Source organism: Vipera ursinii (genome assembly GCF_947247035.1).
Source record: "Vipera ursinii genome assembly, chromosome: 1".
Lineage (NCBI taxonomy): Eukaryota > Metazoa > Chordata > Lepidosauria > Squamata > Viperidae > Vipera > Vipera ursinii.
The window spans coordinates 342,946,304-343,018,392 of NC_139512.1; the positions used below are offsets into that span (position 1 = coordinate 342,946,304).

The 72,089-nt window shown below is 45.1% G+C and overlaps 1 protein-coding gene across 2 annotated transcripts; it reads left to right on the forward strand.

Moving 5' to 3' along the window:
- The first annotated feature begins 33,754 nt into the window (after positions 1 to 33,754).
- On the forward strand, positions 33,755 to 47,743 carry LOC310650781 (putative methyltransferase). 2 transcript variants are annotated; one of them, XR_014494432.1, is made up of 6 exons: positions 33,755 to 33,922; positions 40,296 to 40,453; positions 41,861 to 42,074; positions 42,906 to 43,006; positions 44,731 to 45,638; positions 47,538 to 47,689. XR_014494432.1 is itself a non-coding variant. In XM_083379512.1 (6 exons), exons 1-6 carry the CDS (start codon positions 33,812 to 33,814, stop codon positions 47,632 to 47,634), a joined length of 819 nt encoding a protein of 272 aa, XP_083235638.1. In that variant the 5' UTR covers positions 33,755 to 33,811; the 3' UTR covers positions 47,635 to 47,743. The 2 variants fall into 2 exon arrangements, 1 of the variants encoding a protein (XP_083235638.1); XM_083379512.1 differs by having other exon boundaries at positions 44,731 to 44,868; positions 47,538 to 47,743.
- Positions 47,744 to 72,089: the final 24,346 nt, after the last annotated feature.

Below are 72,089 nucleotides of genomic sequence, written 5' to 3' on the forward strand. Positions count from 1 at the left end.
CAAAATATAATTTTTTACTTAAAAAAACCTAGATGTTTTTCTTGAGAAAAAGTACTTCATAGGCAAGGAGTCCATCAGAGAAAAGATCATGTCTTGTAGATACTTTGTCTATGGATATTCTCAATCATTCAGGTCAGGGTTGTCCCAGAAGTGTTTTTCAAAAGGAAATTGGATTTTGTTTTCTTTTTTCCCCCTTGAAAATCCAAAAAGCTTCTTCAGTTTTGGCTGTATAGTGAGGAATAGGAAGAATTGAAATGGAAATGGGCTGGTCACATAGCAAGAAGAACTGATGGCAAGTGGATCAAGGCAGTCATAGAACGGATCACAATTGATAAAAAGCATCCAAAAAGAGACTTAAAACAAGATGGATTGATGACATCAGCAAGTATTGCAGGCCCAATTGGCAAAAGAAAGCTCAGGACTGTATAGGTTGGAAATATGCAAAGAGACCTTTGTCCTACAGTGGATAGACAATGGCTAGGATGATGATGATGATGATGATGATGATGATGATGATGATGATGATGATGATGTTAATGGCAACGGAAGGAGTAATATTCCTTAGCAGTCATCTGGTTGTTAGCTATCTGACTGTCTTTTACATCTATTTATCCATCCATCCATCCATCCATCCATCCATCCATCCATTTCCTTCCTTCCTTCCTTCCTTCCTTCCTTCCTTCCTTCCTTCCTTCCTTCCTTCCTTCCTTCCTTCCTTCCATCCATCCTTCCTTCCTTCCTTCCTTCCTTCCTTCCTTCCTTCCTTCCTTCTTTCCTTCTTTTCTCATCCTGGAGCACTGGGGAACTACCAGAGGACTGGAAGAGAGCTGATGTAGTTCCCATCTTCAAAAAAGGGAAAAAATAGATCCAGGAAACTACAGACTTATCAGCCTGAACTCAATACCTGGGAAGATTCTGGAAAAGATAATCAAACAACAAATCAGCGAACACCTTGATGCGAACAAAGTTATCACTAAAAGCCAACATGGGTTTGTCAAAAACAGATCATGCCAGACAAATCTTATTGCATTCTTTGACCAAGTGACAAAACTAGTGACCAGAGGAATGCTCTAGATATAATTTACTTAGACTTCAGTAAGGCATTTGATAACGTAGATCGCAACCTACTACTTGATAAGATAGAAAAATGTGGGTTAGATAGCATCACCACCAGATGGATTTGTAGCTGGCTGACAGGCCGTACTCAGCATGTGGTCCTCAATGGAACCGCATCTACATGGAAGGAAGTGTGTAGTGGGGTGCCCCAGGGCTCTGTTCTGGGCCCAGCTCTCTTCAACATCTTCATCAACGATTTGGATGAGGGGATAGATGGGGAACTCATCAAATTTGCAGACGACACCAAGCTGGCAGTAATAGCCAATACTCCAGAAGATAGGCTTAAGATACAGGAGGATCTGGACAGACTCGAACACTGGGCACCATCTAACAAAATGAAATTAAATTGTGAAAAAAGTAAGGTTCTATATTTAGGCAGGAAAAATCAAATGCACAGGTATAGTATAGGTGGTACCTTGCTCAATAGTAGCAACTGTGAGAGAGATCTCGGAGTCCTAGTGGACAATCACTTAAATATGAGCCAGCAGTGTGCTGCAGCTGCCAAAAAAAGCCAACACAGTGCTAGGCTGCATTAACAGAGGGATAGAATCAAGATCACGTGAAGTATTAATACCACTTTACAATGCTCTGGTAAGGCCACACTTGTAATACTGCATCCAGTTTGGTCACCATGATATAAAAAAGTTGTTGAGACTCTGGAAAGAGTACAGAGAAGAGCAACAAAGATGATTAGGGGACTGGAGGCTAAAACATATAGGGAACGGTTGCTGGAATTGGGTATGTGTAGTTTAATGAAGAGAAGGGTGAGGAGTGACATGATAGCAGTGTTCCAATATCTCAGGGGCCGCCACAAAGAAGAGGGAGCCAAGCTATTCTCCAAAGCACCTGAAAGCAGGACAAGAAGCAACGGATGGAAACTAGTCAAGGAGAGAAGCAACCTAGAACTAAGGAGAAACTTCCTGACAGTTAGAACAACTAACCAGTGGAACAACCTGCCTCCAGAAGTGGTGAATGCTCCAACACTGGAAGTTTTTAAGAAGAGACTGGCCAGCCATTTGTCTGAAATGGTATAGGGTTTCCTGCCTCAGCAGGGGGTTGGACTAGATGACCTCCAAGGTCCCTTCCAACTACTTCTTCTTCTTCTTCTTCTTCTTCTTCTTCTTCTTCTTCTTCTTATTATTATTATTATTATTATTATTATTATTATTATTATTATCATCATCATCATCATCATCATCATCATCATCATCATCATCATCTGCATTGTTGGTTCTTTGGTTGTATTCAAAGTTTGGGTTTGTGTATCTAAGCTGGCGTCTTGATCTCTTATGTTAGGTCTTATTTTATCACAAGCTGAAAGAATGGTTTCATGTATTGCTTTCAACATGGAAAGAATCTTTTCCTGGTCTTCATCCATCTCTTTCACGTGTTTATAAATAGTCTTTCTTTTGTCAAGCAAAATTTTATAGTCCAAGGTATTTCAACATTTCGTATAGTGACCAATATTCCTCAAGTAAAGAGATAGGAAAACAATTTCTCACATATAACTCTGAAAGTCAGTAAAGGTTTACATTCATAGTTCAAGTAGGCCAGTTATGCCACCCAGCTGTTCTCTTACAGCTAAGTCTCTCACAGGTGCCAAGGTCAGAAAAGTCTTATCTAGGGTCTGGGCTTCGAGTCAAGTCTCTTTTAGGAAATAACAAGTTGTAATACCAAACATTGCCACAAGATGTCACCGATGCCATTTAAGGTTTTTTAAGTCCACAATTTTTCTAATCCTTTTTCTAATTTTACTTCTTTTTAGTAGATAAAAACAAGTCTCCAGTAAAAATAGGAAACTTTTTGGTCCTCAAATTTCAGGAACATATAAATCCAATTAGATTAAAATTGTTCTTTTAATGCTTTCATTCCCCTGGGTAGTCAAACGCCGCTATTCTTAAAGGTGGGATAGAAATTCCCTTCCCTCTCTCCTCACACAGGGAAAGATATTTCAAGCAGCTTTTACAGGAAGAGAAGGTACTTAGGGTAAAGAGAAAATCAGATCTCACCCAGTTTCATCCGTGTTGCTTTCAAAGTGACCGGCTGTCTGCAGCCTAATGACGGCCATATTGCTATGGCCGGTCTTTCCTCCACCAGTTTGAAGGGTTGCCCCAGATTGAGCAGAAGGGCTGCCACCCTCCTGCAATCAAGTGGGGGTCCCTTCCTTGCTCATCGCCCCTACAGGGTGACTTTTGACCCTTTCCAGGGTCCCCCAGCGAAGGGAAATCAGATGTGGAAGAGCTCGCCTTCTAGCATCTGTGGTGGCTGCGGCAGCAAACCAGAAGTCTATGTAGATACTTTCTACAAATCAGGGGGACGCTTGTAGTAAGACTGTGCAATGGTTTGGAGTGGAAGGCTAAAATATTGGTTTAGCTATAAATGGGAAATATTGTGAAATCCTAGGGCTGTGGACCAGATTGGGAAATTAAAAGCACACACACACGCACACACACCTAAATTATCCAAGCTAAGAATTGAAGTGCCAGGTCTGTCACCAACCCATTAGACCAGGGGTCTTCAAACTTGGCCCTTTTATGACTTGTGGACTTCAATGGGGTGGGTGTAGTTTCGACATGACGCATCCAGCCCGCGGGCCAGCAGTTTGCTATGCCTGCTTTAAACAAATGTAATTAGTTTTACCCCCTTATCTTGAGTCTGTCTATGGCTTTTATAAAGTTTTCTTTGAAGGTAAACAGGTTTAATTTTAAAGCTAAAGCTTTTTGCAATTGCTGGAGCCTTTCAGTCTTGGCTTGCAACATTGTGACATGTGACATGTGACACGGCTGAGGCAGTTTGGGGAAAAAAAACCCAGAGTTTATGTGAGCATTTCTTGCTTTGCACTTGATTCCTGTGTCTTTAAGGGTACAGGGAAGGGATTGGGGGGGGGGTTGCATTCTTACTACACTGTGGAAGGAGAGCTAAGAAGGACCAACCAGCTAGCTCAGGGGTCTACAGACATAGCAACTTTAAGACCTGTGGACTTCAACTCTGAGAATTCCTCATCCAGCCATGATGGTTGAGGAATTCTGGGAGTTGAAGTCCACAAGTCATAAAAGGGCCACGTTTGAAGACCCCTGCATTAGGCCTCCTGGAGGAATAGAGCTTCCTGAACTGCATTGATGCCAAGCATATCCATGGAGGAGCCAGAAGAGACTGCTCAGTGATGGTGGGTAAGAGACCCATCTGTACCCAACCACAGCACAAACGTCCCGGCAACATGACTTTTCCACCTGTGATAGTGCTTCTTCTCATTAGTGAGCCTGGTTTGAGTTGTTCTTGGCTGTGCTGGTATTAAAACCAGATTGCTCTTTCCTTATTACACTACTGCCCAAGGGATGCCTCAAGGGGTGCAAAATCTTTCAAGCTTTGTCACCTTGGAAGGAAGTCAGATGATTTTCAGTGGCTGGTGTTAGAGGCAACAGAGCAGGGGTGTCCAAACATGGCAACTTTTAAGGTTTGTGGATTTCAGTTCCCAGAATTTCTCAACCAACCAAGCTGGCTGGGGAATTCTGGGTGTTGAAGTCCACAAGTCTTAAAGTTGCCAAGGTTGGACACCCCTGCAATAGAATAAGGATTGGAGGATAGCAGGCATCTAGCTGGTATAGTTTTTTTTTTTTACTGAATGAAGAATGGATGGAGCACATATTTACTTAGGGGTAGGGGAAATCCCTACGAAAGTGAAACAAAGTCTAAGCAAGTCTGCAGTCCTATAATTTCCTCAAGTCTAAAATTTGTAAGGCTTTATTATATGCTGCTACAAGCATCTGAAATTGGAGCTTGAAAACAACTGGCAACCAATGAAACTGACAGCTCTCCAGATGTTGCTGAATGAGAACTCCAGTATCACCTCCCATTGGCCATGCTGACTATATGTGCCAGGAGAGGCCTTCAGCAACATCTGGGGAGCCACTGGTTATCTACCTTTTCTTTAAAAAGGGCAATTATCTTTAGGTTCTAATCTCCAGAATAAAGCTACAGGTAACCCTTGTTTAGGGAGGCGGTGGCTCAGTGGGTTAGGATGCTGAGCTTATCGATCAGAAGATCGGCAGTTTGGCGGGTCGAATCCCGAGTGCCACGTAACAGAGTGAGCGCCTGTTACTCGTCCCAGCTTCTGCCAACCTAGCAGTTCGAAAGCACGTAAAAATGCTAGTAGAAAAATAGGGACCACTATGGTGGGAAGATAACAGCATTCCATGCGCCTTTGGCGTCTAGTCATGCCGGCCACATGACCACGGAGACGTCCTCGGACAAACGCTGGCTCTTCGGCTTTGAAACAGAGATGAGCACTGGCCCCTAGAGTCGGAAACAACTAGCACGCATGTGCAGGGGAACCTTTACCTTTACCTTTTAACCCTTGTTTAGCAACGCCTTTGTCTAGCAACCATTTGCAGTTCCAGTGGTGGTGAGAAAGTAACTTTACAAGCAGCCCTTGCATTTATAACCTTCGCAGGTCTGTAAAGCAAAGGAAAGTTGAAGCAAGATAGTAGTGCAGGCATGGTTTCACTGAGCAACCAGTCCCAATTGTGGTTGCTAAACAAGGGCTACCTGCCTGTATAACGATTGCATATGAGATCTAAACTAACAATAACATTCATCTTTGTACCTTTCAGGCAAAGATGGTTAATATTGTTCCATGATTAACCTGCCCACACAGGGTGAGATGTTTGTTGTTGTTTTTTGGCCTGCGATAAATATCAGGCTGTAGAAATTTGTCCGCAGCCAAGAAACAGGATTGAGCAAAGAGGGATCAGATGACCACACGATGTAGGTGAGTCAAGCTGCCAAGCTGGGCTATTTTAGCAAGAGTGTCTCACTCTTTCGTGATTAGGTTCCAGGGGTACAACATGACCTCTGGAGGTAAAAGTCTGATAAGAACGCAAAAAATGGAAAAGACTGATCAGGCTCAGTCTAGCCAGACAGGCTTAGGTATGTTTAGCAGTACCAGGATTAAATTGGCACCTTCCCTTATTCCATCACTACATCACAGCACCCTCCAGGTATGCAAAATCTGCTCAGCTTTGTCACTTATTGCCTTGATGAGGAGTCAGAGAGGCGCAGTAGGGCTTGGCAATGGAGGCTGCCAATTTCACGCTGCTAGAGTTTTCTGCCCACTCAAAGACAGGTGGAGAAACATAATAACTCTGCAGTGAGGAGAGATGCTTAGTTGCTTTTGGGAAAAAGGGAAAGGTCCGTTTGGGGAGCGGGGAGGATGGAAATGTGGGGGAGGGGCGAGAGAAGCTTAAGGCAAAAAGCACTTGTGAGGTAAGGCCAATTCACCCAAGGACATGCATGTTCTTCAATATATGAATTTTTATGCCAGCTTCCAGTCACCTGGACACTCCAGAGCATGCTGGTTAACAACGGTTAAGTGAATCTGGCTTCCCCATTGGCTTTGCTGGTCGGGAGGTCCCAAAAGGTGATCACATGACCTTGGGACACCACAATCGTCATAAATATGAGTCAGTTGCCAAGCATCCGAATTTCAATCACTTGACTATGGGGATGATTCAATGGGTATGAAGTGTGAAAAATGGTCACTTTTTTACTGCCATTGTAACTTTGAACAGTGGTTAAACTAACGGTTGTAAGTCAAGGACTTCATGTATTGGACTCGATTTGATCTTAATTTGAGCAACTACTCTTCATTAAGCATCAGCTTCATTCTGTTTTCATGCTGGTTACGTTCCACTAAAAGGGGAGGCAACCTTGGCTCTTTTATGACTCGTGGACTTCAACTCAGCTGGCACAGCTGGCTCAGGAATTCTGGGAGTTGAAGTCCACAAGTCATAAAAGATCCAAGGTTGCCTACCCCTGCACTAACATAAGCAAAATGGGAATTACAGACCATTACAGCACATGGTGGCTGGGGAATTCTGGGAGTTGAAGTTCACTCATCTGAAAGTTGCTAAAACTGAGAAATACTGCTCCACAGTATATTGGTCTGTAATTCCTATCTTGCTTATGTTGTTAGTTGCTCAAATGAAGACTCAAATCGAGTCCAATATAGCAAGTCTTGTGACTTACAACAGTTCCTTTAATGAGTGTTACAATGAGTTTTACAATGGCATGGAAAAAAGTGACTTATGACCATTTTTCACACTTACAGCCACTGAGCATCCCCACGATCACATGATTAAAATTTGGATACTTGGCAACTAGCCTGTATTTATGATGATTGCAGTATCCCAGTCATGTGATCATTCTGAAAAGCAAAGTCAATGAGGAAGCCAGATTCATTAACAACCAGGTTATTAACTTAACAATTACAGTGATTCACTTAACAACTGTGGCAAGAAAGGTCATAAAATGGGGCAAAAGTCAATAACTGTCTTGCTTAGCAATGAAAATTTTGGGCTCAACTGTGTTTCTAAATCAAGGACTAACTGTAATGGGAGGTTGGGCTATATTAGTGTTTTTCATGCTTGGCCATTTTAAGATGTGTGGACTTCAACTCCCAGAATTCCCGAGCTAGCACTCAATTCTGGGAGTTGAAGTCCACACATCTTAAAATGGCCAAGTCTGAAAAACACTAATGTAGACGGATGATTTCCAAGGTGCCTTCTGATTTTACATTCTATGTTTCTCTGCAATACCATTTACTTACTTTTTTTCCCTCTAGGCAGAAATCTAAAGAAAATGTTTATTTATCCCATATATCCAGAGACATTTTCAGAAAGTCAAAATGGCAGCTATGGCAGAGTGTTAAGCGCTGAATCTTTTTTATGTATACATAAAAACAGAATTTCAGCAACATTAGCACACCCACCATCTTGACTTTTTTGACCTGATATAGATACCCCTATAGATACAAAGATTAACAACATGGCAACTTCTCATTTATTCATCACTTTGGGGTGTGCTTTTTTTTTAATTAAAAGCTCACAGACAGAGGTTTTGCCTTGATTTTCTTTCTGAATATAAATTGTTCATTCAGCTCTCCAATTCTCTTTATCAGAGGCTTTGAAAAGGTGAAGTTTTTGACATTCCTAGACTGTTATTCTGTAGTGTGATCTAAAATCAGCTTGTGAAATGGTTTGAAAATTCCCTTAAATAAGCACAGGCTGATGCTAGGGTGGTGTCAGAAACATTAATTATGGCAGCTGCAGAACATGGGAGCTTCCCCCAATTATCTTTTACTATGTCAAGACGGCAGATATCTATTGTTGCATTAAAAAAATAGCAACAATTATAATAACACTCCACAGCTTTTATGGAAGCACATGGTGAAATAAGGCACTTTCCCTTTTCCATTATTTAGAGGGCTGTTTTCACTTTTAAGCGAGCTAAATCCATAACAGATCTTCTAAATAGACTATTCTATTTCTAAATCTAAATAGATGTTGCAGGTTTTGTATTCAGTATTTGACAGTTAACATATAGTAATCTTTAATATTTGAATATGAGTATCTGATAAATATTTGAATGCAGGTATCTAGTAAATGGTTGACAACTTAGAAACTAAGGAGAAATTTCCTGACAGTGAGAACAATTAATCAGTGGAACAACCTGCCTCCAGAAGTTATGGGTGCTCCAACACTGGAAGTTTTTAAGAAGAGAGTGGACAGCCATTTGTCTGAAATGGTATAGGGTTTCCTGCCTGAATAGGGGTTGGACTAAAAGATCTCTAAGGTCCCTTAAAATTCTGTTATTCTGTTATTCTGCCACCCCGCTTTTGGCATCAAAGCATGAACTGTATGGAAACCGTGTGGAACGTGCAGAAAATTCTGTACTGAGTAATGCTGAATGATACTTTTAGCATCTCTAGATTTTGCACTCAAAAGGCCTGAATGGAAAAATGGGTATTTTGGCACTCTCTTTTATATCCCTTCCCACGGGGAAGGTATCATGGAAATTCCATTACACAAGGTTATAACACGACACCATCTGTGCAGAATCCTTCTTTACACAAAGGGAGCCTTGAAACACAATCACACACACGCACCACTGCACAATTCTGAACGGGTCTGACTCACCACTTATGTGGCGGTGAGTCACCCGGCAGCATTACGTGGGCCCTGGTCGCCCGGCACTAAATTAAATCCCTGATGAACCCTTTTCATTTGGCGACCTCGGCTTCCCTGGGAAGCAGCCAGAAAAACCGGCTTTTAGGGCTGGGTGCAGAGGAAAGGGCATTGTGTTACGAGGGCCCCTGACAAAAGCAAAATGCTTTTGACAATTTTTAATTCCAGGCTGTGTTATGGGTAATTGTGCAGCTGCTGGGTTTCTGCTGCACAGGGTAAAACTGTAAATTTAATGGAAACTGAAGTGGGATCTCCCGCTGCCAGTGTGGTTTTGAAAAGCTGGCATGGGTACAGAAGTGAGATTATGGGTTGAATTGCTCTTTCTTGGGAGGGGGGGGCGTGTACTTCAGGGGCACTCCTAGCCTGGGAAAAGTAAGTCTCTGGTCCTTTTTTAGGAAGGTTTCCTGAATTTGAAGCCCTCTATCCCACCAAACCCCCTCGTGGATTACTGCCTTGACGTGGCGAAGGGGCTTGCGTAATTCAATGAAAGCTATGAGCTATGCCGTGCAGGGCCACCCAAGATGGGCAGCTCATAGCAGAGAATTTTGACAAAACGTGATCCACTGGAGAAGGAAATGGCAATCCACTCCAGTATCTTTGCCATGAAAATCCCATGGACAGTACAAAAAGGACATCCTGGAGGAACGTGTCGTGATGGGTCGGACATGACTTCGCAACTAACAACAACAACATCCCACCAAAAAGGACATAGAAATACAGGTAGTACTCATTTAGCGACCACAATTGGGACCAGCAACTCGGTTGTTAAGCAATGCAGTCACTCGGTGAAACTGCAACTGACTTAGGATCTTACTTCAGCTTCCATTTGCCACACAAACCTGAAAAAGTTCTAAATGCAAGGATTGGCTGCAAAGTTACTTTGTCACCACCGTTGTAACTGTAAACTGTTGCTAAACGAGGACTACCTGTATGTAGACAAATATCCTATGGCTATGCAATGCTCATGGGGGTGCCTGCAATGAGCCAAGATTTAGCCAAAATGAGCACTGTGATGTCACAACAGCCTTGAAGTAGGAGTGGGCAAAGTCGCAAGACATATATAAAAGGGGTAGGGTTTTGCACTGTGACATCACAATTGTCATTTTGGTACGGTGCTTGCCTCCCCTGTGGACCCTCACATGCAGGGGTGGCTGAAAGGGAAGGGTGTCAAATTTCTTATTGCAGCCACCCTCTGCCTTTTTTGACCCAATTTCTCCGCCTTTCTCATGAAATAAGCTGCCCCTGGGGTTAAAACAAGACTTGCCACAATTCCGTTTTTATTCTTTTCCTACATATTTTAATATGTTTTCTGCTGCTTTCATTTTTAATGTTTTATTGCTGTCTTAGGGATGTTCCCTCATGAAGGGAGAAGAGGCACAGTAAATATTCTAAACAGAAATAAACGTGACAGAAAGTCTAGCTCAGGGGTAGGCAACCTTGGCTCTTTTATGACTGGTGGACTTCAACTCCCAGAATTCCTGAGCCAGCCATGCTGAGGGGAAAGGGAGAGGTTTCCAAGCTGAGACATGCTGGCTCAGGAATTCTGGGAGTTGAAGTCCACGAGTCATCAAAGAGCCAAGGTTGCCTACCCCTGGTCTAGCTGCAAATTCTCTTCCTTACCAACCCAGGGAGTCACTTTCCTTAATGCTAAATGAAGCCAAAGCTTTCATCAAGAAGCCAAAGCAGCCGGGATGGGATGGACTGAGGGCAAGATAAGTGGGCCTGATCCTCTAAAAACCAGTATTCCTCAATCTTGCCCATTTTAAAATGGGTGGATTTCAATTCCCAGAGTTCCCCAGTCAGCATGCTGGCTGTGAAATTCTAGGAATTGAAACACCCCCATTTTACAGTTTAACCACAAATGGCAGCCACATAGGTGCAATTGAAGCCCTGCCTTTAATTTTATTTGTGTTACCATCTTGAAACAGGCAAACTTTGATAACAGCTGTTTCATCATGACCAGTATTTTGATTTTTCTGACCACAGCCCAGGGATAGGACTGGGTTGTTTCTGTTCCTATTGAGTGATAACAAAGTATACCTTTAGCTGCAATTAAAACAAGTGGAAAAAGCAAAGTTATCTTGACTCACAGCATTTTAGTCTTCCTAATCACAATGCATCCTTGAGCATTCAACTGCACAGATTGTCTCTTGAGATCAGCTTTGGCGTGGAAGCTATCCAGCTTAAACTCTGGATCATTTTAGACATGAAAAAAGGACACCCCAAAGACATGCACACTGAAACGGAGCAGCTGTTGAGATATCCTGAAAATGCTGCGTGGCTGAATTATTGGAGAGCTCTTCCTCATAGAAGAGAATATTTGTAGCTCAGGGTTGAACGGTGGGGTCCTTGGTGGTCTCTGAGCTTGGTTGTTTTCTTGCAGACATTTCATTACCCAACTAGATAATATCATCAGTTACCGATGGTGTTATCAGTGCGGAGAATGCACTGATGAAGTTACCCAGTTGGGGAATGAAATATCTGCAAGAAAACAACCAAGCACAGGGAGCATCAAGGAGTCCACACTTCCTCATGGAGTGGCAGTTTGTTGTCGTGGTTCAGGCACCCATGTAAAACTGAGAGACAGTGAGTTCTAGTCCTGCCTTAGCCAGCTGGGTGACCTTGTGCCAGTCATTCTGTCTCAGCCCTAGGAGGGAACGGCAAACCACTTCTGAAATCTTGCCAAGAAAACTGCAAGGATTTGTCCAGGCGTTCGTCAGGAGTTAAAAACTGAGGCATGCACCCACGTGCACATACACTTCCTCATAATTACATTAATGTTGATTTCTTCCATCTTTGAATTGGCAGAAAACGCTGATTACTAGCAAAAACATTGTAAATCACAAGCTGTAAATGTGGGTTGGTTGTCAAGTGCCCACAATGCAGCCACTTAACTCTAAGTAGGGGCTGGTTGTAGGAACATTGAATCTGGGTCATAAGTCCTATTTTTGGACTCTGGTGTAACTTCGCACTGTCACTAAGCAGCTGGGTGTAAGTTGAGGACTCTCTACACTTGAATGGTGGATTGTGAAGCGCAGTCAAGCAATACATGTCAGATGCCACTGCAGAAGTCACCTGTCTGACTTTTCCTGCAACCCACCCGACCCACCCCATGGTAAGTCCGTGCCTAGGAACTGGAGGGGAAGGTTATTTGCCAATTGGAGATGAGCAGATGCCAGCCTGTAATTGCATTACTGTTGTGGGAAGTCAGCCCTCCCCCCCAAGAAAGAAATATTTTGGGGAACATTAAAAGGCAGAATATTACATTATATTTCCCCAAAGGATCTTAAAGGCAGAAACCACCATCACCACCCAGTCTCTCTGCCCCAAACAGGAACCAAGTTTGCAGAAAGATTGGAGCCTGTTCTGTCCCAGCCTATGTGAGTCCTTGTTCCCTCACAAGGACAAACCCCTCTTTTAACAAGTAGGCTGGAAAACAAACCCCTTTTATTTGAGTTACAGACCTAATAATTATCCCAAAAGCAAAAGCAACAGAACACGTTTCCAATGGAGAATTGTTCAAAAGCACGAGTCAAACAGAATTGTTCACAGGCAAAGCAAACAAAACATGATCCCTTGAAACTGGAGTCCTTTGCAAACGGTTGCCTTCAGCAACCAGCCCTGCCCACACATTCCCTTTTTGTTATGCACCCCCAAGGCGTGGCTTCTCAATGCCTTCTCCCTTGGAGCCGCCCCATTGCTTCCCTCTGTCCTACTCGTGTGGCCTACCTGCCTTTACGAGCAGCACAGCTGGGTCTCAGCCTGAGCATGAGTGGAAGGGCCAGGCTCTTCATCAGTTTGTAAGTCCTAGGTCTCATCAGAGCCTTCCTCCAACTCTGATGGCTCTTCAGGCCCTTCCTCCTCCTCTGATTCCCCAGACTCAGCTACCGGGTCCACTGGCTGGCACAGAATCACAACAGAGCCAGGAAGCTGGGATTAGAAAGACAAAGATCCCTAGAATCAACCCTCACAACAACAAAAATCCAACACTTATCAACCACAGCCCCAGGGAAGCAGGATATGACCTTTGGGACATAATAGGATTAACCCACCACCATCAAAATACCAGAAAGGCACACTCTGACTCAAGTCAAAGTTCATGCCACAAGAACAGCTCCAAACAAAACCCCAAGAAGATATAAAAACCCACCATTATGATGGCATGAGCTAACATCGTGACGTGAACCTAAGTCAAAAGCTGGCACGGCTAAGAGTTATGCAGTACATGCATGTGTTAAATTAAATAAATAGAAAGAGAAGATGTAGTTTAAAGGAACAAATAAAGACTGAAGGAGCATCTAGGGCCAGAGAACAAGAGTTGGACATTTATCTGTCTCATTATTAAATGTGTACAATTAAACTTTTATTAATGTTATAAAATTCTTGGTGTAAGACAGACAACTTGTACAATAGCATACAGGTATCCTCCAACATAATGGAGACTGCCAATTATGGTCATAAGTTGTGACAGACTTAAACTAGGTCATCACGTGACTGACATAATTTTATGACCTTTTTTGTGATGGTCGTTAAGCGAACATCACAGTTGTTAAGCAAACCTGTTGTTTGCTATGGGCGGTTTTCTCCGAAAGCATCGTAAATCGTGGTCATATGATTGTAGGATACTGCAAACAGCCATAAATGCAGGTCGGTTGCTAGGCAACCTTGGCTCTTTTATGACTCATGAACTTCAACTCCCAGAATTCCTGAGCCACCCGTGACCTATATTCTGCGTTTCTTCTCTGGAGACATTTAAGTAAAGGCAAAGCACTTATCTATTAGAGGTGTAACAGCTAGGTGTATTTAATCATAGTATATGCTTAAAACAGTCAAGATTATTTTTATTATTATTTATTTAAATTTATTGGCTACCCGACTCCAGTGGATTCTGGTGCTATAGTGGGGTGATCAAAGCTCTGCCCAACTTTTATGTGCATTGCATGTGCAATACATATAGAAAAAGGGGTGGACCTTCAATCCTACCACATGTCCTTTGGACACCCTGATTGTAGTGACACCTGTGCAATTTAATGTGATATTGCACCAAAAAAAATTCTAAAATTAAGCATTTATTTACTACTAGAATTATTTTAGGTACTGTCATAGCAACAACTCTTACTACAGACTTGCTCAAGAAACGTCTTCAGGAGAAATGTCTACTTACTAAAGAAGAAGTGGTTCCCCAAGCCAATGGAATTCCATTTTTAGATATTCAACACCACATTTCCTCTTTACAATGTTTCTTTTCGGGTCGCCAGATGGAGACTGATCATCCACTTAGCACAATAATGTGGGCTCTCAATCTGTAACTGCTGTCAAGGCCTGTGCAATCCTGTCTTTTTCCTGAATTTTAATATTTATGCAAGTGTTGGGATGCATGAATGAACCAGTCCTCAAGCACAGGTAGTTCCTGACTTAAAGCTATTCATTTAGCAATCGTTCAGTTACAATGATACTGAAAAAAGCACTTAGAATCTGTCTCCATACAATCATTGCAGCATGATCATGTGATCAAAATTTGGGCACTTGGCAACCAACCTGTATTTACAATGATTGCAGCATCCCGTGGTCACATAATCACCATTTGTGATCTTCCCAACAGGCTTCTGAGAAGCGAAGTCAAAAGGGGAAGCTGGATTTGCTTAACAACAGCATGATTCACTTAACAACTGCAGTAATTTCACTTAACAACCATGCCCAAAAGCTCAGAAAATCGATCACTTAACAATCTCTCTGCTAATCCCAACTGGGGTCATAGGTCAAGGATTACTGTGAAAAGCTTTATATCCAAATATATGTTATTCTTTACTCTGCTTCCATCTTTCCCTTAAAGTATTAACAGAATCCACAGTGGTCTGAGAATCACTGTCTCCGCTAGATAATTAACAGTCAAGCTGAAACTAAGTTAATCAGCTAAAATTAGAAAACTTCCTCAAATAAGTTACTAAGTCCTAATCCACACATCAAAGGATAAGGTCTGCAAACACAACCAGAGTTAATTAAATTAGTTCTGCCAGAGGAATTGCATGTTCACAAGAATAAACATACCTACACACACGCATGCACACCCTTCAAGAATCAGCATGTGACACCCCAAACAAACTCCCTCTATCAAAATCTGCTACTGTACCCCATGTCTCTGCAGCTGCCCCTGAAAGCAAACTCTTTGCTTTTAGGAATAAATATTTCTTCTTTCCTCACAGCTGTCTGGATCTCATTTCTATTTATTCTTGCGTAGCCTCGGCTCGAACTGGAACCCCAAATTATTACTCTGACACTACTGTACCTGGTTTGGAGCTGCCGGTTCTTATCTTTAAAGAGTCTTAGGCTTCACAGTCCACCATTGGCTAAAGCCCCCAAACAATAAGAAGAATTAACTAGCTCCTCATACTGTAATCATAGAATTATAGAGTTGCAAGGGGCCACTTAAGCTATCACATCCAGCCCCTTGCTTAGTGCACAATTCCAGACTAAAGCATCCCCAGGAATTGCCTATCTAAGTCTCCACTTGAAAACATCCAATGAAGGGAATTATTCTACTGTTGCTGCTTTTATTATTAGCAAATTCAATAAGCTCCTTTCCTATAGCTGAAATCCATTATTTCCTGTAATTTGCAAACACCGCCTCTATCGATGCAGCCTAAAATTGCATTTTCCTTTTACGCAGCCAATCACGCTGCTCACTCATCATCATTTTGCTAAACTCCTTTTTCTAAGTCCAGAGGTCACTTTTCTTCCAATGAGGAAGAACGATAGGCAGGCCAGCTCCTGTTGCTGGGCTCTTGAACAGTTGCTGATGTCTGCCAGCAGCAATTGGCATTAAACCACAAAAAGCTGAAAGGGAAGACATCCGGGGCTATTTTAGCCTGTGGGCTTAAGCCTGAATACACTCTGAGATTTTTGCCCTAGAAAAAATTCTATTGAGAGAGTGGTTTATTAAAAGCGTTTTTAGCATTTAGGGAATTAGGGCTTTGAGTAGCTTATGACAAACAAATAAGTAATCCGTTCCATCGGGTTTGCAGTCCAAAAACAGACCTCTCCTATTGGACAAAAGGCAAAGTCTGGATCTCTGGCTTTTCAAGTCCATTGATGCTATTGTACAGGTAGTCCTCGACTTGCAACCACAATTGAGCCCAAAAATTCTGTTGCTAAGTGGAACAGTTGTTAGTGAGTTTTGCTCCATTTTATGACCTTCCTTGCCAGAGTTGTTAGTAAATCACCGCAGTGAATCTTGGTTCCCCATTGACTTTGATTGTCAGAAGGTTGTAAAAGGTGATTGTGTGAACCCAGGACATTGCAACCATCATAAATGTGAGTCAGTTGCCAAGCATGTGAATTTTGATCCCGTGGCCATGGGGATACTGCAATGGTGATAAGTGTGAAAAATGGTCATAAGTCAGTATTTTTCAGTGCGGTTGTAACGTCAAACGGTCACTAAACAACTGGTCGGAAGGTAAGGACTATCTGTTTTGTTTTCTACTGCCATCCTATGGCTATTAATAATACTGCCTTACAAGCTGTACAATATTTATAATTCAATAGGCATTACAAGTTGTTTAGCGACTGTTCAATATTATTTCAGCACTAAGAAAAGGGACTTATTACCAGTCCTCACACTTATGATGTCACAGCCTCCCCTCAGTCACATGATCAAAATTCAGATGTTTGGTAATTAGCATGTATTTGCAATGGTTGCAGCATTCCAGGCTCACAAAGCCATTTGTGACTTTCCCGGCAACTTCGAATAAGCAACTGGGAGACCACCTGCAAAGATGTGACGGCATTTGATGTTTATGTGCCATCATGTCGGTGTGGACCCTTAGGAACCATATAGAAATTTGATTGATACATGGCAGGGCTCAAAACACTTCTTTCTGACATTATAAGTGGCGTGGGACACATGTCTAAAAAGGCTGAGTTTGCAGCACACACACATGTTGTTGTTTTTGTCATTTTGACATGGTAAGGTACATCCCCAGCAAAGAGATAGGTTTATCCAAAGCTCATCTGGGTGCCTTTGGGCTAGTCACACAGACTCAGTTCAATCTCCCTGCATCTCTTTTACTCGAAAGCAAAGGAACAAGCAATATCAGAAAACATACACATTTCTCTATCTTCACAAATGAAAAAGTGTCAAGTGTTCATAGTTTTATCATTGGTTAATTCCAGTGCTTTTTTTGTAAAAAGAAAAAGGTGCCGGAACTCACACATGTCATACAACCCGCCTTGCCTATCCTACAAGGTTCCATCCAAAAAAGGTGCCGGAACTCCGTTCTAAGCGTTCTATGACAAAAAAAAGCCCTGCTTAATTCAACAACTAATTCTCCGAGAGCTGTGGTGGCGCAATGGTTAGAATAGTACTGCAAGCTAGCTCACTGCTCTCTCCAGGATGTCCTAAAGTTGTTTTTTCAGGAGGTTAACTGGACTTTGTTTTTTTTCTTTGAAGACATTTCGCTTCTCATCCAAGAAGCTTCTTCATCTCTGACTGGATCCTTCCGTTCCCTACCATCCAGTCAGAGCTGAAGAAGCTTCTTGGATGAGAAGCAAAACAGCTTCAAGGAAAAAAAACAAGAAAGTCCAGTGGCCTCCTGAAAAAGCACCTTTGGGACAACCATGATCTGGGATGACTGAGAATCTCCATTGACATTTGCTCACTCCAGCGGTTTGATCCTGACTGGCTCAAGGTTAACTCAGCCTTCCATCCTTGCAAGGTTGGTAAAATGAAGACCCAGATTGTGGGGGGCAAGATGCTGACTCTGTAAACTGCTGTACAGTGGGCTGCAAAGCACTATGAAGCGGTATATAACTCCAAGTCAGGGGTGTCAAACTCGCAACATCATGTGACATGTCCCGATGTATTACAACTTTTTTGCCCTTGCTGGCAATAGGGTGGGCGCAGTTTTGCTATGATGCATCCAGCCTGCCGGCTGGCAGTTTGACACCCCTGCTCTAAGTACTATTGCTATTATTTCTGTAGGTGAACGAACTTCCCTAAATATTACTCTAAACTAAACAATTTATTTTCAATAGTTTATATTTAAATTAGAGGTTTTTAGTTGTTGTTTTTTTAAAAATGCCATTTTATTATTTCTCATTAGTTTTATAATAGTACTTATAATATGTTAAAAGGTATTTTAGTTAATTTTGTTGTAATCATAATTTTAATATTAATGGAACATTGCCTCTTTGCCTTTACATTTTTTTTATTTCTGTGAACCATTTTGAATACAGTTTTCACAGACAGCTGGTGACTCTTTTTCTCTCTCTCCCTTTCTCTGTGTACATATATGTATATATATTTGCATTTATTTGATAAAACTGAACAAACAGAAGGGGGAAAAGCAATAGCAAAAGAAAAAAAGAAGAAAAATAAGTACTATTGCAAGAGCAACAATCACAAACAAACACGCCACAATTTTAAAAATGAATATAAAGGTACCGTATATACTTGAATATAAGCCGACTCGAATATAAGCCGAGACCCCTAATTTTACCCCCCAAAAATGGAAAAAGTTGGTGACTCGAGTATAAGCCGAGGCTGGGAAATGCAGCAGCTCACCTTATGCTCCTCTCCAGAGATCTTCCCTCAGCAGCGGCCGGCAAAGTAGCTCGCACGCGAAACAAGCCCGGCAGAGGAGCCGGAGCGGCGAGCAGAGGCGCCCGGCCCAGATCCTGCAAGGCCCGGCCGAGACGCGCCCCCAGCAGCGGAGCTGCTCCGGCTCCTCTGCCGGGCTTGTTTTGCATGTGAGCTACTTTGCCTGATGCTGAGAAGACCCGCTTGGGCACTCGGGTTGTTGTCAGTCTCCACAGGCCCTTCTCGTTTCCAGGAACGTCAAGCGCGCTTGGCTCTCCACCCCCACGGCAGGGCAGGGCAGGGCAGAGACTTGCTCGCCCTTCTGACGGCCCTGAAGAGAAACGAAGGGCTTGCAAACTCCCCGCGAGAAGCTGGGCGAAGCGCGCGGCTGGGCGAGTGTGTGCCTGCGCGCGTATTTACGAAAGAAACGCTCCGAGAGTTCTTCTTTCTCCGCCCCCTTGGGGGGAACTCTAGCGACTGCTGTAGCCGCGCTTCTCTTCTCGGCTCCGAAAATAGGGATTTCTACTCTCTCTCTCTCTCTCTCTCCCCTCCCCACCCCGCATTCTCCTGCCTCTTCGATTGCGACAATAAAAGGGCGAAGGGTGCGCTGGTTTCTTCCTCCTTCCTCCCCCCCTCCCCTCCCCTCCCCGATTGTCAGGTGAGGCAGCTGGAGGTCTGGCCGGGAGATTGTAGCCGTTTTGAAACGCCGCGTCTTGAAACGCCCGATCAGCTGATTTTCGGGTGGAAGAGCCGCGGCTTGAATCTGTTTGCATCTGCCTGAATTAGACCGAAACGGCCTGAATTTGACCAGAGTTGCTTTGTAATGGCTGGAGGAACTGCAGAGGAGGTCTTGCCGGGAGATTGTGGCCGTTTTGAAACGCCGCGGCTTGAAACGCCCGATCAGCTGATTTTCGGGGCGGAAAGAGCCACGGCTTGAATCTGCTTGTATTTGTGTGAACTTAACCAGAAACGGCTCGTAATGGCTGGAGGAACTGCGGAGGGAGTGAATGCTCCAGCCTGGAATATTTGGAAAGGCTGGGGGAACCGGATGAACTGCAGCTTAAGCGACTGTTGCCGGAGGAGCCATGGCTTGAAACGCCCCACTTTTGGGGCAGCGTTTGCTTGTTCCCTCCCTCCCTCCCTCCCCTTTCCCTCCTCTCTAAATCCTTCCTTCCTTCCTTCCTCCCTCCCTCCCTCCCTCCCTCCCCTTTCCCTCCTCTCTAAATCCTTCCTTCCTTCCTTCCTCCCTCCCTCCCTCCCTCCCTCCCCTTTCCCTCCTCTCTAAATCCTTCCTTCCTTCCTTCCTTCCTTCCTTCCTTCCTTCCTTCCTTCCTTCCTTCCCCAGCCCTAATCCGGAAAGTGGAAGGAAAGAAGAGTAAAGGCTGGGCGGAGGAGGAGGGGAAGTTTAAAAAGGGGGCGGCGTTCCCTTTAAAAAGCCGCCCGCCACGCCGCGCTCCCTCGCAGCACTCGCGGCGGCTGGCTTCTTGGCTCCCGGTCTCCCCCAGGCTTCCCGGCTGTGATTGGCGAGCGAGCCTCCCGAGCTCCAGCGGCCGTGACATCAGCAGAAGCGGAGCAAGCAAAAGCGAAGGGGGAAGGAAGTTCACCAGCAGCACCTCGAGCCCGCTCCGAGCGCTGGCGGACGCGGAGCCGAAAGAGAAGCAGCATCTCTGCGCGCCCGGGCTGCTGGGGTGAAGTGGCAGCCGCCGCACCAACCAGCCGAGGAGACTCTCGCTTCCCCCAACCCCCCACCCCCCACCCTCCCTACATCCCGAGCCTTCCAGATCTTCGCCTGCCTACTCGCGAGCAGGCATGTTTTCCAGCCAATCCGGGCCTGGGAGCAGGGCGCCGGCGGCACGTCCACTTTCCCCGCACTCTCCGTTCAGACGGCGCCCTTTGAGCCTGGAGTGATGCGGACGTCGGAAAAGGGCGCCGGGCGAAAGCAGCGAAGCGGGATCGCCGCGTGCCCCCCACTCCTCCTCCTCCTCCTCTTCTTCTTCTTCCTCCTCCTGGTCGGCTTGACACCCCCATTTCGGCTGCTTCGCAAACTGCTTCCTCCACCCCACCCCACCCCACCTCACCCCTCCCCGCAAAAGATGCCGGGGTCGACAGCGTTTTTTCTACCCGGAACAAGCAAACACGCAGGCAACCCTGCACTATTCAGCTCAGTGAAGTCACGCTTGAAACGGCTTGAAACGCCCGATCAGCTGATTTTCGGGGCGGAAAGCGTGCGGTGTTGTTGTGTTTTTTTTCTCCCCCCGAAAGTGAACGGCAGCTTTCCGTACTAGTGTATTGGCATGTCAAGACACCAGCACAAAGACCAAGGTACAAGCAGCTCTCCTTCAGTCATTATTGAAACATTTGATCAGCCCAACTTCTTCTTCTTCTTCTTATTATTATTAAATCTGTTTTTTAACCAAGCGTGACTTTACTGAGCTGAATAGTGCAGGGTTGCCTGCGTGTTTGCTTGTTCCGGGTAGAAAAAACGCTGTCGACCCCGGCATCTTTTGCGGGGAGGGGTGAGGTGGGGTGGGGTGGGGTGGAGAAAGCAGTTTGCGAAGCAGCCGAAATGGGGGTATATAGAGGATGGGAGGTTCCCACCGAGAGAGCCAGCAGAGTTGTTGTCGAAGCGCGTCACACGCCTTTCCAACCACCAGAGAAGGGAGGAATAAGAAAGAAACACACACACACACACACACACACACACACACACACACACACCAGGAAATCGAGGAAGCTTGCGTAAGATCTGAAGGAGACACGATCGTGGGAAAGGCACCGAGCGTGCCGTGGAAAAAAAAGAAAGGGTGGACTTGGGCTCGGCTGGTTTCGCAACGGGAAATGGGAAATCCCCGCAAAAGATGCCGGGGTCGACAGCGTTTTTTCTACCTGGAACAAGCAAACACGCAGGCAACCCTGCACTATTCAGCTCAGTGAAGTCACGCTTGGTTAAAAAACAGATTTAATAATAATAATAAGAAGAAGAAGAAGTTGGGCTGATCAAATGTTTCAATAATGACTGAAGGAGAGCTGCTTGTACCTTGGTCTTTGTGCTGGTGTCTTGACATGCCAATACACTAGTACGGAAAGCTGCCGTTCACTTTCGGGGGGAGGAAAAAAACCACAACAACACCGCACGCTTTCCGCCCCGAAAATCAGCTGATCGGGCGTTTCAAGCCGTTTCAAGCGTGACTTCACTGAGCTGAATAGTGCAGGGTTGCCTGCGTGTTTGCTTGTTCCGGGTAGAAAAAACGCTGTCGACCCCGGCATCTTTTGCGGGGAGGGGTGAGGTGGGGTGGGGTGGGGTGGAGGAAGCAGTTTGTGAAGCAGCCGAAATGGGGGTGTCAAGCCGACCAGGAGGAGGAAGAAGAAGAAGAGGAGGAGGAGGAGGAGTGGGGGGCACGCGGCGATCCCGCTTCGCTGCTTTCGCCCGGCGCCCTTTTCCGACGTCCGCATCACTCCAGGCTCAAAGGGCGCCATCTGAACGGAGAGTGCGGGGAAAGTGGACGTGCCGCCGGCGCCCTGCTCCCAGGCCCGGATTGGCTGGAAAACATGCCTGCTCGCGAGTAGGCAGGCGAAGATCTGGAAGGCTCGGGATGTAGGGAGGGTGGGGGGTGGGGGGTTGGGGGAAGCGAGAGTCTCCTCGGCTGGTTGGTGCGGCGGCTGCCACTTCACCCCAGCAGCCCGGGCGCGCAGAGATGCTGCTTCTCTTTCGGCTCCGCGTCCGCCAGCGCTCGGAGCGGGCTCGAGGTGCTGCTGGTGAACTTCCTTCCCCCTTCGCTTTTGCTTGCTCCGCTTCTGCTGATGTCACGGCCGCTGGAGCTCGGGAGGCTCGCTCGCCAATCACAGCCGGGAAGCCTGGGGGAGACCGGGAGCCAAGAAGCCAGCCGCCGCGAGTGCTGCGAGGGAGCGCGGCGTGGCGGGCGGCTTTTTAAAGGGAACGCCGCCCCCTTTTTAAACTTCCCCTCCTCCTCCGCCCAGCCTTTACTCTTCTTTCCTTCCACTTTCCGGATTAGGGCTGGGGAAGGAAGGAAGGAAGGAAGGAAGGAAGGAAGGAAGGAAGGAAGGAAGGAAGGAAGGAAGGAAGGATTTAGAGAGGAGGGAAAGGGGAGGGAGGGAGGGAGGGAGGGAGGAAGGAAGGAAGGAAGGAAGGAAGGAAGGAAGGATTTAGAGAGGAGGGAAAGGGGAGGGAGGGAGGGAGGGAGGAAGGAAGGATTTAGAGAGGAGGGAAAGGGGAGGGAGGGAGGGAGGGAACAAGCAAACGCTGCCCCAAAAGTGGGGCGTTTCAAGCCATGGCTCCTCCGGCAACAGTCGCTTAAGCTGCAGTTCATCCGGTTCCCCCAGCCTTTCCAAATATTCCAGGCTGGAGCATTCACTCCCTCCGCAGTTCCTCCAGCCATTACGAGCCGTTTCTGGTTAAGTTCACACAAATACAAGCAGATTCAAGCCGTGGCTCTTTCCGCCCCGAAAATCAGCTGATCGGGCGTTTCAAGCCGCGGCGTTTCAAAACGGCCACAATCTCCCGGCAAGACCTCCTCTGCAGTTCCTCCAGCCATTACAAAGCAACTCTGGTCAAATTCAGGCCGTTTCGGTCTAATTCAGGCAGATGCAAACAGATTCAAGCCGCGGCTCTTCCACCCGAAAATCAGCTGATCGGGCGTTTCAAGACGCGGCGTTTCAAAACGGCTACAATCTCCCGGCCAGACCTCCAGCTGCCTCACCTGACAATCGGGGAGGGGAGGGGAGGGGGGGAGGAAAGAGGAAGAAACCAGCGCACCCTTCGCCCTTTTATTGTCGCAATCGAAGAGGCAGGAGAATGCGGGGTGGGGAGGGGAGAGAGAGAGAGAGAGAGAGTAGAAATCCCTATTTTCGGAGCCGAGAAGAGAAGCGCGGCTACAGCAGTCGCTAGAGTTCCCCCCAAGGGGGCGGAGAAAGAAGAACTCTCGGAGCGTTTCTTTCGTAAATACGCGCGCAGGCACACACTCGCCCAGCCGCGCGCTTCGCCCAGCTTCTCGCGGGGAGTTTGCAAGCCCTTCGTTTCTCTTCAGGGCCGTCAGAAGGGCGAGCAAGTCTCTGCCCTGCCCTGCCCTGCCGTGGGGGTGGAGAGCCAAGAGCGCTTGACGTTCCTGGAAATGAGAAGGGCCTGTGGAGACTGACAACAACCCGAGTGCCCAAGCGGGTCTTCTCAGCATCAGGCAAAGTAGCTCACATGCAAAACAAGCCCGGCAGAGGAGCCGGAGCAGCTCCGCTGCTGGGGGCGCGTCTCGGCCGGGCCTTGCAGGATCTGGGCCGGGCGCCTCTGCTCGCCGCTCCGGCTCCTCTGCCGGGCTTGTTTCGCATGTGATTCCGGGCCAGGTGCTGCTGAGGGCGAGCAGAGGCACCCGGGCGACCCCAGCAGCGTCAGGCAAAGTAGCTCGGCCGCGCGCAAGTCCTCGGTAAGTTCTTTTTTTTGTTGACTGGAGTATAAGCCGAAGTGGATTTTTTCAGCCCAAAAAGTGGGCTGAAAAATTCGGCTTATACTCAAGTATATACGGTATATATTTTAAACAAAACAATGCTTTGCAAGCTCATTGATTCTACAGTATTGTAATGTTTTCTACTGCCATCTTCTGGCTATTAATGATACTGGCTCACATGTTGTATTCAACAGCCATTACAGGTAGTCCTCAAATTAAGACCAGTTTAGTGACTGTTCAAAATTATTTCAGCACTAAGAAAAGGGACTTATTGCCAGTCCTCACACTTATGACATCACAGCCTCCCCACAATCACATTACCAAAATTCAGATGCCTGGTAATCAGAATGTATTTGCAATAGTTGCAGCGTTCCAGGGTCACATGATTTGTGACCTTTCCAGAAGCCTCCAACAACTAAAGTCAAAGGGGGAAATTGGATTCATTTAACAACCACATGATTCACTTAATGACTGCTGTGATTTGCTTAATGCTCATGGCAAAAAGTCATAAAATCAGAGGTGACTTTATTGACCTCATTACTTAGAGACAAAAACTGTGGTGCCAATTGTCATAAATCGGGGACTATCTGTACGCCTTAATCTAGCAAAATTCTAGAAATTTAGTGTTCCCATGCATGGAAGTCAACCTTCCAGAAGCACCTTGAGCTGTGACTCCAGGAACATTTTGTTCCTTTTCTATCTACATAAAGTAAACCAAAAATGTTTACTTTCTGTAATCGCCTCAGATTCTAAGCTACCAAATCACCGAGTAAAAAATAGTGACTTCGAAATCTTTGAGGTTGGCCAATTCAGGAAATAAGGACCAACTACATTTATGAATTTATTAGTATAATACGAGGGTAACGTAAAAGAATCTTGAAAGTCTGCCAAAGAAATTCTTCAGATCAACCTAGACCTAGAAAAATTGAAAGGCAAGGGTTTCCTTGTCCAGTCATGGGGCACAGTGCCCATCTCCATTTCATAGCCAAGGGAACCTGTGTTTTCTGAAGACATTTTCCATGGTCATGTGGCCAGCATGGCTATATGCTGTGACTACCCGTGTTTCCCCAAAAATAAGACACTTTGTGTTTTGCCTCCAAAACAGGCACCAGGTCTTATTTTCAGGTGGTGCCTTTTATACTCAACTCTGGCACGGACAGTCCAGCCCAGCTGGCCCACTTCTTCTGACTGAAGGAACAGCTGCATTGTGCAGCTGCATTCCGGCCTGCATTTCGCAGTCAGGCCTTTCTGGAAGGCCTATGCAGCCGAGTACCAAGCTATGGATTCAGAAGACGCCACAGAAGAAGTGGGCTAGCAAGGAGAGGCCTGGCTGCAAGGTGAGTGGGTGCAGGGCACGTGGGGCAGATCCACATACCCCACCCCCCACCCTAGTTTGATTTTTAGGTGTGCCTCGCCCCAAACTAGGGCTTATTTTGGGGGTAGGGCTTATGTTAGGCCCACTGCCAAAAATCAAGCTAGGGCTTATTTCCAGGGTAGGCCTCACTTTCGGGAAAACAGAGTTTATGGAACACTGTTACTTTCTCACCAAAGTGGCACCTATTTATCTACTCACATTTGTAACAGAAGCTCATCCCCCATCGTGCAGCGCTCGGGTCTTGAATCCAGATCGTCAGTTTTTCAGCTGACAATCTCAGCATCTTTAAACACTGAACGCTCCTTAAACTGAGCTTATTCTGAGTATCTGTCTCATATCCCCCCCCCCGGACTTTTTTGATCCTGCTCCCTCAAGTACATTGGATCCCAAATAAAAGGAAATTACTTTGTTATGACCTTTTTTGCACAGCAGAAGCAGTAATGTGATCTATCACCCACTCAGCGTAAGCAGATTTTTCTTGCAAAAGAAGATAGCAACCATACATACGACCTTCAAGTTGTTTAATTGTCCATGCTAGATAACCCTATGTGGCAGAGATGGAAAAATGAGGAAAACAAACAGAATGTGGATATTTCTTTTCTTTCCAGTTTTGAGGTGTCCTTCCCACTGGCAATTTGAATGGCAGCATTTCTTTGAGAGGCATTTTCATTTCTAATTAAATCACCATCTGCTGGCTTCATGCCTACGGCAGGGCAGGGAGCAGCTACTGGTGCAGCAAATGCCAATGCGGGCAAAGTTTTCTGCTGACTCAAAAGTGATGGATAGAGTCCTGTAACTGAGCCTTGAGTTCTCTGTGATTCATCAGTCATTCCCCCAGGCTTCCAAAAAGAACCAGCTGACAAGATCCAGACTGAAGAACAGCTGCCTTTGATTCACAGAGACCCAACTTCTACAGGTTGTGGCTCCTCTGGGACAGGATTTTTAAAGCAACATGGAGCTTTCGTAGGGACCAGTTTGTAGAGGTAGCCCCCAACTTACAACAGTTCATTTGGTGACTATTCAGAATTACAACAGCACTGAAAAAAGCGACTTAGAACCATTTTTCACACGTATGACCCTTGCAGCATCTTCACGGTCATGTGATCAAAATCCAGATGCTTAGCAACTGAGTCATACTCATGACAATTGTGGTGTCCTGGGGTCATGTGATCACCTTTTGTGACCTTCTAACAAGCAGAGTCAATGGGGAAGCCAGATTCACTTAACACATGTGGCAAAAAGGTCATAAAATGGGACAAAATTCACTTAACCATCTCATTTAGCAACCAAAATTTTGGGCTTAATTCTGATCATAATTCGAGGACTATCTGCAATAGGCTCCCTATGCAGATGGTGGTCGTGGAACTGATCCTCATTGAGTACGTAACTGTTTCACTGTTTTGTGAGGTGCCTGAGGGTGCCTTTTATTTAACTTCTGAATGAAGTTGTTGGGTGAGGTCATTCGCTGGGACAAGAAATGCCATCAGTCAGCTGGTGATATTCAATGATACTCACCAGTCAAGGGATGCTGTTTTGATTTCTGTGGGATGGGGAGGAACAGGTTTGATGGACCCCCTAGTAAAATTGGGTGTCAACTCTACAACAAACCTGGCTGAAGCCCTCTTGCTCATTCTAGGTTGCCACAAGATGGGAGGGGGTGTGGAGGATTTCTGCCAGGCTAAACAATTCAATGTCCCGTGGGAACCAAGGTCATTTCTGCCATTTAGATTGGGAGCGGGGAGCAGTTGGGCAGAAAGCCCGCCAAACTGTTCTATTGGAGAACGTAGCTGATTACATAGCACTGGGGTGGGAAGTTGTAACTTTGTAATAGTGTAACTTTTTGGAGGGAATTTCAGTCTCGGTTTCACTTTAGATCATGCCAATACTATGTAACCAATAAACATGTTTTTTGAGAAATCCTCTGGCCTTGGAGTTCTGATTTATTTGCTCTCATCTATCGGAGCCATGACACTGACAGGCTGTGGATTTTGGGCCCTCAAGGACATAGTTCTGAAGATGATGTATCTTTGGTTCTGGGTGGCGCTGTTCAGACACCTGTGGACAATTTGAGTTTCCTCCTGAATGTGGTTATTCCTTGAGGAGGGGGAGGGGGAGGCAGATATAGCTAGGAGTGCCTTTGCCCACCTCATGCGTCAGTTTCTCCTGTTTCTGGATAAGGAGTCACAGTCACTAACACCTTGATCTTCCCCTGCCTTGGTTGGACTTCTGCAATGGGTCTGCCCTTGAAGACTATCAGAAGGTGCAACTGGTCCAGACTCCAGCGGTACAAACAAAATGGCCACATTTTGGTATGCCCATGTAATCCCCTTCTATGTGAGCTGCACTGGCTCCAGGTAAGCTTCAGAATGCTTGTTCAAGGTGCTGGTTATCCCCTACAAAACCCTACATGGCACAGGAGAAGTTATTTGCAGGACTACCTATCTATATTTATTCCCATCCCACTAGGCTGTAGAAGGTGTACAAGCTGAGATCTAGGTAGGAAACATGACTTCTCTATTAATGTGCCTCGGTCCTTTGGAAAGAGCACTTGTCATCCCCAAGGTTCAGATGTGGATGGAATATTTTGTAGGTTCGGACTTTTGTAGAACTATGAAGACCCAACAATACTCCCCTGTATTGGACCAGGATGTCAACTGAGCCCTTTCTCTTGTGAATGCTTGTTTATGCTCAGCCTTGGCTAGGTGTGGCACTGTGCTTTGTTATATTGGCTTTATGTTATTCTTTTTGTTTTCTATTGATTGAAATACCCCACTACAAAAGCATAGATTATGAGTTGGGCAGCCTAATAAATTCCTTAAATAAGTAAATATAAATTTATTTATTATTATTTGTTATTATTTTATTAATTTAATTTGTATACCGCCCTTCTCCCGAAGGACTCAGGGCGGTGAACAGGGCAATACATATTAAAAAACAAGATACAAAAATTAAAAGCAATTAAACAACAATGCCCATGAATAAGTTAATACACATTAAAAAAGTTAAAACAGATTTATAAAACCCAACCCCATCCCATCAGGCCAGGCCAGCTTGTTCAAAAAGGTAGGTTTTGAGATCGCGCCGGAAGGAGCGGAGGTCAGGCGCCATCCGCAGCTCGACCGGAAGATGGTTCCATAAATCCGGCGCGCCCACAGAGAACGCCCTCCCCCTGGGGGCCACCAGTCGACATTCTGTGACTGGTGGCACCCTGAGGAGGCCCTCTCTGTGGGAGCGAACTGGGCGGGGGGAAGTTGACGCCAGCCGCAGGTGCTCCCCAAGGTATTCCGGACCCATGCCATGTAGGGCTTTGTAGGTCATTACCAACACCTTGAATCTCACCCGGAAGACAACTGGAAGCCAATGCAGCTCGCGGAGCAGAGGTGTAACGTGGGAGTGTCGGGAAACTCCCAACACAACTCTCGCGGCTGCATTCTGTACCAGTTGGAGCCTCCAAGTGGTCTTCAAGGGTAGCCCCATGTAGAGAGGAAAGGAAGGAAGGTTTACCTGTGCCCTCATTCCATTCTCCACCATTCAGCTTGAACTGAAGAAGCTTCTTGGATGAGGAGGGAAACGTCTTCAAGGAAAAACAAAGGAAGTCCAATTGCCTCTAGAAAAAGCATCTTTAGGAAATCCTATCCTTTTTTGAGCAGTGCGGGGGTTTAAATATTGGACATACATAATCTCTCTGATTTTTCTAACTTCAGAGGAAAAATTCCCCCCCCTTACTGCAACAAGCATGAGTCACTCTGTTTCCAACTATTCCCCTGATCCTTAAGTAGCTCATGTCTTTTCTTTACTCCTACATAAATGGCAACAAGACAAGGAGCTGAAATTCCCTGCAAGCACAAGAAGCAGAAAATTCAGCTTGAAGTTTCTTTCATCCTCCTTTTATAAACCGTATCTTTATTACAGCCAAGATGTCAAATAATGAAAATAATAATTCAAGAACTGACAGGAAAAATAGCTAGAAGAAACAGTGAGACATTCTGCTCTACGGTGTGGAAGGAGTTTAAAAATCTACAATACATTCAACTTGCTGGATAATTGGCTTTTTCGGTTTATGGTGGGGTATGAATTCTAAAGGTGGAGACCTCACATTTTATAATACAGGCAGTCGTCAACTTACTTCTGCAATTGGGACCAGAATTTCTGTTGCTAAGCAAAGCAGTTGTTAAGTGAATTGCACCCAATTTTATGACCTGCAGCTGAAAAAAACTGGTAATGGAGCATCAGCTGAACATGATCCAGAGCAGTGATGTAGCAGCAAAAATGATGCATGCAATCCTGGATGAGATTAACAATGCTTTCAATTGATTTATGTTCATAGTTCCAATGTACTTTTTGTTGGCTAGGATGCACTTGGGGATATGGGGTCCAATCTGGGTAATGCAATTTCAAAAGGATGTGGAGAAACTGGAACACAGCCATACGACAGCAACCACAATAAGAAGGCATTTAAAACCAACCCTGTGAGGAACAGTTAAAGAAACAACTGATACTAGGTTTGCAAAAGAGAAGACTAAATAAAGGGAGATGCAATAATGTTTGGCAAATATTTTTTTTCTGTGCTGTTCAAAAAGTGTATAACCGTTTTAACTATCATGCTATTCAGGGATTAACGTACAATAGCTCATATTAGTATTTCTTCAAGTGTGGTCCAAGGATACCTGAGTTTCCCCCCCCCCAGACCACGAAATCAAAATCTTTTGCTAGATATTGAAGGTATGTGCACAAATTTGAAACAGGTAGACGAGACAGGAAATAACACTAGATGAGCTAATATTAATTTACTGTGAAGCTATATTAACAGAACCTTCCAAGTCTGAAAGTACAATTCTCTTGCTGTCTCCTCTACAGCCTGAGAAACTAGGGCAGGAGTAGGCAACTTTGGCTCTTTTGTGACTCGTGGACTTCAACTCCCAGAATTCCTGAGCCAGCTATGCTATGTGCAAAGGAGCCGTTCCGGAAATTCCGTCCCGTTTTTTCCACCTTGCCTGTGCCTGGGTATGGAAAGAGCGGAGGTGGGCAGAGGACGTCAGCCTCCCTCCTGTATATCTCTGTCAAAGTTTAAAAGTTTCCCCATCGCTAGGAAATGGCCTCTCGCCTGTCTGAGGATAAAGATCATGCTGCTTTCTATCAGAAATACAGGTTCTCACTGGCTCAGGAATTCTGAGAGTTGAAGTCCACGAGTCATAAAAGAGCCAAGGTTGCCTACCCCTGGACTAGGGAAAGTGCCTTCTGAGCTTCTTGCTATTCAGCTGCAGACTATGCAGTCTCTTATCGATTGGTCCCTTGGTAGCATCTCTGGGCCCAGTCTTCCAAGGACATCCCCATGTACTATTACACATCTTTATGTTATTATCTAATGGGATCGATGTTGTTATTTTTACACGATTCAATGTTATTCTATAAATTTTAATACAATAAATATTGATAAATACAAGCCACACAAACAAAATATTATTAAAAGTGAAAGGTGTCCTAACAGCAAAAAAAATAAGAAACACTGTTTTACACAGAACAAATCATGTAGTCTGCACAATATGGTGGACCAGTGTATTTGGCAAGGTTAAGTTGTACGGACTGGAATTCTGAGAGTTGGAATGCTTTTGAGTATGGGAATGCTATTAATCAAGTAAAGGTATTTGCATAGTTTGTAACCTTTGGTTGAAATATGTTAATATGACCACTGAAATATATACATGATATTGCTTTTTAATATTGGTTTACAGGGATGTATGCTCCCATGAGTAATTCATGGCAATGTACACTTTTGAAAAAGGGGTCCATTCCAAGCAGAGGTGTGTCCATTTTGGGCAACCTTTTATTTGAAAATAAAAGTTTTCTTCCTTTCTACCTATCTGGTGTGGTTCATCAGGCCCTCATGCTTCCTGAGACGTTTTGGGTTGTCTGCATAACAGATGCCCTCCGGAAGAAAAAGCAACATAAATATGCAAGATATAATATTCCTATCATCCCCGTGGGATTGGGTCAACTCTCCAGTCCCATTTTCCAACATCAAAATGCACAGCTGCTATAAGCTTGCCTATTCATCTATTTTAAAATTACAATTTTCATGTGAAAATTTCATTTCACGTAAAAATTTTACATCTTCACAGGCTATGTGTTCTGAATTAGAAAAAAAAACAATTGGTAGCCACACTTTTTGACCACAAGGCAACTGCCTCAATCCTAAGTTTTTAAATAGGTTTACAGCTTTTCACTTTCTTCAAACCTAACAGCAAAAGGAACCAATAAGTTGTTTCTTTGTACAGTAATGTTGTGATTCTCATCTTTTGCTGCCTCCAAAGTTATAATTTCTGCTTCCTCCCAGATCAAGGACTGAGCGTTTTTTCTGTAAGGGAGGCAGACACTGGACCGCAGAGTAAGCAGCTATATTGTGATTCCAGCAACAGTTAATTAACCTGCACTGAGTACTGTAATACTATAGGTTATCTAATCAATACTTAGAAAAGCTGGTTTCCATGGAAAGCAGAAATAATTACAGTTCAGCTCAGTCTAAAAAAGGAGAGGATGAAAGCAAGAAAACAAGCAAGCAAAAACCATTTTTAAAAGACCAGAGTGCAATCTTGCAGATTTGTGTTTTAAAATGAGAGCCCTACTGAGTTCAGTAGATCTTATTCTGGAGTTACAAACTAATAGTAAGGACAGAAGTAGCCTATTTGTTATAAAATCTGTCTCCATTTCATCAGATGCAAAACTGACATGGCACAATGACTCAGCATTTGAAATCCATCCAGGCCTTGTTTGCTCAAGACAATAACGCTTTTGATAACTGTTTCACATATTGAGCACTAGCAAGGAGTTCATACAACAAGGAATGTATTAACCTGAAGCAGGATTTTTAACAAAGAAAGATCTTCCAGAACTAGATAGTGCTACTGTAGGACAAAAAAAATCTTTTAGGACTTTGACAATGTATGTATTACAGAACAAGTAATATCCAAGCATTAGGTGCAAACAATTGTCAATGCACGCAAAACAACGAACAATCAAGACTAAGACATGTTCAATGTATATAAAAAATATAAATCAACATTACTGGAGGAAGAAGCCACCAATTTATTAATAAAATTCCATTCTATAATCCCTTAATGTAGCTTAGAATGACTGAACACTTCTATATTTTAACCCATTTGTCGCTATTTTGTGTCTGCCTATTTAAACTTATCTTTTGTTTTCCTTTTTTTAAACAAACCTTTCCATCTAGCGAGAGTGATCTTTCTCTCGAAGGAGAGTGTGTGATTTTCTTTGTCAAAGGCCACCACATCCAGGATCGCGAAGGGATGTGCTATAGAGGTTATTTCATTTTTGTCATCATTGCCCTTATTATAGATTCATAGGTGGCAAGAAAACTTGGAGATCGTCTAGATTCTAGAACAAGGATGGAGAACTATGCTCCTTTTATGACTTGTGCCTCAGGAATTCTGGGATTTGAAGTCCACAAGTCATAAAAGAGCCATAGTTCCCCACCTCTGATCTGGAAGATGGAATAAGAGAGCTGAAGGGACCTTGGAAGTCTTCTATCCAACCTTACACCAATTGCAGGAGAGCCTAGCATTCTGGATAAATGGCAATTCAGTATTTTCTTGAAAGTCCAACTAGTCCAATCCCTGCAGAGGACAGGAATCTAAAAGATTGCTTTTGTCCTAGCACAATCTAATTCTGGAAGATCTTTGTTAAAAAGCCTGCTTCAGGTTAATACAAATGAATGTTAGCTAACATTCATTTGTATTAACCTGAAGCAGGAGTTTTAACAAAGATCTTCCAGAACTAGATTGTGCTAGGACAAAAGCAGTCTTTAGAGCTTTCACAGGATATTTATTAACGCATAAGAATTAATCAGAATTAGAATTAACCTCCAATGATGGAGCAGTTACAACACCAGAATTCTGGGAGTTGTAGTTCACACAGCTTAAAAATTCTGAGGTTGAGAAATTCAGTTTTAAGGAATAATTTCCCGATTATAAGAACGATTTTTTTTCAAACTTGGATCTCTTTCTGAAAAGCTTCCACCCATTGGTTCTTGTCCCCCTTCCGGAGAACCAATCACGTTTGGGAATACGATGCTAAAATATTCCCTAAAGCGGCGCCTCGGTTTATGCGCAAAGGAGCCGTTCTGCAAATTCCGTCCCGTTTTTTCCACCTAGCCGTGTGCGTGTGTATGGAAAGGGCGGAGGTGGGCAGAGGCGACGTCAGCCTCCCTCCTGTATATCTTTGTCAAAGTTGAAAGTTCCTCCATCGCTAGGAAATGGCCTCTCGCCTGTTTGCGGATAAAGATCATGCTGCTTTCTATCAGAAATACAGGTTCTCGCTTCAGGAGAATTTGCAAGCGGTGGTCCTCGCGTTCCTAGAGAAAAAGGTAAAGGATGGGAGAGCGGATTGCGTGGGAACATTGAGAGATGTAGTCGCAGGTGAAAATGGTCCACTGAATCCAACTGCAGCAGGGAAAATCCCTTCTCCAGTATGAACAGCTCCCGTCTGTCAGGGTGGAGAACCCCCAAGTAAAAGAAGAACATTTAGCACTTAGAAACATGAGGACTAGAATCTTTGTATTTCAGAGAAGAGATATAGTTGCTCTTTGCATGCCAAATTGCATCACTCTAATAGAGTTGACATTCTGAAGTGATGAAGTGATAATCGGACCAATGTTTGATTTGGAATAAAGCAGTTTTGCTAGTGAAAGGCTAGGACTCTGAGGCAGAATAATTGCTATATTTATATTTCATTTATACAGTCTGTATTCTCAGTTTTTGCACAAAAAAGTGGGACCCGCTTTTAAACGTCTGGCTGCTTTCTGTGCCCCCGAACAATTGAACATGTAAGATTAAAAAATATATATTGCAGGCATACCAAGTTTTCAACATTTCTGACAAAATCCTAATGTTTTTTTACATCATTGTTTTACTCTCTGGATAGAAAATTGGGTGGATTAGTAATCCAGATACCAAATGTTTTGTTATTCCCCCAAAAGAAATAAAAGTAAAACATTTAACTGAAATAAGCAAGAAAAAAAGCAAAACGTGGAGAGAACCATTTCATATATTTCAAACGTATGCAAATCTAATAAAATGAAAAAGGATGCCTATCATTTTTTTTTAAAGCTGAATGGGGGAAACGATAGATCAATAGATTGATGGATAGATAAATAGACCATTGTGGGAACAAAATGCTAGATTAGCAAAGTTGGAGGTGCAGAGTCACAAGAAAACAGAGCCAGGGATAGGCAACCTGGCTCAGGAATTCTGGGAGTTGAAGTCCACGAGTCATAAAAGAGCCAAAGTTGCCTACTCCTGGCCGAGGCTATAGAATCGTAGGAATGGAAGAGATCTCGGAGATCTTCTAATAGTCCAACCCCCTGCTCAAGACAGGAGTCCTTATACCATCCCATATAAATGGCTGCCAGTCTTTTCTTTAAAACCTCCAGTGATGGATCATCTGTGGGGGTGCAATGGTTAGAATGCAGTACTACAAGCTAACTGACTGCTCGCTCCAGGAATTCGATTTTGAGCAGCTCAAGGTTGACTCAGCCTTCCATCCTTCTGAGGTTGGTAAAACGAGGACCCAGATTGTCGGAGGCAAGATGCTGATTCTCTAAACCGCTTAGAGAGGGCAGTAAAGCACTGTGAAGTGGTATATAGCGGTATAAAAGTCTAACTGCTATTGCTATCCACAATTCTGGGAGACAAGTTGTTCCATTTTTAAAATCATTCTCACCGTCAGGAGATTCTTACTTACTTCCAGGTTGGATCTCCCCCTGATGAGTTTCTACCCACTGCTTCTTGTGCTGCTCTCAGATGCTCTGGAGAATAAATCAGTGCCCTCTACTCTGTGGCAGCCCTTCAGATATTGAAAGACTGCTATCATGTCTTCTCTTCGTTAGGCTAAAAACATACCAAGCTCCCTTAAATGTTTATCGTATGATTTAGCCTCCTGACCTCTTATCATCTTTTGTTGCTCTTCTCTGCACTCTTTCCAAGGTCTGAGCATCTTTTTTTGTACTGCGGTAACCAGAACTGGATGCCAGATATGGCCCCATTAGCCGGTATAGAGGGGTGCTATCATTTCCACTTATCGTGATGCTATCCCTCTGTTGATGCTGCCTAGGATTCTGTTGGCTTTTTTTGGCAGCTGCAACACACATACTTAAGTGGTGAGCCAACTCTCTCTCACAGGCATTTTGATTGAGCCAGGTGCTGTTTATCCTCTACTTATGCATTTGTTTGTTTTTTTTCCTGCCTAAGTCAGGGTCTTAATTTTTTTCATCACTGAATGGCTTCTTGTTGGATAGGACCCAATGCTCAAGTCTGAATTTTGAATCTCTCTTTCAAAAGGTAGCAATTTGCCCCCAACTTGGTTACCTGAAAATTTGATGAGTGCCCCATCGATGCTCTCATCTGGGCCATTTGTGAAGTGATTGAAGAGCCCTTAAGCCCAAAACGGAACCTTGATGTATCTCACTGCACGCTTCCTTCCATGTAGATGTGGTTCCGTTGAGAATCACACGTTGAATCCATCTGGTGGTGTTATTGTTTATTTCATAAGCGTTTTTCAACCTTAGCAGCTTTAAGACGTATGGATTCCAACCCCCAGAATTCCACAGGCTATCATGGAGAATTCTCGGAGTTGGAGTCACCATCTTAAAGTTGCTGAGGTTGAGAAAGACCGGCCTAGAGGGAGGTGGAATCAGCGATCTGAGAATAAAAACACAAGTGGGCATTTATGGTACAAAATGCTTTTTTTTTTTGGTCAGGATGGAGAATAGGGTCCATGTTTCTATGTATTTTGCTTAATTTGTCTTAATATGCTATGGATTGTTTTCTCAAATTTAGTCCAAGATTGGGTAACTCATGACCATAAGCACTTGATAACCTCCCACCTGTATCTCTCAGCCACTTGCAAAATTTCTGCTTTTTAGTCAGTTCCATGTGTACAGATGAGTACTGCCTAACATTTTTATTTCCTGAAAAAAAATTTCTTGAGATCACAATGCCACAAAGGTGTTTTTAGAAACAAAAAGGCACCAGAGATAAATCTTTTATCTTTCGGAGGTGCTAGAAATCATCAAGACAGGGAACCCAGGCAAGTTTTGCATTTCCATGACATCAAAGGTAGTTCGCTAATGGCAAGAAGACATATTTAAATTTGTTGTTGTTGTTAGCTGTGAAGTCGTTTCCGATCCATCGCGACCCTGTGGACTGCGTTCCTCCAGGCCTTCCTGTCCTCTACCATCTTCTGGAGTCCATTTAAGCTCACACCTACTGCTTCAGTGATTCCATCCAGCCACCATTCTCTGTCGTCCTCTTCTTCTCTTGCCCTCAACCTTTCCCAGCATTAGGCTCTTCTCCAGTGAGTCCTTCCTTCTCATTAGGTGGCCAAAGTATTTGAGTTTTAGCTTCAGGATCTGGCCTTCTAAAGAGCAGTCAGGGTTGATCTCCTCTAGGACTGACCGGTTTGATCGCCTTGCAGTCCAAGGGACTCGCAGGAGTCTTCTCCAGCACCATAGTTCAAAGGCCTCAATTCTTTGGTGCTCAGTCTTTTTTATGGTCCAACTTTCACTGCCATACATTGCAACTGGGAAGACCATAGCCTTGACTATACGCACTTTTGTTGACAAGGTGATGTCTCTGCATTTTAGTGTGCTGTCTAGATTTGTCATGGCTTTCCTCCCGAGGAGCAAGCGTCTTTTAATTTCTTGGCTACAGTCCCCATCTGCAGTGATCTTGGAGCCCAGGAAAATAAAATCTGTCACTACCTCCATTTCTTCCCCATCTATTTGCCAGGAATTGAGAGGGCAGGATGCCATGATCTTGGTTTTCTTAATGTTAAGTTTCAACCCAACTTTTACACTCTTCGTCTTCACCCGCAACAAGAGGCTCTTTAGTTCTTCTTCACTTTCTGCCATTAGAGCGGTATCATCTGCATATTTTAGTTTGTTGATATTTCTTCCGGCAATCTTAATTCCAACTTTTGATTCATCTAGCCCTGCCTTTCTCATGATGTGCTCTGCATGTAAGTTAAATAGGCAGGGCGACAGTATACAGCCTTGCCGGACTCCTTTCCCAATTTTGAACCAATCAGTGGTTCCGTGTCCAGTTCTCACTGTTGCTTCTTGGCCCACATATAGGATTCTCAAGAGACAAATAAGATGGTCTGGTACGCCCATCTCTTTAAGAACTTGCCACAGTTTGTTATGATCCACACAATCAAAGGCTTTAGCATAGTCAATGAAGCAGAAGTAGATGTTTTTCTGGAACTCTCTAGCTTTCTCCATGATCCAGCGTATGTTGGCAATTTGATCTCTAGTTCCTCTGCCTCTTCGAAATCCTGCCTGTACTTCTGGTAGTTCTCGATCCACATACTGCTGGAGTCTAGCTTGTAGGATTTTAAGTATAACTTTACTAGCATGAGAAATGAGTGCAATGGTGCGATAGTTTGAACATTCTTTGGCACTGCCTTTCTTTGGAATTGGAATGTAAACTGATCTTTTCCAATCCTGTGGCCACTGTTGAGTTTTCCAAAGTTGCTGGCAAATAGATGTAGCACTTTTACTGCATCGTCTTTTAAGATTTTTAATAGCTCAGCTGGAATACTGTCACCTCCACTAGCTTTGTTGTTGCTCAGCTTTTCTAAGGCCCACTTCACTTCACATTCTAGGATGTCTGGCTCGAGGTCAGTGACCACCTCATTGTGATTATCAGGGACGTTAAGCTCATTCTTGTATAGTTCTTCTCTGTAATTTTGCTACCTCTTCTTAATCTCTTCTACCTCTGCTAGGTCCCTGCCATTTTGGTCCTTTATCATGCCCATTTTTGCATTAAACGTTCCCTTCATCTCTCCAATTTTCTTGAAAAGATCTCTGGTCCTCCCTATTCTATTGTTTTCTTCTATTTCATTGCACTGTTCATTTAAGAAGGCATTCTTATCTCTTCTAGCTATTCTCTGGAATTCTGCATTCAATTGGGCGTATCTTTCTTTTTCTCCCTTGCCTTTCGCTTCCCTCCTTTCCTCAGCTATTTGCAAAGCTTCCTCAGACAGCCATTTTGCTTTCTTGCATTTCTTTTTCTTTGGGATGGTTTTGGTTGCTACCTGTTGTACAATGTTGCGAACCTCTGTCCATAGTTCTTCAGGCACTCTGTCTATCAGATCTAATTCCTTAAATCTATTTGTCACCTCTACTGTATACTGAACAGGGATATGATTTAATTCAAACCTGAGTGGCCTAGCGCTTTTCCCTACTTTCTTCAGTTTAAGCCTAAACTTTGGAATGAGAAGCTCCTGGTCTGAGCCACAGTCAGCTCCTGGTCTTGTTTTTACTGACTGTATAGAGCTTCTCCATCTTTGGCTGCAGAGCATATAGTCAATCTGATTTCTGTGTTGACCGTCTGGTGATGTCCATGTTTAGAGCCGTCTCTTGGGTTGTTGGAAAAGAGTATTTGCTATGACCATCGTATTCTCTTGACAAAATTCTATCAGCCTGTGCCCTGCTTCATTTTGTACTCCAAGGCCAAACTTGCCTGTTATTCCAGTTATCTTTTGGCTTCCTACTTTAGCATTCCAATCCCCCACGATGATAAGGACATCATTTTTTGGTGTTAGTTCTATAAGGTGCTGTAGGGCTTCATAGAACCAGTCAATTTCATCCTCTTCAGCACTGGTGGTTGGGGCATAGACTTGGACTACTGTGATATTGAATGGTTTGCCTTGGATTCAAACTGAGATCATTCTGTCATTTTGAGGATTGTATCGCAGGATTGCTTTTCCTACTCTTTTATTGACTATGAAAGCTACTCCATTTCTTCTGAGGGATTCTTGCCCGCAGTAGTATACCTGATGGTCATCTGAATTAAATTCACCCATTCCTGTCCATTTTAGTTCGCTGATACCTAAGATGTCGATGTTCAGTCTTGTCATCTCTTGTTTGACCACATCCAGCTTTCCTTGATTCATGGATCTTACATTCCAGGTTCCTATGGAGAAAAAATCTTTATAGCATCGGACTTTCCTTTCACCACCAGACACATCCACAGCTGAGCGTCCTTTCAGCTTTGGCCCAGTCGCTTCATTCTTTCTGGCGCTACTAGTACTAGCCCTCTGCTCTTCCCCAGTAGCATATTGGACGCCTTCCGACCTGAGGGGCTCATCTTCCAGCGTCATATTGTTTTGCCTTTTGGTTCTGTTCATGGGGTTTTCATGGCAAAGATACTGGAGTGGGTTGCCATTTCCTTCTCCAGTGGATCACGTTTTGTCAGAACTCTCTGCTGTGACCTGTCCGTCTTGGGTAGCCCTGCACGGCATAGCTCATAGCTTCATTGAATTACACAAGCCCCTTCGCCACGACAAGGCAGTAATCCATGAAGGGGATATATAAATTAGGTAGTAACAGTTAGTTTAGAACCTGTTGTTGAAAAGTAAGAACCCTTCTTTTCTGAAATATTGGAGAAGATAGCGCTATAAATCAGTGGTCACCTACCTTTCTGGCTTGGTGGTCTGGCGACTGGAGATGATTTTGTGTGAGCACTCACAGCTCCGTTGCCAGCCGCTTGCACTAATGGAGCTTCATGTGTGAGCACCTGCTGCTTGTGCAAGCGGAGCTGTGCCTGTGCCTGTGCTCTTGCCCGCTGCTAGTGCAGCTCAGTTCCACGGCCCTGTAGTGGGCTGCTGCCTGAGGGTTGGGGACCCCTGCTATAAATCATTCTGTGACTTTGACATTCATTGTTCTTTTTCCTCCAAAGGTGAATTGCTTCCAGCTGGGAGTGGACGTGGGATGTGGTTCAGGTCAAAATACTCTCCTGCTGGCCAAGTATTTTGAGAAGGTGGTTGGAACAGACGTAAGTGAAGCTCAGATTGAGGAAGCAAAGCGAGCACAACATCCTCCCAATGTCTCATATATGTAAGTAAACACTCAGAGCCCTAAGCCTCTTCCTTAAAATAAGCTCACTAATGATGAGCAAAGATTTTTGTGGCAAATAATCAGACTTGGATCAGTCAAAATTGTCCAAATGTTTGATTGTTCTTTGGCCTTTTTTTATACCCAGAGAAATCCCTATTTGTTTGTTTAAAACATTTATATAGCCACCCATATTCTACCCAACTCTGGGCAGTTCCTAATCAAAAGTTAAAACAACATATAAAGGTATATTAAAACTGTAAAACTAAAACAGATTAAAATATTAAGACATTATCATATGAAGGCAAATATAGGTGTCCGTGGATAATGTTACAGGATCCAATCTGAGTCGGTCACCTGGACCAGAGCGCTATTCTTCTAAGCTTTCAGACTCCTACTGGAGCCCATCCTCAGGTACTTTCTCTCTCCAGAATGTGTCAGGTGTTATCCCTTGCCCTCTGAATGATGGTGGGATTTTTTGCTCCAGTCTTATACTTTCATTGGGAAATGGTGGAGCGACTAAGAAGAATTTGAACCTCCAAATTTTCAAATCCACCCCCTTCAAAGCTCAGGATACATAGATCAAATATTGCCCTTTAAGTACAGGTTTTGCGTGGTCAAGCCAAGGTGGTTGGCTCCTTAGATTGGTAAGCAAGTTGAAGCAGAGAGCAAAACTTTGGGGGGAAAAGTGCAGTCAAAGTTTCACCAGGAGATGGTATAGCCGTGGGGGCGCAGTGGTTAGAATGCAGTACTGCAGGCTACTTCTGCTGACTGCTGGCTGCCTGCAGTTTGGCAGTTCAATTCTCACTGGCTCAAGGCTGACTCAGCCTTCCATCCTTCCGAGGTGGGTAAAATGAGACGCCAGATTGTTGGGGACGAGATGCTGACTCTGTAAGCTGCTTACAGAGGGTTGTAAAGCACTGTGAAGTGATATATAAATCTAAGTGCTATTGCTATTGCTATAGAAAATAAAGGTAAAGGTTCCGCCGCACATGCGTGCTAGTCGTTTCCAACTCTAGGGGCCAGTGCTCATCTCCGTTTCAAAGCCGAAGAGCCAGCGCTTGTCCGAGGACGTCTCCGTGGTCATGTGGCCGGCATGAGTAGATGCTAAAGGTGCATGGAACGCTGTTACCTTCCCACCGTAGTGGTCCCTATTTTTCTACTTGCATTTTTACGTCCTTTCAAACTGCTAGGTTGGCAGAAGCTGGGACAAGTAACAGGCGCTCACTCTGCTACGCGGCACTAGGGTTTCGACCCGCCAAACAAGCCACCATCTGATCAACAAGCTCAGCATCCTAACCCACTGAGTCACCGCGTCCCTTTTATTGCTATAGAAGGCAGATGCAATTAACTGTTTGCTGGCAGAGAATGAGTACTAAATAATGATCCCTTTGCTGTTCTCTCCCATAGTGCATGTCCTGCAGAGGAGTTGCCATTTGAGGATAACTCTGTGGATCTCATCACAGCCTTCACCGCTGTGCACTGGTTTGATATCCCCAGTTTCATAAAAGAAATGGACCGGATTCTCAAACCATCTGGCTGTTTTATCTTGTGTTCCAACACCCTTGATATGCAGTGGCACTATGCAGATAAATCAGAGAAGCTGACAGAGATCTTCCATGAGGTAAGTCCTCTGCAAGCACCCAGATGGGTGATATTGCTTTTGCTACATGTATACATGTAGTCCTTAACTTACAATCATTCATTTTGCAACCATTCAAAATTACAGCTACAATGAAGAAAGTGACTTACAACCAGTCCTTGCACTTACAACAGTTGCAGCATCCCAAGGTAGTGTGATTGCCATTTGCAATCTTCCCAACCAGCTTCTAACGAGCAAAGTCAATAGGGAAACCAGATTCACTTAACAACCATGTTATTAACTTAACTGCACTGATTCACTTGACAACTGTAGCAAGAAAGATAGTAAAACAGAGAAAACTCACTTAACAACTACCTTTTTTAGCAACATAAATTTTGCGCTCAGTTGTGATCATAGGTCAAGAACTCTTCCATTATTAATTAATGGTTGAATCCTCTTAACCCTATAATTAAATGACATCTGCAAAATCTGCAGGAATCTGAAGATGGCAACAGAGAGGTAACATACAGGTCAGAGTCTTTGCTGCCACCTAATGGTGGTCTGTATTTTGCAACCAAAATATGGTTGTCCTACATTCAGAATTAGCAAGGCATCTGCTTCCTTTGGGAATGAGATCTGTTGCATGCATTGTCTTTCCTTTTGTCTGTTCAACATCCCCCAGTTTCATTCAGCAATGTTGAATTTTGGAATTAAGAAGAGAAATGCATATGGGGAACATTCATGGATAAAGGAGCCTGCCTTGATGCTATTGCTCTGATTTATTATAGGCTAAATGCCACTATGAAAAGAGTGTGAGCACAGCTCACCAATGTCTTGTATGGAATCACTTCTACATCTTTTTCTTTTTTGCAGATTCGCACCCAACTTCTTCCTTATGCACATGAAAAGATCAAATTTGTTTTGGATGAATACAAAGCAATATTTGATGCTCTGCCCTTTCAAGATAAGGAAAAGTGAGTGGTAAAAGTGTGTGTTTCTAAGACTGAAGCTAGCAAATTGTGAGCTTCAGCCCATGCATAAAATTACAAGCACAAATTTTCTGTGTCAAATTTATAATCCCATATATATGCACCTGGTGGTTTACAGGGATATTAGAATTTGATGGTGGGTCCAGAAGCAAAGCCTCAACAATGCTCAGACAGACCATGCATTTTAAAAAGTTTTTAATCTTTTAAAAAAATTAATAAACCACCCAGAGTCAGTGGGAGCTGGGCAGCAGAGACGTTTAATAAATGATTATAATTGGTTGCATATTCAGCCAGATATCTAGACTGGATTTGATATTTTTATCTACCTATGGAGTCCTTCCCAAATTCATCCAAAAGGAATTTGACCTTGGGAAGATTTTGTTTATTGATGATATTAAAGGTATCATCACAGGATGTAAGCTATTCCAAGGAAAGCTGTCTTTTGCAATTGACTGATGGTGATGTTTGTCAATGCCGACAGTGTTCAAGTAGTACTCTAGATGTTTTGGAACTGCACCCATCATGCCTATTATTACTGGTACTATCACTGTTTTCTTTTGCCAAAGTCATTCTATTCCTATTTGCGGGCCTTTGTATTTTGTGATTTTCTCCAGTTGTTTCTCTTCACTTCTGCTGTCTCTGGATACTGCAACATCCACTATCCAGACATTTTTGTCTTTCTCATCAACAGTTGTCATCATCATCATTATTATTATTATTATTATTATTATTATTATTATTATTATTATTATTATTATTATTATTATATAATAAAATGACATGCTAGCCAAACAGCAAATGCACATGCCGGCCACATGACCACGGAGACGTCCTCGGACAAGCGCTGGCTCTTCGGCTTTGAAACGGAGATGAGCACCGGCCCCTAGAGTCGGAAACGACTAGCACACATGTGCGGGGGAACCTTTACCTTTATATTATATTCAGATATAATTATGTTTTCGGTTAGTATGCAGTATGAATTCAGGCAAACTGTGGCTTGTTCAAATGCCGTTCAAAGCTAATCATTGATCATTGCAGTGTGTGAAGCAAGGCAATCGGCCAGTGAAGGCACTTGAAGTCCTTGATTGCTTCCAGGCCCAGGCTGGCTGTGTTCATAAACCAGCAGCAGATAAATTCAGCTGTTTCTTTAAAACTCTACCTTTAAAAGGTGTGGACTTCAACATCCAGAATTCCCCAGCCAGTATGCCAACTGGCTGGGGAATTCCAGGAGTTGAAGTCCTCACCTTTTAAAGCTGCTGAGGTTGAGAAACACCAAGCTAGAGAAAAACTATTATATTTACCCAATAGGAAGAGAAATCCCCTCTGAAATAATTGTCTGAATTGGGTTCTCCTTGCATTCCCTGATAAAGAGTCCAAGATGCCATTGAAAGTAAAAGAATGACACTAAAAAAGTGACTTACGGCTAGCTACTCTTAGTACTACGGTCATGTGGTCATGAGGACTACTTGTATTTACATCTCATTCTGCAGTTGGTTACAACAGGCAATGCTATTGCTGAAAAGTGAAGCCATTTCTATTCAATGGGACATTGTTTTAAATAGGCAAAATACATTTTTTCCCAAGCACGAGCTACAGCTGCCCTACCTTTGCACACCCCAGAAGCTTAGGATCATTTCATTAATCTAGGCTGCAGAAACCCAGGGGATAAAGTTTATGGTTCTACCCTAAAAGATTTTGCTTTTTTACAGAATCACAGATATTGTCGATAAAGTTCCCAAAAGTGTCTCTGAATTACTGGGATATCTCCAGTCCTTTTCTATGTACCAGACATTTCAAAAAGCCCAGCCTGAGGCAGCCAAATCTCTCATCCAGAACGCTGAACAAAGGTAATATGATGACAAATAATTCAATAGAAAAAGTCTAATTAGATAAGATCAAAAAAGGGATTCTTCGAATATTATTGGCTTACACTAAAACGGCAATATTCAAAATAATCAGCAAAAAAATATAGTCACAACTTAAAAGCCGATAAATTTAGCAGTACACTCAGAATTAGTAAATTCAGTTTCTTCCGACCTTCCTCCATCCAGATGTGTTGTATCTGCAACTGTCAAAATTCCCAGCAACAAAGCAGCCCTAACATATTTAGAAGGGTACGTTAGAGAAAACCAAAGACATCTCCATCAGACATCCAAATATTAACAGGGAAATAGCTGTACAGGTTTTCTACAAAAGGGAGTTCTAGGGGCTGCAAGGTGGAATTAAGTCACTTTGTGGTGAGATGGGCAGCAAGCACATTTAATAATAATAACAAATAAAATTAATATGCTTAAATTATTCTCTCGATGCGGAATGTTAGTGTGATGACCCAGGGTACAGCACCAGAGGCAATGCAGTCAGATGGCAATTCAAACCGCCCTTTAATTGCTCCAAATTTTCCCCAAATGCTCCCACATTTCTGGCAAGCCTCCAGACAAAGGAAGACATACACACCTTCAGCCGCCTCTGGCTGCAAGTAGTTTCACATACAGTCTGATTAGGAGATGAATTTATTTATTTATTTATTTATTTATTTATTTGTTTGTTTGTTTGTTTGTTTGTTTGTTTTTATAAACCGCCCTTCTCCCGAGGGACTCGGGGCGGTGTACAGAGTAAGGTAGGTAAACATATTGAAACAATACTGAAAAACAATAGTCAAAACAAACTGGGACCCCAATTAGAGCTATCAGGCCAGGCCGGACTGCTGGAACAGGTAAGTTTTTAAGTCGCGCCGGAAGGTGCGGAGGTCAGGGGCCATCCGGATTTCAGTTGGCAAGCAGTTCCAGAGGGCTGGCGCACCCACTGAGAATGCCCTCCCCCTGGGGGCCACCAGCCGACATTCCTTGAGCGGTGGCACCCTGAGGAGGCCCTCTCTGTGGGAGCGCACAGGACGGTGGGGTGTTGACATTGGCAGAAGGTGCTCCCGTAGGTAGTCTGGACCCATGCCATGTAGGGCTTTGTATGTCATTGTTAGCACCTTGAATTTCACTCGGAAGGCAACCGGAAGCCAGTGCAGCGCACGGAGGAGAGGTGTGATATGGGAGTATCGGGAGGCCCCCAAAAGTGTCCGTGCCGCTGCACTTTGCACCAGTTGAAGCTTCCGAGTGGATCTCAAGGGCAGCCCCATGTAGAGAGCATTACAGTAGTCTAGGCGAGAGGTCACAAGGGCATGGGTGACTGTACGTAAGGCATCCAGGTCCAGATAAGGCCGTAGTTGGCGCACCAGTCGAACCCGGGAGAAGGCCCCCTTGGTCACAGCTCCTATGTGATCTTCCAGGGATAGCTGCGAGTCTAGGAGGACACCCAGGTTGCGGGCCCTATCAACGGGGTAGTAACTCATCCCCGATGTTAAGGGGTGGGATGCTCTGAGTATCCTGGCTTGCCGGTACGTACAGCCATTCAGTCTTTACTCAAGGCCACGGAGATAACAAGGAGTGACACATACATCATAAACCTAATGGGTCTGTGTGAATACAAGCTTGCCTGAGAAGTTTCAGAAGAGAAACCAAAATATAGTCCGAGGTCATTGAACATCCAAGCAACGTTGTCAGTCAGTCCAATGGTCAGAGTTTCCAGGTTTCCAAGCAGAGTCACAGAACAAGAGATCAGCAACAACACACAAAACTTCAAGGAATCAGCATTTGTTCTCGACAAATGCCTCTCCCCACAGCTTCTCCTTAAATCTCAGTCTCTAGGTGTGCCTTGTGGAGAGGGGTGGGATGCTCTCCTCCCGAGTAGTTGAGCCTGCCTGCATTGTTCCCTCCTTCTCTCCACTCTCCATGCTCTAGGATCAGGTGGGGGTGGCCCTTCCTCATCGCCTGAACTCTGTCCCTCCTGTCCCTCCTGTCCCAATCCTGAAGGGCCCTGGCCTGCCTCAGCCTGCTCTTCCCCACATTCCCCTGAAGCCACAGACACCACTCCCTCGACCTCCATAGGGTCCCCCATTCCAGCTCATTTTCCTCCATAGATTCAGGCTGCAACAGAGGCATGACAGTTAGGAAGATCTGTGTTGAAACCTGACTGCCAGCTTCACTGGGTTAACTAGCTAGGAATTACAGCCAGATGAACTAATTCTACTTTATTGTAAAGCTACATTGACAGACTCTTGCAAGTCTGAAAGTACAATTCTCTCGCCGTCTCCTTCACAGCCCAAGAAATTAGGGAGGGTCCTTTACGAGCTTCTTGCCCTGCCCACTGTCCAGCTGCAGGCTATGCTGCCTCTTATCTGACTGTTCTCTAGGCAGTGTCTCTTGGTCCAGTCTTTCCCACGTGCCATTACACTGACATTATAATTTTCTAATTTTTAGTCAAAAATTGTTGAGATATCCTGTACTGGCAAAAATAATTCATTATTGGGGAATAGATACCCCAAAATAGATAAATGATGTTCCCCAGCTGTTTAATTAGCTATTGACTGGCATACATGCCAATCAGGTTCATTCTGATATAATTATTCTTATAGATTGTATATTGCACTGGACTTTGTGTCTAATTTTTTAAAATTTCCCCTTTGTAGGATTCTGGAGACAATGGGAGTTTCTTCACGTGAAACCATGATGGAGATTTGGCTTCGACAAGTTTGCATTCTGGGTAGCAAGAGCTGTAAAAAGTAATTTTGGCCTCTTAGAGGTGTCCCAGCAGGAAAAAAACCCAAGCCATTTCAGTGCCAAGCTTCAGTTCAATAATTACTACTTTTGAAGAACTTTCCAATAAAAGCAACATCCTGTTTATTTCTGAGAGAATTTTTTTTATTTTTATTTATTTTAATTCCATTTATATCCCGCCCTTCTCCGAAGACTCAGGGCGGATTACAAGCTTAGCAGTAGCCTTCATTCTATGTATATGCCTGCTTATTAGGGCTTTCACACACACCCCCAAGCGGCATTATTACAAAGTCAGCTTAATTGCCCCCAACAAGCAGAAAGCAAATGTAAATAAATAAATAAATAAATAAATAATTTTATTTGTATACCGCCCTTCTCCCGAAGGACACAGGGCGGTGAACAGGGCAAACATATAAAAATACAAAATACAAAAATTAAAAAGGAATTAAACAAAATGCCCAAGTTAACAATAGATTAAAATGCATTTAAAACAACAATAAAACCAAACCCATCCCCCATCAGGCCAGGCCGGCTTGTTCAAACAAATGAGTCTTCAGATCGCACCGGAAGGAGCGAAGGTCGGGCGCCATCCGGAGCTCAACCGGCAAACGGTTCCACAATTCCGGCGCGCCCACAGAGAAGGACCTCCCCCTGGGGGCCACCAGGCGACATTCTCTGACCGGTGGCACTCTGAGGAGGCCCTCTCTGTGGGAACACACAGGGCGGAGGGAAGTTGACGCCGGCAGCAGGTGTTCCCTAAGGTACTCCGGACCCATGCCATGTAGGGCCTTGAAAACCATAACCAGAACCTTGAATCTTACCCGGAAGACAACTGGTAGCCAATGCAGCTCACGGAGCAGAGGTGTAACATGGGAGTATCGGGAGACTCCCAACACAACTCTCGCGGCTGCATTCTGTACCAGTTGGAGCCTCCGAGTGGTCCTCAAGGGCAGCCCCATGTAGAGAGCGTTGCAGTAGTCTAAACGAGAGGTCACGAGTGCATTAGTGACCGTATGTAGGGCATCCCGGTCTAGATAGGGCCGCAACTGGCGCACCAGGCAAACCTGGGCAAAGGCCCCCCTAGTCACAGCTACTATGTGATCTTCTAAAGAGAGCTGTGAGTCTAGGAGGACTCCCAAGTTGCGAGCCCTATCTACGGGGGGTAATAACTCACCCCCCATAGAAAGAGATGGAATATTCTGAATATCCCGAGATGCCGATACGCACAGCCACTCAGTCTTGTCGGGGTTGAGTCGAAGCCTGTTCCTCCCCATCCAGACCCGAACCGCCTCCAGGCAACGGGACATCACGTCGAGGGCATCACTGGGGTCTTTTGGGGTCGAAATAAAAAGCTGGGTATCATCAGCATACTGATGATACCCAACTCCAAAACCACGAATGATCTCACCCAGCGGTTTCATGTAGATGTTGAATAGGAGAGGCGAGAGGACCGACCCCTGAGGAACTCCACAAGCAAGAGGCCTCGAGGTCGACCTCTGCCCTCCAGCCAACACCGACTGTGAACGTCCCAGGAGATAGGAGGAGAACCACTAAAGAACCATGCCTCCCACTCCCAATCCCCTGAGATGCCGCAGCAGGATACCATGGTTGATGGTATCGAAAGCCGCTGAGAGGTCTAATAGGACTAGGACCGAGGTATATCCCCTGTCCTGGGCCCTCCAGAGATCATTCACCAGAGCGACCAATGCCGTCTCCGTGCTGTACCCGGGCCTGAAACCCGATTGGTACGGGTCTAGATAATCCGCTTCATCCAGAACCAGAGGGAGCTGATGCGCCACCACACTCTCAACAACCTTCGCAAGAAAGCGAAGGTTGGAGACAGGATGAAAGTTGTTTAACACAGCTGGGTCCAAGGCAGGCTTCTTGAGGAGAGGTCTCACCACCGTCTCCTTCAAGACGGCGGGGAAACTACCCTCACTCAAAGATGCAGATATAACCGCCTGGAACCAGCCTCGTGTCCCCTCCTGGGCCACATGAACCAGCCAGGAAGGGCACGGGTCCAATAAACGTGGTGGAGCTCAGCCTCCCCATAATCCTGTCCACTTCCTCCAGAGTCACAGGATCGAACTCCTCCCAGATAACATCGACAAGACCACCCGTGTCCCAATCGTCAAACTCTGCCCAGTCGGAGTCCAAACCGGTCCGAATCTGAGCGATTTTGTCCGACAGATGTTGACTAAACTCCTCGGCACAACCCTGCAAGGGTTCCTCCCTCACCTCCTGATTAAGGAGGGAGCGGGTCACCCTAAACAGGGCGGCCAGGCGATTATCTGCGGACGCGATAAGGGTAGCGAAGTGATTAGACCTCGCCACCCTTATCGCCGCGAGATAATGTAAAATTAAGTAACCAGGAGTAACAATTAAAAAAAAATGAAAGAGCAGAAGGTGGAGTGAAAGGAACATTGGATTTTATTTGCTATTCAAATTTCTACCCATAACACTCACTGGGTAACCTTGAGCTAATTATTACTAGATTTCAATTACTAATTAAACCAAAATTTGCTAGTATATTGCTATATGAATCCAGCTATTGTGGACTGAGTATGATGTATGACTCTAGCTCAGGGGTGTCAAACTCAATTTCATTGAGGGCCACATCAGCATTATGGTTGCCCGGGGGGGCGTGGCCGGGGGGGCGTGGCCAGCTCAATGCTGCTCACTCAGCGCAGCTTACTCAAAATGAAAGAAAGTTGGCAGCAGTGCCCCTGAGGGGCAGGCAGGGTGGCAAAAACGGTTTTTAGCGCTCAGCTCTACTATACCAGCAAATCAAGCAATCACACCAGGGTTACCCTTGTAGGTAGGTGCACTTGAAGCAGGCAGAGTGCCACTCAACCTGGTTCCCAGAGGGTCAACTTCCCCCTTTGGCCTCGAGGCCCCCGAAAAAGCCTAGTGGGGTGGGGCCGGATATTGGCTCATTTGCAGGCACCCCAATGAGCATTGCATAGCCGTAAGATAGGTAGTCCTCGTTTAGCAACAGTACAGTTACAACAGTGGTGACAAAGTAACTTTGCAGCCAATCCTTGCATTGAGAACTTTTTCGGGTTTGTGCGGCAAATGGCAGCTGAAGTAAGAACCTAAGTCAGTTGCAGTTTCACTGAGTGACTGCATTGCTTAACAACCGAGTGGCTGGTCCCAATTGTGGTCAGTAAATGAGAACTACCTGTATTTCTATGTCCTTTTTGGTGTGGTAGAGGGCTTCAAATTCAGGAAACCTTCCTAAAAAAGGACCAGAGACTTACTTTCCCCAGGCTAGGAGTGCCCCTGAAGTACACACACTTGAACAGCAATTCAACACATAATCTCGCTTCTGTACCCATGCCAGCTTTTCAAAACCACACCGGCAGCAGGGGATCCCACTTCACTTTCCATTTTACAGCTTTACCCTGTGCAGCAGAAACCCAGCAGCTGCAAAATTACCCATAGCACAGCCTGGAATTAAATGATTCTGCCCTCGGCAGTGATAGGTAGGCAGTTGAAGCAATCAGTGAAGGTCTTCCATAATTTTATGTTATACCGCTGTTTACCACAAATCTTGAGTGGGGCTTCTAGTTCCAACAAAATGGGCTGGCTCAGGAAGATCTCTCGTGACTTCAGGCATATGCCCAGAATCTCATTTTCTGTGAGCTGAACATTCTTGTCTGGATGTGATCCTTGCACTTCAAGCACCCGGCACAGGAGCCCATGCGTGAAAGAAGCCCGGCAGAGGAGCTGGAGCGGCTCCACTGCTGGGGGCGCGTCTCGGCCGGGCCTTGCAGGATCCGGGCCGAGCGCCTCTGCTCGCCCTCAGCAGTGCCCAGCAAAGTAGCTCGCACATGAAAGAAGCCCGGCAGAGGAGCTGGAGTGGCTCCGCTGCTGGGGGCGCGTCTCGGCCGGGCCTTGCAGGATCCGGGCCGAGCGCCCATGCTCGCCCTTAGCAGCGCCCAGCAAAGTAGCTCGCACACGAAACAAGCCCGGCAGAGGAGCCCGTGTGTGAAAGAAGCCCGGCAGAGGAGCTGGAGTGGCTCCGCTGCTGGGGGCGTGTCTCGGCCGGGCCTTGCAGGATACGGGCCGGGCACCTCTGCTCGCCCTCAGCAGCGCCCGGCAAAGTAGCTCGCACGTGAAACAAGCCTGGCAGAGGAGCCCGTGTGTGAAAGAAGCCCGGCAGAGGAGCCGGAGTGGCTCCACTGCTGGGGGTGCGTCTCAGCCGGGGCCTTCCAGGATCCAGGCCGGGCGCCTCTGCTTGCTGCTCCGGCTCCTCTGCCGGGCTTGTTTCACGTGCGAGCTACTTTACCGGGAGCTGCTGAGGGCAAGCAGAGGCGCCCGGCCCGGATCCTGCAAGACCCGGCCGAGATGCGCCCCCAGCAGTGGAGCCGCTCCGGCTCCTCTGCCGGGCTTGTTTTGTGTGCGAGCTACTTTGCTTGGTGCTGCTGGGGGCGCGTTTTGGCTGGGCCTTGCAGGATCCGGGCTAGGTGCCTCTGCTCACCCTCAGCAGCGCCCGGCAAAGTAGCTTGCACGTGAAACAAGCCCGACAGAGGAGCCGGAGCGGCAAGCAGAGGCGCCCAGCCCGGATCCTGGAAGGCCCTGGCTGAGACGCACCCCCAGCAGCGGAGCCGCTCCGGCTCCTCTGCCGGGCTTCTTTCACACATGGGCTCCTCTGCTGGGCTTGTTTTGCGTGCGAGCTACTTTGCTTGGTGCTGCTGGGGGCGCGTTTCAGCCAGGCCTTGCAGGATCCAGGCCGGGCACCTCTGTTCGCCCTCGGCAGCCCCCGGCAAAGTAGCTCGCATGCGAAACAAGCCTGGCAGAGGAGCCCGTGTGTGAAAGAAGCCCGGCAGAGGAACCGGAGCGGCTCCGCTGCTGGGGGTGCATCTCAGCCGAGCCTTGCAGGATCCGCGTCGGGCGCCTCTGCTCACTCTCAGCAGCGCCCGGCAAAGGAGCCCATGTGCGAAAGAAGCCCGGCAGAGGAGCCATCTGTGGCTTTTTCTCTGGCTACCTCAAGTCTACCTTCCTGCCTGGGCATCTCTCCCCCTCACCGGCTGGGTGTTGCTCGTCCTCCCCCCGGCGTCCCACCTCACTCCCTCCTACCTCCTACCTCCTCCACTTTTTTTTGGAGCCGCAGGAGACTAATGAGATGCAAATGGTGCTGGGTTCCACCAGCCCACGTGCGCTTGCCTCCTACTGAGCAAGTGCTCAACCGGGCCGGCGCCAAGGTGGTGGGGGCCGGACCTTTGTAATTTCTGGGAGAGTTGTGCGGGCCGGATTCAATCATGTGGCGGGCTGTTTGTGGCCCGCAGGCCTTGTGTTTGACATGTCTGCTCTAGCTAATTGTGATTCCTAAGGAGTAGCTTAATGTGATGTCAAACTAGGCTTAATTTATCGAATTATACAAAAAGAGCACTCTTGCTTCATTTAATCCAGCATCTTGTTACCATCAGTCATGGTGTCTTTCTGAACAACCTGCAAAGGATGGGAGTCATTGTTCATAGGGGAAGAACACTCAAGTCTGTAACAGTTACACACACTCCTCCCCCAAGCTTGCATCTCTCTTCCCCCATAATACTTAGCATCTATATGAAAATCCTGGTAGATGTCATCAGTTGGTTTGGAGGAAGGAATCACCCATATTCTTATTAAGTTCAGTTATGCATTGCCAGGCCAGGCAGGTCGGAGATGCTGTGAAGTCTTCTGGAATTCTGGGAGTTGAAGTCCACGAGTCATAAAAGAGCCAAGGTTGCCTACCCCTGTTCTAGTCCAACTCCCTGCTGAAGCAGGAGATCCTCTTGTCATTGACACACACGAGCAGATTGATCCCCTAGGATAGATTTGCATGCAGTTTAGTTTGCTCTCCATATCCCATTCCACTGTCACCAACTGTTTATAGCGATCTGCCTCTTTGATGGGGGAAACAGAAGAAGCTTCACTGACTAAATAAGGCAAGGCTACAGAGACATATGTGGAAGACAGAGACTTCAGTGGGAAAAGTAATAAATTTAAAATACTTTTTTCCCTTTTGTTAGTCATATGATTATAGCCTAACAGGTTGGGTTGGCAATATATAAACCATGATTTGTAATGTATTGTATCCCTTTATATGTGTAATGATTGGCCAACGCTGTGTTCTTTCAACGGCCATAAAAGGGGGCTAGAGACATAGCTTCTCTCTGAGTTAGTTACTTTGTTATGTTGTTTGTTGATTATTGTTGATTGTGGTTTTGCTACTATTTGCTAAACCCGAAGAACTGTGTTTTTTGACTTTTGGACTGGTAAGATGACTTTGTATTGGATAACTCTTGAACTGTTGATATCTTCTCTGTACCCATGTATGACATGGACTGTTTATTCTTGACTTGTGCTACTCCTAAAAGTAAAGTTTTTTTTCCTTTTTACACGCCTCAGTGTATTAGTGTGGTTGCTGTGCAAAACCTGGCTACTCTCAGTACCACTTCTTCTGTGCATTCTCCTTGTTGGCTCAGGAGATGTTCTACACAAACTCTGTCACCTTTCTCAAACAAAAAACAATGCAGAGTATATATAGTGGGTCTAAATGTGACAGTCTGAATGGGCTGGATTCAATGGGCTGGATTCAAACGTTGTGCCACTTAAACCATGAGATCTGTTAGATTCAGTCCTCCTGATTTCAAGGGGACAAAACTATTTCAAAGTCTATCCTAAACACAGTCAAGTCTGCTTCCAACCCCTGGCTTTAGAAAGCAAACAACAGACTATTAGGCTGCCCAGCAGTGCTGAAGTGTGTTTCATGTGGAGTAAGTAAATACAATACAAGCCATCACTGTGCAGGAGCCATCTTCTTAGAGAATACAACAGGAACAGCAAAATGTATCACAGGAACAATAAAGATGAATCATAGAGTAGCAATGTGATACAAGAAAAAAATACAATAGAGATGATAGAGCTGCATGTAAGGTAAACATAACACCATAACATCTTCCACTTTTCATGTTAACCAAACAACTGTGAAATTTTGGATGACCTTTTCCCCCTTGCTGGAGCTGGGATGAGCGCAGCTGCCACGTGATGCATCCGGCGTGCGGGCCAGTAGTTTGACACACCTCTTCTATAAGAAAAGGGAATCCACATCCAAATAACTATGGCTTTCATGCAAAAAAATGACAATTTTTGTGACAAGCTATAGTGATTGGTTTGGTAGCTTCCTAGAAACCATTGTGTGACATAGATGTAGGTCAAAAAGGTGGAGGAGCAGGTGACCATTGATAGGAGGATAAAGGAGGCTGGTCATCTCCTTGGGTATTCTAGTGGCTTTATGACTTCATCCCTGCAGGCAAAAGTGTCAGTTACTGTCAGTTATCAGAATGAAGATGCCTTCCCAGAGGTAAGCTGCTCTTCAGTGGGACTCCTGGACCCTGGAGAAGATTAGAGGGGTAAGTAAGGGTGAGAGTTTGGGTTAGGTTTAGGTGAGGGTGAAAGGCTGAGGTTGACGGACAAGCTAAGCGGGAGGGCAAAGTTGAGAGGATCAGAATCAAATTCAAAGGAAGGAAGACATGGAGGGGAAGGGGTATGGGGAATGGGAGGAAGAGAAGGTAAAAAGGGGAGAAGGGAAGGGGGAAAGGAAGATGGGGAAGGGGAGGGGGATAAATAGGTGGAGTGAGATGTGTAGGGGAGGAGGGAGAGGGGAAATAAGGGACGGGAGGGGGATGAAGAATGAAAAGGGGAAAGCGGAGTGGGCCTGGGAGGGAAAGGGCAAACGACAGGAAGAGGAGGGAAGGTGGGCAGAAACAGGGAAGGGGGAATTATGCCTTTATGACTTCATCCAGGCAGGTCATTATCAGAGTGAGGGAGAGGGAGGATGAGGGATGGGGAGGAGGTTGACGCTGGCAAGCAATGGAGCTGGAAGAAAGTGTTTCATGTCACAGAAACCATTTCCCTCTAGGACCAAAAAGGGATCAAGCAGCATTTCCAAGCTCCGGGATGTTTCCCCCCCCCCAACTTTCCAGTCTATCCAATAGAGTAGCTCTGTAATTTCCTGTTGGTCTCCTACCTATTCAAATACTAATCCGGTCCGCTCGTCCTGCGTAGTTTCTCAATTGGCACAAGCACTTTCAGCTGTCGATATCACACGCGCTCGCAAATATGGAAACTCCAAAGACTAAATCCTTACTGGTTTCATAGCCTCTTTGCTTGTTTCCCGCGGCTTATGTTTTCTGACCGAGTCGGAAAAACCATAGAAATCCTGAAGCTCGGAATTCGTGCCTCTCTAAACGTTTTTCTGTTCAGAGGCACAGGAGCACTCCGGGTCTTCAAACTCGGCCCTTTTATGACTCGTGGACTTCAACTCCCAGAATTCCTCAGCCAGCATGCCTGGCTGAGAAATTCTGGGAGTTGAAGTCCACGAGTCATAAAAGGGCCGAGTTTGAAGACCTACATACCGGCGCAGAAAAGCCAATCAGCGACATCTAAAACCGACGGCCAATGAGCTTTCAGGGAATCGTGACGCGTGCCCCGCCCCGTTGCTCTCCAGGAGCCATTTTGAGTGCTGGCTCCTGCCCTTCCCAGCCGCTCAGTGCCAGCCTCATGCTGCGGCTGGCGCTGGCGGCTCTGGCTCTGGGCTGGGCGGCCGCTTGGCTGGCGGTTCGCGGCTTCGCTCCCTGGCGGTGGCTGGGGCAGAATTGGAGCGGGGAGGCGGTCCTAACTGCCGCCGAGCTAAGCCGATACACGGGCACCGAGGGAAGCCCGGGATTTTACCTGGCCGTGTTGGGGCAGGTGTTCGACGTGCAGCAGGGGCGCAGGCATTACGGCCCTGGTCTAGCTGCAAATTCTCTTCCTTACCAACCCAGGGAGTCACTTTCCTTAATGCTAAATGAAGCCAAAGCTTTCATCAAGAAGCCAAAGCAGCCGGGATGGGATGGACTGAGGGCAAGATAAGTGGGCCTGATCCTCTAAAAACCAGTATTCCTCAATCTTGCCCATTTTAAAATGGGTGGATTTCAATTCCCAGAGTTCCCCAGTCAGCATGCTGGCTGTGAAATTCTAGGAATTGAAACACCCCCATTTTACAGTTTAACCACAAATGGCAGCCACATAGGTGCAATTGAAGCCCTGCCTTTAATTTTATTTGTGTTACCATCTTGAAACAGGCAAACTTTGATAACAGCTGTTTCATCATGACCAGTATTTTGATTTTTCTGACCACACCCCAGGGATAGGACTGGGTTGTTTCTGTTCCTATTGAGTGATAACAAAGTATACCTTTAGCTGCAATTAAAACAAGTGGAAAAAGCAAAGTTATCTTGACTCACAGCATTTGAGTCTTCCTAATCACAATGCATCCTTGAGCATTCAACTGCACAGATTGTCTCTTGAGATCAGCTTTGGCGTGGAAGCTATCCAGCTTAAACTCTGGATCATTTTAGACATGAAAAAAGGACACCCCAAAGACATGCACACTGAAACGGAGCAGCTGTTGAGATATCCTGAAAATGCTGCGTGGCTGAATTATTGGAGAGCTCTTCCTCATAGAAGAGAATATTTGTAGCTCAGGGTTGAACGGTGGGGTCCATGGTGGTCTCTGAGCTTGGTTGTTTTCTTGCAGACATTTCATTACCCAACTAGATAATATCATCAGTTACCGATGGTGTTATCAGTGCGGAGAATGCACTGATGAAGTTACCCAGTTGGGGAATGAAATATCTGCAAGAAAACAACCAAGCACAGGGAGCATCAAGGAGTCCACACTTCCTCATGGAGTGGCAGTTTGTTGTCGTGGTTCAGGCACCCATGTAAAACTGAGAGACAGTGAGTTCTAGTCCTGCCTTAGCCAGCTGGGTGACCTTGTGCCAGTCATTCTGTCTCAGCCCTAGGAGGGAACGGCAAACCACTTCTGAAATCTTGCCAAGAAAACTGCAAGAATTTGTCCAGGCGTTCGTCAGGAGTTAAAAACTGAGGCATGCACCCACGTGCACATACACTTCCTCATAATTACATTCATGTTGATTTCTTCCATCTTTGAATTGGCAGAAAACGCTGATTACTAGCAAAAACATTGTAAATCACAAGCTGTAAATGTGGGTTGGTTGTCAAGTGCCCACAATGCAGCCACTTAACTCTAAGTAGGGGCTGGTTGTAGGAACATTGAATCTGGGTCATAAGTCCTATTTTTGGAGTCTGGTGTAACTTCGCACTGTCACTAAGCAGCTGGGTATAAGTTGAGGACTCTACACTTGTATGGTGGATTGTGAAGCGCAGTCAAGCAATACATGTCAGATGCCACTGCAGAAGTCACCTGTCTGACTTTTCCTGCAACCCACCCGACCCACCAATGGTAAGTCCATGCCTATGAACTGGAGGAGAAGGTTATTTGCCAATTGGAGATGAGCAGATGCCAGCCTGTAATTGCATTACTGTTGTGGGAAGTCAGCCCTCCCCCCCAAGAAAGAAATATTTTGGGGAATGTTAAAAGGCAGAATATTACATTATATTTCCCCAAAGGCAGAAACCACCATCACCACCCAGTCTCTCTGCCCCAAACAGGAACCAGGTTTGCAGAAAGATTGGAGCCTGTTCTGTCCCAGCCTACAGTATGTGAGTCCTTGTTCCCTCACAAGGACAAACCCCTCTTTTAACAAGTAGGCTGGAAAACAAACCCCTTTTATTTGAGTTACAGACCTGATAATTATCCCAAAAGCAAAAGCAACAGAACACGTTTCCAATGGAGAATTGTTCAAAAGCATGAGTCAAACAGAATTGTTCACAGGCAAAGCAAACAAAACATGATCCCTTGAAACTGGAGTCCTTTGCAAACGGTTGCCTTCAGCAACCAGCCCTGCCCACACATTCCCTTTTTGTTATGCACCCCCAAGGCGTGGCTTCTCAATGCCTTCTCCCTTGGAGCCGCCCCATTGCTTCCCTCTGTCCTACTCGTGTGGCCTACCTGCCTTTACGAGCAGCACAGCTGGGTCTCAGCCTGAGCATGAGTGGAAGGGCCAGGCTCTTCATCAGTTTGTAAGTCCTAGGTCTCATCAGAGCCTTCCTCCAACTCTGATGGCTCTTCAGGCCCTTCCTCCTCCTCTGATTCCCCAGACTCAGCTACCGGGTCCACTGGCTGGCACGGAATCACAACAGAGCCAGGAAGCTGGGATTAGAAAGACAAAGATCCCTAGAATCAGCCCTCACAACAACAAAAATCCAACATTTATCAACCACAGCCCCAGAGAAGCAGGATATGACCTTTGGGACATAATAGGATTAACCCACCACCATCAAAATACCAGAAAGGCACACTCTGACTCAAGTCAAAGTTCATGCCACAAGAACAGCTCCAAACAAAACTCCAAGAAGATATGAAAACCCACCATTATGATGGCATGAGCTAACATCGTGACGTGAACCTAAGTCAAAAGCTGGCACGGCTAAGAGTTATGCAGTACATGCATGTGTTAAATTAAATAAATAGAAAGAGAAGATGTAGTTTAAAGGAACAAATAAAGACTGAAGGAGCATCTAGGGCCAGAGAACAAGAGTTGGACATTTATCTGTCTCATTATTAAATGTGTACAATTAAACTTTTATTAATGTTATAAAATTCTTGGTGTAAGACAGACAAATTGTACAATAGCATACAGGTATCCTCCAACATAATGGAGACTGCCAATTATGGTCATAAGTTGTGACAGACAAACTAGGTCATCACGTGACTGACATAATTTTATGACCTTTTTTGTGATGGTCATTAAGCGAACATCACAGTTGTTAAGCAAACCTGTTGTTTGCTATGGGCGGTTTTCTCCGAAAGCATCGTAAATCGTGGTCATATGATTGTAGGATACTGCAAACAGCCATAAATGCAGGTCGGTTGCTAGGCAACCTTGGCTCTTTTATGACTCATGAACTTCAACTCCCAGAATTCCTGAGCCACCCGTGACCTGTATTCTGCGTTTCTTCTCTGGAGACATTTAAGTAAAGGCAAAGCACTTATCTATTAGAGGTGTAACAGCTAGGTGTATTTAATCATAGTATATGCTTAAAACAGTCAAGATTATTTTTATTATTATTTATTTAAATTTATTGGCTACCCGACTCCAGTGGATTCTGGTGCTATAGTGGGGTGATCAAAGCTCTGCGCAATTTTTATGTGCATTGCATGTGCAATACATATAGAAAAAGGGGTGGACCTTCAATCCTACCACATGTCCTTTGGACACCCTGATTGTAGTGACACCTGTGCAATTTAATGTGATATTGCACCAAAAAAAATTCTAAAATTAAGCATTTATTTACTACTTGAATTATTTTAGGTACTGTCATAGCAACAACTCTTACTACAGACTTGCTCAAGAAACGTCTTCAGGAGAAATGTCTACTTACTAAAGAAGAAGTGGTTCCCCAAGCCAATGGAATTCCATTTTTAGATATTCAACACCACATTTCCTCTTTACAATGTTTCTTTTCGGGTCGCCAGATGGAGACTGATCATCCACTTAGCACAATAATGTGGGCTCTCAATCTGTAACTGCTGTCAAGGCCTGTGCAATCCTGTCTTTTTCCTGAATTTTAATATTTATGCAAGTGTTGGGATGCATGAATGAACCAGTCCTCAAGCACAGGTAGTTCCTGACTTAAAGCTATTCATTTAGCAATCGTTCAGTTACAATGATACTGAAAAAAGCACTTAGAATCTGTCTCCATACAATCATTGCAGCATGATCATGTGATCAAAATTTGGGCACTTGGCAACCAGCCTGTATTTACAATGATTGCAGCATCCCGTGGTCACATAATCACCATTTGTGATCTTCCCAACAGGCTTCTGAGAAGCGAAGTCAAAAGGGGAAGCTGGATTTGCTTAACAACAGCATGATTCACTTAACAACTGCAGTAATTTCACTTAACAACCATGCCCAAAAGCTCAGAAAATCGATCTCTCTGCTAATCCCAACTGGGGTCATAGGTCAAGGATTACTGTGAAAAGCTTTATATCCAAATATATGTTATTCTTTACTCTGCTTCCATCTTTCCCTTAAAGTATTAACAGAATCCACAGTGGTCTGAGAATCACTGTCTCCGCTAGATAATTAACAGTCAAGCTGAAACTAAGTTAATCAGCTAAAATTAGAAAACTTCCTCAAATAAGTTACTAAGTCCTAATCCACATATCAAAGGATAAGGTCTGCAAACACAACCAGAGTTAATTAAATTAGATCTCCCAGAGGAATTGCATGTTCACAAGAATAAACATACCTACACACACGCATGCACACCCTTCAAGAATCAGCATGTGACACCCCAAACAAACTCCCTCTATCAAAATCTGCTGCTGTACCCCATGTCTCTGCAGCTGCCCCTGAAAGCAAACTCTTTGGTTTTAGGAATAAATATTTCTTCTTTCCTCACAGCTGTCTGGATCTCATTTTTATTTATTCTTGCGTAGCCCCGGCTCGAACTGGAACCCCAATTTTTTTATTTTTTTATTTTATTTTAATTCCATTTATATCCCGCCCTTCTCCGAAGACTCAGGGCGGCTTACAAGCTTAGCAGTAGCCTTCATTCTATGTATATGCCTGCTTATTAGGGCTTTCACACACACACCCAAGCGGCATTATTACAAAGTCAGCTTAATTGCCCCCAACAATCTGGGTCCTCATTTTACCTACCTCGGAAGGATGGAAGGCTGAGTCAACCTTGAGCCTGGTGGGATGCGAACCTGCACTAATTGCAGGCAGCTGGTGTTACTTAAGGAGGCATTAGCCCACTGCTCCACCAAGGCTCATTAATTATTACTCTGACACTACTGTACCTGGTTTGCAGCTGCCGGTTCTTATCTTTAAAGAGTCTTAGGCTTCACAGTCCACCATTGGCTAAAAACCCCAAACAATAAGAATTAACTAGCTCCTCATACTGTAATCATAGAATTATAGAGTTGCAAGGGGCCACTTAAGCTATCACATCCAGCCCCCTGCTTAGTGCACAATTCCAGACTAAAGCATCCCCAGGAATTGCCTATCTAAGTCTCCACTTGAAAACATCCAATGACGGAGGGGTGCCTCCATCTTGGAAAACTGCTTTTATTTCTTTGATACCGAAGGAAGATCAGGATGTCACTCAAGCAAAAAATTATAAACCAATATCACTTTTGAATACGGACTATAAGATATTTGCTAAGGTTTTAGCTAACAGATTAATGAGGGTACTGCAACGAGTAATTCATGGTGACCAAACTGGGTTTATAAGTGGTAGACAAATGAAGAATAATGTGAGGCATATAGTTGATTTGTTGGAATTTCTGGAAAGAAACAATCAGATCCCTGCAGCGCTGATCTTTTTGGATGCTGAAAAAGCCTTTGATCAATTGGATTGGCAATTTTTGATGAAAGTATTAGAGAAAATGGAATTTGGGGATAATTTTTTACAACCAATTAGGGCAATATATCAAAAGCAAACAGCCCGTATAATAGTAAATAATAGTTTGACCGAGGTATGTAACATTGAAAAGGGTACGAGGCAAGGGTGCCCGTTGTCACCTTTACTATTTGTTTTAACATTGGAGATATTACTGATTAAAATACGGGATTCGGAAAAAATTAGGGGAATTCAAATAAGAGATCAGGATTATAGACTGAGGGCGTTTGCAGACGATCTGGTTGTTACGGTGACCCAGCCAGAAAATTCAGTTGTAGAACTGATGGAGATAATAATGCAATATGGGAAAGTTTCTGGGTTCAAGGTTAATATACAAAAAACTAAAATGTTGTCTAAGAATATGACAGTATCACAAAAGGCTGTTTTAGAAGAACTAACGGGATTTGAAATTGTTAAAAGGGTTAAATATTTGGGGGTATATTTGTCACCCTCAAATGCAAAGCTATATAAAAATAATTATGAAAAGCTATGGGGAAAAGTTCAAAAAGAATTGGATAGCTGGAAAAAACTACAATTATCTTTACTGGGAAGAATTGCAGCAGTGAAAATGAATGTTTTGCCGAAATTTCTATTTTTATTTCAAATGATACCTATTCTTAAAAAGGATTCAAACTTGGAGAAATGGCAAAAGGGTATTAATAAATTTGTCTGGGTAGGGAAAAGGCCACGAGTTAAATTTAAGATTATGCAGGATACGCGTGAGAGAGGTGGTCTTAAAATGCCTAATCTTAATCTATACTATGAAGCTGCTGCTTTGTCAGCGATAAGTGATTGGATTAACCTAACACAAGTGAGATTATTAAATCTTGAAGGTCATGATTTGCTATTTGGTTGGCATGCATACTGTTAGGTTCGGACAAGCGATTGACTCAGAGAGGTTTAACAGTAAGAACGTTTATTAATACACATATGTCAACTGTCAACTGTCAGAATAACTCCGGCTTATATACTCTGGCCGTTTGAACTGTATCCAATCACCAGCCCGGAATTTCCCGCCGTTTAAACATTAACCAATAATTGCAACGAGCTGCCCGTTTCACAGAAACCTATTTACAATTAAGCTACAGACACAACACCCCTTCCCCCCAGTTGATGTTATTTGTTGACGTAATCTCTCAAATATTTTGGTGGCTTGTGTACCCTTGATGGGTATCTAGTGGACTTGCAACTTACATCATTGTTAACAGACTGACTGATTGTTATGGGCCTAGAATTTTGGGTTACTGTTTCTGATGATTCTCTAATAGCTGATTGTTGTTGCTGTTGTTGCTGTTGTTGCTGAACAGGCACTGTTGGCCTATCCAAAGTAAACAACTCCCAATCAATTTGACTATGCTGTGGAGTTGCTGCTGCTAACCTGGGTTGAGTTTCCTCTACCCCCCCCCCCCCCACTAGCTTGAGTCAAATTGGTTATGCCAAGATGCAGAATCATCCCTGTGTTCGATTTGACCCCCATTGGGAACCCTTTTTCTTAATTGATCAATATGTCTTTTGCTTACTCTATTCCCTTCCCCCTCAATGGTGTATGACAACGGCCCCGTTATGTCAGTGACCACCCCTGGAACCCATTTGTCCCCCGGTCCATAGTTCCTGGCCCAAACTAAGTCTCCAATGTTAAGAGACCTGTTTGGGATGTCAGGTTCAGCATTTGAAGGTAGTCTGTCAGGGTGTAACCTGTCCAATTTAGTGGTTAGCCGTCTGCCCCACCTCATTTCCGCAGGGCTTTTCCCGGTAGCCGTGCAAGGGGTTGTGTGTTGAGTCAGCAAAAAGTCTGCCAGTCTTTGGTGCCAATCGCCGCGGATGATTCACTTCAGGGCGTCTTTAGTGGTTCTCACGTTGCGTTCAGCCAAGCCATTGGTGGACGGGTGGAAAGGTGCCGATGTTGCGTGTCTAATCAAGTTGGCCTTGAGGAAATCCTGAAATTCAGCAGAGGTGAATTGGGGCCCATTATCCGATACAATCACATCAGGTAACCCGTGAGTGGCAAAGAGGCCCCTCAAAACCTGAATTGTTCTAGCAGATGACATAGAGGTAACAGGCACAACCTCCAACCACCAGGAGAAACTGTCCACCACCACTAGGAAGGTTAGGCCTTGAAATGGCCCCGCAAAATCAATGTGAATCCGAGACCATGGATTCCTGGCCAATTCCCACTTATGAGTGTGTGCGTGTGCCAGTTCAGGCCTAGAGCGCTGACACTGATAACATCCTGAAACACACTCTTCTATTGAGATGAAGCGTCGGAAACGGGGCCTAGAGAGCCGTTGGAGGTCTAGCCGATCCGAACCCGACCGGTTGCGGTTAAGAACCTATATTAGGTCTTATCTCGCTGCGATGAGGGTGGCGAGGTGTAATTACTTCTCCACCCTCATTGCGTCCGCAGATAATCGCCCGGCCGCCCTGTTTAGGGTGACTCGCTCACTTCTTAATCAGGAGGTGAGGGAGGATCCCTTGCAGGGTCGTGCCGAGGAATTTAGTCAACATCTGTCGGATAAAATCGCTCGGATTCGGACCGGTTTGGACTCCAGCTGGGCAGAGTCAGGCGATCAGGACACGGACGGTCTTGTCAATGTTATCTGGGAAGAGTTTGATTCTGTGACCCCTGATGAAGTGGACAGGATTATGGGGAGGCTGAGCTCCTCCACATGTTTGTTGGACCCGTGCCCTTCCTGGCTGGTTTATGCAGCCAGGGAGAGGACACGAGGCTGGCTCCAGGCGGTTATATCTGCTTCTTTGAGTGAGGGTTATTTCCCCACCGTCTTGAAGGAGGCGGTGGTGAGACCTCTCCTCAAGAAGCCTGCCTTGGACCCAGCTGTATTGAACAACTTTCGTCCAGTCTCCAACCTTCGCTTTCTTGCGAAGGTTGTTGAGAGTGTGGTGGCGCATCAGCTCCCTCTGGTCCTGGATGAAGCGGATTATCTGGACCCCTACCAATCGGGTTTCAGGCCCGGGTACAGCACGGAGACGGCATTGGTCGCTCTGGTGAATGATCTCTGGAGGGCTCGGGACAGGGGATATTCCTCTGTCCTAGTCCTATTAGACCTCTCGGCGGCTTTCGATACCATCGACCATGGTATCTTGCTGCGGCGTCTCAGGGGATTGGGAGTGGGAGGCACGGTTCTTCGGTGGTTCTCCTCCTATCTCCTGGGACGTTCGCAGTCGGTGTTGGCAGGGGGGCAGAGATCGACCCCGAGGTCTCTCGTTTGTGGAGTTCCTCAGGGGTCGGTTCTCTCGCCTCTCCTGTTCAACATCTACATGAAACCGCTGGGTGAGATCATTCGTGGTTTTGGAGTTGGGTATCATCAATATGCCGATGATACCCAACTTTTCTTTTCGACCCCAAACCACCCCAGTGATGCCCTCGCTGTGATGTCCCGTTGCCTGGAGGCGGTTCGGGTCTGGATGGGGAGGAACAGACTTCAGCTCAACCCTGACAAGACTGAGTGGCTGTGCATTTCGGCATCCCGGGACATTCAAAATGTTCCATCTCTTTCTATGGGGGGTGAGCTCTTACCCCCCGTGGATAGGGCTCGCAACTTGGGAGTCCTCCTAGATTCACGGCTTACCCTAGAAGATCATGTAGTGGCCGTGACTAGGGGGGCTTTTGCCCAGGTTCGCCTGGTGCGCCAGTTGCGGCCCTATCTGGACCGGGATGCCCTGTGCACGGTCACTCATGCGCTCGTGACCTCTCGCCTTGACTACTGTAATGCTCTCTACATGGGGCTTCCCTTGAAGACCACTCGGAGGCTCCAACTGGTACAGAATGCGGCCGCGAGAGTTGTCTTGGGAGTTTCCCGGTACTCCCATGTTACACCTTTGCTCCGCGAGCTGCATTGGTTACCAGTTGTCTTCCGGGTGAGGTTCAAGGTTTTAGTTATGATCTTTAAGTCCCTACATGGCATGGGTCCGGGGTACCTCGGGGACCACCTGCTGCCGGCTTCAACTCCCCTCCGCCCTGTGCGTTCCCACAGAGAGGGCCTCCTCAGGGTGCCTCCGGTCAGGGAATGCCGACTGGCGGCCCCCAGGGGGAGAGCCTTCTCTGTGGGTGGCCCGGCTTTGTGGAACCAACTGCCGGTGGAGCTCCGGACGGCATCGGACCTCCGAACTTTCCGTCGTGGTCTGAAGACCCATTTGTTTGAATTGGCCGGTCTGGCCTGATGGGGAGCTGGGTTTTAAATTGTCATTTTAGATTATATTATTGTTTTTTAATTGGGCACTGATTTAATCTTTGTTTTAACTTTTGTATAGTATTGTATTTTATTTATATGCCCTGTGAACCGCCCTGAGTCCCCAGGGAGAAGGGCGGTATATAAATTAAATAAAACATAAACATAAACATATTGCTTTGTCTAACCCCGGCCACCACAAATGACTTCTGGCTAAAGCCTTCATGCAGACAATCCCTGGGTGACCCTCATGTAATTCTGTTATTACAGTATTTCTGTGAAGTTCAGGAATGACAACTCGGTTACCCCACAAGATACAGCCCAGGTGAGATGATAATTCATCTTTCCTTCTGAAATATGGAGTGAAATTAGGGTCCGGGTTTTTACTTGGCCAACCCCCTTGTACCCAGGTCATAATCCTATTGAGAATACGGTCTTTTTTAGTGGCCTCAGCTATTTCTCTAGCTGTTAAGGGGCATTCAGGTATTTCGTGTATTGACAGAATTTGTCCTACTGGTGCAGGGTCCCCCTCAGTGTTAGTTAAAGGAAGTCTGCTAAGAGCATCCGCATGACCCATTTCCTTACCAGGTCTATGTTGCAGGGAAAATGAATATGCTGAGAGGAAAATTGACCACCTTAGCATTCTGGGCGACATTATTTGGGGTGTCTGTTTATTGGTGGTAAACAGTCCCAGTAATGGTTTGTGGTCAGTGAATATGGTAAAGTTCCTACCATAAAGGTAATCATGGAACTTTTTTACTCCTGCCACAATAGCTAATGCTTCTCTATCAATGTGCGCATAATTCCGTTCAGCTTTGGTAAGCGTCCTGGAATAGTATGCAATTGGCTTTTGATGGCCCTGACTATCCATGTGGCTGATGACAGCCCCCACACCATAAGGTGAAGCATCACAAGCTAAATAGATCAGTTTATTCTCTATAAAATGTGTAACTGTGGATTGACTAGATAGAATATCTTTTAAGGTTTGGAAGCTGATTCTATGTTTTTCTTGCCACTGCCAAGGGGTTTTTCTGTCTAATAATCTGTGTAATGGTTCAGCAATAGCAGCTTTATGTGGCAAAAATGTGTGATAGAAATTGACTAACCCTAAAAAGGCTTGTAGCTCAGCCTTATTTTTTGGTTCAGGAGCCAATTTGATTGCTTTAATTTTTTCAGCTGTAGGGTGTATTCCCATTTCATCTATCCTAAACCCTAAGAATTCAGTGGATTTAACTCCAATACAGCATTTCTCCTTTTTTAATTTAAGACCTGCCTCTCTAAATTTTTCCAGTACCTGTTCCAGGCGCTCAGCTAAAATTTCTTCAGTTCTTCCAGCTATCAGGACATCATCAAAGTAAGGGCATACACCTGGTATGCCCTTTAAAGTCCTCTCCATCACCTCCTGGAAGATGCCTGGAGCTGCTGCAATGCCAAATTGCAGTCTATGGACTCGGAACGCCCCCTTGTGGGTAACAATAGTTTGAGCTTCAGCAGCTTCCCTGGAAACAGTGAGTTGCAAATACGCCTGCGCCAAGTCGAGCTTGGCAAATATGGCGCCGTCCTGGATCGTCGTGAGGACCTGTTTCACCATCGGGACCGGGTAAGCATGCTTTTTCATTCCTAAGTTCAGGGTGGCTTTATAATCGGCACAAATCCTCACATCCCCATTAGGTTTTAGGGGTGTGACGATTGGTGTCTCCCATAAACCACCCTCGACCGGTTCTAATACACCTTGGCCTACAAGCTTATCGAGCTCGGCCTCGATTTTTTGCTTTAGTGCAAAAGGCACCCGTCGGGCCTTAAGCCTAATGGGTTTTACTGCTGGGTCTAGATTAAAATTAATTGGGGGGCCCTTGTATTTACCTAAAGACCCATCAAATACGTCTGCGAATTCATCGCAGACAGATTTGAGGGTCTTATTACTAATTGTATTTATTCCCCCGACCCAAATACCCAGGGCTGGGAACCAATTAAGACCTATTAAACTAGTTCTATGGCCTTCGGTGACTAATAAGTCTAAGAAGCCATTAAACCCCTTATAATTAACTTTAAGGGTGACCTTCCCTTTAATATTTATTGGGGTTTTTTGAAAATCTGCTAATTGAATTTTAGTTGAACTAAGTGGAATTTTACGTCCACTTTTAAGTTCAATTTGCTTAAGGGTCTCACTGGAAATTATTGACACTGAGGCCCCAGAATCGACTTCCATTTTGCAAGGAATTCCTTGCAATTGGACTACGATTTTTAGTTTAGGCCTCAGGATATGGTGTATTTTAGATTTCCTTATGTGGTTGACTCGCGCCGCCTCCCCGCGGTTGGGGTAACGTGCCAAAGGTCTGGGGGTCTCATTGCCACTATAGTTGGGGGTTACCTTACCTTCAGCCCAAACATCAATTTCGTGAAGGCGATTGTCTCGGGGACGACCTCTGCAAATGGCCTGAATGTGGCCAGTCTTTCCACACATTCTGCATTTGGCAGAGCGGAATCTGCATGTTGCTCTGGGGTGGTTGCCCCCGCAGCTTCCACATCTGATGTCATTGTTGCGCGGTCGGGTCTGGTTGTCTCTTGGTTGTCGTTGCGGTGCTGTTGTTTGAAATCGGCGTCCCGGTTCAGGTCCGTCATTGCGAGAGGGTCTTGCCGCCATTTTACCAAACCTTCGGGTGACTTCGGCTATTTCGGCTTCCCATTGTTGATCCGCCTCCCCACTGTCCACATGGCTTTCTTGGTTTATTTTGGCTGAAGCAGTCATGCTATTACGGGGGGGTCGCGATTTCCTGTTGATTCATAGGTTAACAGTTCGTCCAGGACCTCCTGTAAATCGCCGGTGGGCTTCGCGATAATACGATTCTGTAGCTGTTCATCCCGCAAGCCCAACACCACTCTGTCACAAATCCTAATTTCTAGGTTATTATATTTACAGTGCAAAGCTGCTTCTCTGACCGCAGCAACGAACTTTGTGATTGATTCGCCCGGTCTTTGATTGTGTTTTTCAAAAATGCGCCTCCAATAGAGCTCTGATCTTTTCGGTGTAAAGTGTACTTTTAATTTGGCCAGTAAGTCAGTGTACGAGACGCTAGATACCGGCATAGGTTGACAGAGTCCAACGGCAACCCGGTACACGGGTGTGCCACTTATGGTCAATAAGGCAGCAGCCTTCTTCCGGTCGTCGGTTATGCCGTTTACGAGCAAGAACCCTTCGACCTGTCCAACATATTCCTCCCAATCCTCTGGGTAGTTGGGATCAAACTCTTTCAAAGAGCCGAGTTGCGCCATTCGGAGGTTTGTTAATTTCCGCCGTGGCCGCCAATGGTTGACTGTGTATTCTTTAAATTTACCACCTTACGCTCAGCTGTTTGTCGCCGATCCTTCTCTAGTCCGCCGCGTATCCCACCTTCGTCGCCACTTGTTAGGTTCGGACAAGCGATTGACTCAGAGAGGTTTAACAGTAAGAACGTTTATTAATACACATATGTCAACTGTCAACTGTAAGAAAAACTCCGGCTTATATACTCTGGCCGTTTGAACTGTATCCAATTACCAGCCCGGAATTTCCCGCCGTTTAAACATTAACCAATAATTGCAACGAGCTGCCCATTTCACAGAAACCTATTTACAATTAAGCTACAGACACAACACATACCTATTGTATGATAAGAAGATGGATAATGTGTTCAAGGTGCATATTTTAAGACATGCTCTGTTGCGAGTTTGGAAAAAGTATAGACATAAGCTAAATTATAAGATACCTTTATGGGCAATACCGAAACACGCAATAGAAAATATAAGTGTGGGGTTTAAACATGATGTGACTACATATAAGGAAATTTTAAGTTTGGAAAGGAATGTATGGTATTTGAAGCCGTATAATATTTTACGAGAAGAAAAGATTGTTGAAACTTGGTTTCAGTATGGGCAATTACAGGCCAGGTGGAAAGAAGATCAGAAAACTGGTTTTTCAATGACTGATGAAAATTTGGTAAAGCAAATTAGAAATCAAGGTCTAGCACATATCAAATGGATATATCTTGCACTGATAGAAATTGATTCAGAGACAGAACTTGTTAAAGATTGTATGATAAAGTGGGCTCAGAATTTTCAAGAAGTCTTTATGACTGCCTTACCTGCTGGTACTAATTGTGGGCAGTAAGTGAGGACTATCTGTACTATTTTTATTATAGGGTCAGAGTAACAGAATCTTGCAAAAAGCACCTCCTGCTCTCTGCCTTTATGTTCAAGAGAAGTAAAGGTAAAGGTTCCCCCGCACATGCGCGCTAGTCGTTTCCGACTCTAGGGGCCGGTGCTCATCTCCGTTTCAAAGCCGAAGAGCCAGCGCTTGTCCGAGGACGTCTCTGTGGTCATGTGGCCGGCATGACTAGACGCCAAAGGCGCACGGAAACACTGTTACCTTCCCACCGGAGTGGTCCCTATTTTTCTACTTGCCTTTTTACGTGCTTTCGAACTGCTAGGTTGGCAGAAGCTGGGACGAGTAACAGGCGCTCACTCTGTTACGCTCGGGATTCGACCCGCCAAACTGCCGACCTTCCGATCGACAAGCTCAGCGTCCTAACCCACTGAGCCACCACGTCCCTACACAAGTTGTTTAGCGACTGTTCAATATTATTTCAGCACTAAGAAAAGGGACTTATTACCAGTCCTCACACTTATGACATCACAGCCTCCCCTCAGTCACATGATCAAAATTCAGATGTTTGGTAATTAGCATGTATTTGCAATGGTTGCAGCATTCCAACAGCCTTGGTGGAGCAGTGGGCTAATGCCTCCTTAAGTAACACCAGCTGCCTGCAATTAGTGCAGGTTCGCATCCCACCAGGCTCAAGGTTGACTCAGCCTTCCATCCTTCCGAGGTAGGTAAAATGAGGACCCAGATTGTTGGGGGCAATTAAGCTGACTTTGTAATAATGCCGCTTGGGGGTGTGTGTGAAAGCCCTAATAAGCAGGCATATACATAGAATGAAGGCTACTGCTAAGCTTGTAAGCCGCCCTGAGTCTTCGGAGAAGGGCGGGATATAAATGGAATTAAAATAAATAAATAAAATTCCAGGCTCACAAAGCCATTTGTGACTTTCCCGGCAACTTCGAATAAGCAACTGGGAGACCACCTGCAAAGATGTGACGGCATTTGATGTTTATGTGCCATCATGTCGGTGTGGACCCTTAGGAACCACATAGAAATTTGATTGATACATGACAGGGCTCAAAACACTTCTTTCTGACATTGTAAGTGGCATGGGACACATGTCTAAAAAGGCTGAGTTTGCAGCACACACACATGTTGTTTTTGTCATTTTGACATGATAAGGTACATCCCCAGCAAAGAGATAGGTTTATCCAAAGCTCATCTGGGTGCCTTTGGGCTAGTCACACAGACTCAGTTCAATCTCCCTGCATCTCTTTCACTCGAAAGCAAAGGAACAAGCAATATCAGAAAACATACACATTTCTCTATCTTCACAAATGAAAAAGTGTCAAGTGTTCATAGTTTTATCATTGGTTAATTCCAGTGCTTTTTTTGTAAAAAGAAAAAGGTGCCGGAACTCACACATGTCATACAACCCGCCTTGCCTATCCTACAAGGTTCCATCCAAAAAAGGTGCCGGAACTCCGTTCTGAGCGTTCTATGACCAAAAAAAAGCCCTGCTTAATTCAACAACTAATTCTCCGAGAGCCATGGTGGTGCAATGGTTAGAATAGTACTGCAAGCTAGCTCACTGCTCTCTCCAGGATGTCCTAAAGTTGTTTTTTCAGGAGGTTAACTGGACTTTGTTTTTTTCTTTGAAGACATTTCGCTTCTCATCCAAGAAGCTTCTTCATCTCTGACTGGATCCTTCCATTCCCTACCATCCAGTCAGAGCTGAAGAAGCTTCTTGGATGAGAAGCAAAACAGCTTCA

Coding starts and splice junctions, on each gene's coding strand:
- LOC310650781 (XM_083379512.1), top strand. CDS start 33,812: ATGGCCTCTCGCCTGTTTGCGGATAAAGATCATGCTGCTTTCTATCAG. Junction 33,923..40,295: donor TCGCGTTCCTAGAGAAAAAG/GTAAAGGATGGG, acceptor TTTCCTCCAAAG/GTGAATTGCTTCCAGCTGGG. Junction 42,075..42,905: donor TGACAGAGATCTTCCATGAG/GTAAGTCCTCTG, acceptor TCTTTTTTGCAG/ATTCGCACCCAACTTCTTCC.